The sequence below is a fragment of the Euleptes europaea genome, chromosome 1, assembly GCF_029931775.1.
Source record: "Euleptes europaea isolate rEulEur1 chromosome 1, rEulEur1.hap1, whole genome shotgun sequence".
NCBI classification, from domain to species: Eukaryota; Metazoa; Chordata; class Lepidosauria; order Squamata; family Sphaerodactylidae; genus Euleptes; species Euleptes europaea.
In genome coordinates, this window is record NC_079312.1 from 72,602,491 (window position 1) to 72,674,579 (window position 72,089).

Genomic DNA, 72,089 nt, shown 5'->3' on the forward strand with positions numbered 1-72,089 from the left:
GGCCTCGGGTATCATTCCCACCCAGGCAGAAAACATCTTTCTATATCTGGGATCTAAAGCCCTGGGATTGACTGCACTTCAAGGGAAGGGAGAGGGAGGGAGCTCAGATGGGTCCGTGTTCCGTTTGTCAGCGCTGAAACTCTGCGGACACCAACACACATCAAGGTAACTGGAACTCTCGGTGGCCTCAAGAGTGAAATACTCTCTGCCCGAAGGAATCCAACATTTACAGGACCACACGATCGGCCGTGAGATTAACTGTAATATGGTACTTCTGCTTTTAAGGGCTCGCAAACATTTGCTTCATTTATACCCTGACTTTCTCTCCAGTGGTAGAAAAGAGCAAGAGTCCAGTAGCACCTTAAAGACTAATAAAATTTCTGGCACAGCTCTGACCCATGAAAGCTCATCCCCTGCCAGAAGTTTTGTTCGTCTTTAAGGTGCCACTGGACTCTTGCTCTTTTCTACGGTTACAGACAGACTAACACGGCCACCCATCTGTTCTTTCCCTCCAGCGGGGACCCAAAACAGCTTCCATTGTTCTCTCCTCCATCTCATGGCCAGACTACGTGTTTAGGCTTTTGAAGAGGTGGGTCCAAGTTCCCCAGACCCAATTCAGGTTCCCTGAAGCCACACAGCAGCTGTGGGGAATGGCTTTTAAAATACAAAGAAGAGCCCAAACAAGTTCAGAATGCTGCTGCGAGGGAAAGAAGGGCTCCTCCCCACCCCAAGCCCTTTCCCCATGTCAAAACAGTGCTGGGAGGGGAGTTGTCGCCTGTTTTTGCTGTCCCAAGTGGAGGATTCTGTGCAGGTGGAGGAGCAAAACACAGGGAAATGGCTCAGGAGTAGGGTTGCAAAGTCCCTCTTTGCCACCAGCGGGAGATTTTGGGGGCGGAGCCTTAAGAGGGCGGGGTTTGGGGAGGGGAAGGACTTCAGTTGAATTAGCAGATCTCCTGCTACTACCTGGCAGTTGGTAACCATACTCAGGAGGAAGGTAGGAGCACTTCTCTCCCCCCAGTCACTAGAGTTGCCAACCTCCAGGTACTAGCTGGAGATCTGCTATTATAACTGATCTCCAGCTGATAGACATCAGTTCACCTGGAGAAAATGACCGCTTTAGCAATTGGCCTCTATGGCATTGAAGTCCCTCCCCTCCCCAAACCCTGACCTCCTCAGGCTCCACCCCCAAAACCTCCCACCGGTGGCGAAGAGGGACCTGGCCACCCTACCGGTCACGATGTTCCAAAGCCATTTAAGCTCTACTTTATTTTTCAAAAGCCATTCCTTGCAGCTGCTGTGTGGCTATGGGGAACTCTTTAAAAACCCAAATGTGTACTTCGGCCCAACATTCCTGTGACGTAGCCTAGGTTGAAAGCATGAGACTGGCGCAAGATCACTCAGCAAGCTTCCATAGCTGAGTGGGGATTCAGACCTGGGTCTCCCACATCCTAGTCTGAACACACTAACCACTAGGCCACACTGAAAGACAATGGTAATCTTATTTCCACAAAATTCTTGGCTCCATTCAACTACTCATGCTAGATTTCAACAAGACAATGCCAGAAGGTAATTTCGTCCTGGGTGGATTGTTCATTAATCTGCTACTTTTCCGGGCAGCCGGAAAAGGGCCTTTACAGTGCAATCCTAAGGGCGGCTGGTGTAACTGTGACATCACTAGTCTGCTCCCTGATGGGTTTGGTTAGTGGGTGCCCAGCAGGAAAAAGAGTTTGAAGCTGGGTTTTCAAGGCCACAACCGCATCAGCATCCCCAGCGTAGCCCAGTACTTATCACAGCCCAGATGCAGGAAGGGGGGTGGCCAGTAGGGTTGCCAGGTCCCTCTTCGCCACCGGCAGGAGATTTTTGGGGCGGAGCCTGAAGAGGGCGGGGTTTGGGGAGGGACTTCAATGCCATAGAGTTCAATTGCCAAAGTGGCCATTTTTCTCCAGGTGATTTGATCTCTATCGGCTGGAGATCAGGTGTATTAGCAGGAGATCTCCTGCTACTACCTGGCAGTTGGCAACCCTAGTGGCCAGGGATGTTGGCTCTGTGTCTGCAGCATACCACCCCCCTTAAAGGGACTGAGTCCTGTCACAAGTTCCCGGGCAGCTGACAGAGTTGGCATAGGCACAGGGGCCTATGCCTCAGTTGGGCCAGCACAGTTACGCCAGCACAGTTATGAGTAGCGCAGATCCCCAGTGCTACTCTGCCACTCTCAGGTGCCGGCACAGCCCTGCAGCGGCACCTGAGAGCGGCAGAGTAGCACTGGGGGTCTTTGCTGGCATAACTGCCCCTTATGCCAGGATTATCTCAGGGATACGCCGGTATAAAGGTCAGTCAGCTCTCAGTGCATTTCGGTCCCCTCCCTTAGGATTGTATTGATAAAAACCTATTGCTGTTACATTCTGGAACTCAATATCTTCGCACAAATCATACAGTATTCACAGGGCACTCCTATACAGGTTCACATCCTTCTAAGCCCATTGACTTACACTAATTCACCAGACTTCAACTAATTCATCGGTTTAGGACTGGACTGTCAATCTTAGGTTACCTGTACATGTAGACAATTCCCTGTTTTGTTCTCATTGCCTCTGTGAATGCAAAGGTACAGAGCCTCTGCCCAAGATGGTTCCCCATTCTTTTCCTCCACTATTCTCCCCCTCCTTGCATCCAGCAGGCTTTTGCTGCTGCTGCTTAAAAAAAAAAAATCAATAGTTTGTATAGTGTTTTAACATTATAGCAAAATGTTTACTTCTGGCAAAAAGCCTGCTGGTAGTGGGGGAAGGAATGGTGGTGGTGGTGGGAGATGGCCCTGGATGCACTTTTCTTTCCACTTTCCCCAAACACTCTTTCACTAGGATATCTTAGGAAAGATCATACCAAAGCCAGTTAGAGAAAAGCTGATGCTGGGGTGGGAAAAAAATGGAAATGGATTTAGTTGAAACAGCATTTCCAGGTTTGCAAATACCGGTAGCTCTTTTGCAAACAAATTTAAAAACAGCTATTTGCCTTTTGCAAAAATAATAATAATAATAATTACCTCCAGTCAACCAAGCAACGAAGTTCTTGTAATTTGGAAGAGTTGGTGTTTTATTCACCCTTTTCCTGCCATTTGTATACGATACAACAATGAACTGCCATAAATATGTAGTGGAAGGCAAGCTGCTTAAAACGTATTGTAGGTTCTGTGGACTTAATTGATAAGACTACTAGAACATGAGTTTATTGCTTGCCTGGGTGAAAATTCAGCTGTTTCTGGTATTGCTTTAGGAAGGGAGAGAATCAGAGGGAGAATCAGCAGACTCCCGATCAAGCAACTTTCAATGATGTCTGCTTTGATTATATGGAAACTGCTTTATGCCAAGTCTGCTCATTAGTCCAGGGTTTCTCAAGAAGAGAAATGTTGGTCTTACCATCTGCTACCTCTAACTGGAGCTTCCAAGGCTGCTGCCTACAGAGTACTACCATTGAGCTTAGGGTTGCCAACTTCCAGATACTAGCTGGAGATCTCCTGCTATTACAACAGATCTCCAGCCTATAGAGAACAGTTCACCTGGAGAAAATGGTCGCTTTGTCAATTGGACTCTATGGCATTGAAGTCCCTCCCCAACCCCCGCCCTCCTCAGGCTCCACCCCAAAAACCTCCTGCAGGTGGCAAAAAAAGACCTGGCCACCCTAATTGAGCCACAGCTCCTTCTCACTTTAAAAAGGCTGATGAACATGGGAACAAAGAAATCTAAACAGTAAGAATTGCCCAAGGCCAAAAATTATCCTCTTGGCCTAAAAAGGGCACTTGTTCATTCTTTCACCTCTGTTTTTTCACAACAGCTGATTACTTGCCCCACTGTGATGATGGGCCTGTCATGCCATTCCCATGTGCCTCAGTTTCTGCATTTTCACAGGCTCACCTTCTGTACTAGCAGGGGAAGAAGGCTAGCAACTGGGCTGAGTTTCTGTATTCTGTTGCAAGTATTTAATTTGGGAGTGACCCAAGGACAAGAGTCGAAGGGCCCTTCACTATCGGCATCATTGGTGGCCAGCTGTTGTTGGCAGGGTAGAGGGAATCTCCACACACAAAAACCTGTTCCTGCTAGCTGTGATCCTGTGCTCATCCATTCCTCCTTCTAGTTCTCCAATGCTGAGAATAGGGTTGCCAACCTCCCGGTAGTGGCTGAAAAACTCCGGGGATTACAACTAATTTCCAGGCCATGGAGATCAGTTCACCTGGAGAAAATGGTCACTTTGGAAAGTGGACTCTATGGTGTTGAAGTCCCTCTGGGGAGCCAGTGTGGTGTAGTGGCTAAGAGCGGTGGTTTGGAGCGGTGGAGTCTGATCTGGAGAACCTGGTTTGATTCCCCACTCCTCCATATGAGCGGCAGCTGCTAATCTGGTGAACTGGATTTGTTTCCCCGCTCCTACACATGAAGCCAGCTGGGTGACCTTGGGCCAGTCACAGCTTTGTTAGAGCTCTCTCAGCTCCACCCACCTCACAGGGTGTCAGTTGTGGGGAGGGGAAGGTGATTGAATTGAATAAATTTGAATTGAATAAATTTATCTACGGTAAGGGACAGAATAAAACAACCAGATACAACCTGTGAGGGGAAGGTGATTGTAAGCCCGTTTGATTCTTCCTTAAGTGGTAGAGAAAGTCTGCATACAAAAACTAACTCTTCTTCAACTTCTCTCTTCCCCCAACCTCCCCCACCTCAGGCTCCACCCCCAAAATCTCCAGATATTTCCCAGCCTAGAGTTGGCAAACCTGACCCAACCTCAGATGTCCCATTCACTAAGAACGGGCATCCTCTCCGCTCCATCAACACATGGCTTCCCCTGATAGTTCAGATCCCACCTTTCAGTAGATTCACTGCTGGTGCTCTTCTGTTCCAACAGGTGCTTGGCACCAAGCCCTACCTCAATGGGCCCATGAGGTAGGGAGCTCACAATGGCTGCCTCCCCCAGCCCTACAACCTCAAAGCAGTTGTTGTGTTTGCTCAGTGCACGCACAATCTGTTATGAGCTCAGCTGCACCCAGCGCCTCTGTTTAGGTAGCCATTAGGCAGCTCACATTACCGGGCAGCGTTTCTCTCATCTCACAAGAGTGTCACATTCCTTTGTCAAGGCTGTGCCGTCATTGGCTCTAAAGGAATCACAGTGCATGGCTCTTGACTGGGAAAACTGCATTCTTCATTCCATGTTACAGATTTCTGTTCTGATTTCTCAGTTGTGGAGGGGCTGAGAGGATCATGTGATCTTGGAGGGTCACCCCCCGCCCCAACGTCTTGGAGTCATGAAGCACTGCCACAACTAGAGAGAGAATGTGGCAGGCATCCTGGAGGCGCTGCCTAAAAGAATTTCCTTGGGGATGACAGAAGGTGAGTTTGGCTGATGTGCCAAGTCTATGGTCATTTATGCATGGGAGGTTTTGCCTTGGATTTGCCACTCTCTAGAGGCACATTTTCCCCATACGAATTCTCAAAACTCAAAAATAAACCCCCATGCAGAGTTTTGAGAATCTGGATGGGGTAAATGCACATCTAGTGAGTGGCACATCCAAGGCAAAACCTCCTATGCATAAATGGCCTTTGTCTGATTGTAGTAATTTAGGGTGAGAAGGAATTTTCTGTCAGGTCAGATTGGCTACTCATCTATTTGGATTTTGGCTTTTTTTCTGTAGGAAACGAGTGGTAGTGTAATCCTGTGCTGCGTTACTTCAATTTAAGTGTATTCACTGAGTGATCTAAATTGCTCTGCAAGCCTTTTTCTGACATCCACCTGTTTTGTTTTGGTAGCTGTTATATGGATTATATAGGTTTAGTACATGCATGTGTGTGCGTAGATAGTACTACCTACCTTATATCTTGAGGGTTAGACTAGGTGGTGTTTGTCTATTCATTTCACATATTCTTATGTCCCTCCTGCACTTGTCACCTTCCTCACCCTCCAGTCCTTCCTGCCCACTCTTGTCTCTTTTCCCCTTACCGCTCAGATCCCTTACAGGCACCCTATATCCAATGGCTTCTCAGGCATGAAACCAACTATTATTTTATGACATTTATGTTCCACCCATCCTTCAAAGAGCTCAAGCCAGTGTTCCGTGGATTTTTCTTATATTTTTACAGCAACCTTGTGAGGTAGTTTAGGCTGGGAGACAGTGACTGTCCCAACGTCACATAGTGAATGGCTGATCTGAGAAATTTGTCTCTAGCCTCGCCAGTCCAAATCTGTCCACAATAACACACTGACATTACCTTGCCCATTTATGTTCTCAGTCTTTGTAGTGAACACAACAATATTTTCCTATACCAAACTTTTTTTTCCTTGCCAGCAATCAGTGCCATGTTTGGACAGTCTGTGCTATTCCCTTTAGCAACACCATCACAATGGCACTATTATTAAATCTGTTAGTAGCACTCTAGGGTTGTAGATAGAAAGCATGCTGCTTTCATGCATTTGGCGTAGAGACATACCAAGTGATATACCATGAGCACCAGTCCCGCTTCTTAAATCCTTCAGCAGAGAGCTGTCCTCAGTGCTCACATCTACCGTGCCTCTTCTGCCCCAAAAGTGCGCTGCAAACCTTGCAGAGTCTTACTCACAAAATATATCTTACCATCTAAGGTAAGGTTCACACCTATAACAGTTCATTGTTCAGCACTTGCTGATTCATAGGTCAGTATTGCATTTGAGATTACATTTGTTAGCAGCATTCTTCAATGCCTACAAAATGGCCCTTTTGCCTTAGGGCTTTTTCTAATGTGGTGTCATTGATTTGTTCACTGTTTTCATCTGGGATTTTGTGGGTTTTTTGGAGTACTTGTGATGCTTATTTTTCTGTTTTTAATTGTTTCATTACCGAGCTATGATGAAGTGGGTTATAATTTTCAATAAACAAATATTGGGAGATATAAAAATGGTGTTTGTAGTGTTTGATCTTTGATTTACTCAAGCATAAAAAGTCACTACAGCGTAGCAGTCACCAAACAATGAATTCACATGTGTGAATCACACTGTGTGCCTTTCTTTCTCTGATGCCAACATTGCATTAAACTAAAACAGATGATCGGGTTTAAATATCTCTTGTGATATTACAGGAGGCTCCTCTCATTATTTCCATTGCAAAGTTTTGGTCCTCTCTTATTCTTTCTGGAAATCTTGCAATCAGGTAGTTGTACTGAAGGACTCACTCTGTTGACTGAATTCAGTTGTAACAGGAAGTGCTGGACTGGGCTGCTAAAACAGTCCTGGGGAAAATACAGAGTGGACCCTTGCATGCTTCTGATCACACCAATGCAACCTAGGGCAGCCACCTGAATAAAGAAATCTTAGTTAATTACTTGTATTAATCAATTGAAACGGTGTAAATCCGAATATGTGTAAGTCTCACTGAGTTCAGTGCGACTTACTATTGAGGAAAATTGCACAGCCTTGCTCGTTTCTATGTGTGTGTGGCTGCAATACTATGCACATCAGGGCAAGTTCTATTAATGCTTGCATGAGCACAATTGGAAGAGTTCCTGCAGAGCTGGAAGAGGAAGGTTCTATAGTCATCCTTGTGCTCAACCCCTCCTTTTTAAAGGACGTGGGCAATGGGTGCAAAGGACACCACATTTCAATGTGTGGAAATTATCAAGCCTCTTACACAATCATAAATCTACAGATGGGGCTGGCGTGATGTGATTTTTCCTGTTCCCTCTACCTCCCGCAAAACTTGCCAAAACTTACCTGCACACTGAGCAACCCAAAACTACCCAGTTTCCTTGTGCTGCATCTTTAGATCTCATCTTCTCCAAACTCTGTGTTGCTTTAATCACTCCCCACACATACATCTGTCGCAATTTACTTATCTAAATGCTTTAGGAAAATAGAGGGAGGATCGCTTCAGCAAAGCTCCAAGTAAAAGATCAGATTAATTTTAAAAGATATTCATGCAGCCTAGCTACTGAATACAGTGGAGATTACTCTCCAGTAAATGTGTGCACAAAATTATAGGTGCCCAGCACACTTAGCAGTGAACCATCCTGGCTTACTCCCAAGTAAAACGTGCACAGGATGGCTCCCATAACGCCACTGCCCCAGGCTCTTTGCCAGCTGCCCTGATGCCTCCTTTGTGCCCACCAGAACCCAGCCCAAGGGCAGCAGGGACCACAGCTTCCCATGGCCAATTCCTGCTGAAGGTCCCAGTCAAGAGAAGGGGAGGGGCTGTGGCTCAGTGGCAGAACATCTGCTTGGCATGCAGAAGGTCCCAGGTTCAATCCCCAGCATCTCCAGTTAAAGGGACTAGGCAAGTAGGTGATGTGAAACAATTCTGCCTGAGACCCTGGAGAGCCGCTGCCGATCTGAGTAGGCAATACTGACTTTGATGGACCAAGGGTCTGATTCAGTATATGGCAGCTTCATGTGTTCAACCCCAGCACATTGAGAGCCATGGCCAGCAGTGCCTGCCCTTGCGGCCCCCACGATACCACTGCCCTTGAGTCCTTGGCAGCCGCTCCAACACCTCCTTCATACTTGCCAGTGCCTAGCTCGATGGTAGTGGGGGCTGCTGCAGACTACCATGGCCAGGTGCCTCCAGCAGGGGAAGCCTGGGATGGATGAGGCTGAGCCAGGAGGCTCCCACAGCCAGGGCTGCTCAGACTCAGGCAATGACAGTGGGTGCCATGGCCCAGGCCCGAGTTGAGCTGCTCTGTGGTGCGACTGGCACCACAGGGGCCCCTTGGCTCAGCTTGCTTGTGACCTTCCAGGGTAACAGCACACCAGGAATTTCCCCCAGTAACTTCAACAGCCAATCTGCTCCTGGTAACAGGGGCTCCGTTGCTGTAAAACATGAGTGCCTCAAATAATCCTGTAAGACGAGGAAAGAGCTGTTATTGTCACTTAGTGGATACAACAAAGGAGAGCATGCATATGATCATTTGTCTGTGGTTAACAGCACGTTACTTGGCGTATCTTCACTGATGCAACAGGTAAGATAAAAGAGGAAACGCTCTGCACCTTAAGGAGGAAAATACATTCATTTTTACACCACAGTAAATGTCTGTGTGCCCTGACCTGAATGGCTCAGGCTAGCCAGATCTCATCAGATCTTGGAAGATATGTAGCATCATCCCTGGTTAGTACTTGGATGGGAGACCACCAAGCAAGTTATGGTTGGTACTTGGTTGTTATGCAGAGGCAGGCAATGGCAAACCACCTCAGTTTGTCTCTTGCCTTGAAAACTCTACAAGGTTGCCATAAGTTGGATGCAACTTGACGTCACTTTCACACCCAATTTCTGCGTAATAAAAGATTTATTCAAATGATACAGAGAACATGTGGCACAGCAGACAGCTAAATGATAAATAACTCCTCTCATTCTGGAGCTAAAGGCAGTGTTTGTCCAAACTATTTAACTGGCCTTGGCTTATCACTGAGGCTGCTCTCCTCCTTGCAACCCGCCATCTACTTGCCTTGGAAGCTCCTGCTAGATCACAGCTATTCCTGGGCCTTAGTAATTTGTTTCCATGGCCCTTGCCCAGCCTCTCCGTGTGTCTGTGTATTGTGAAGACACCTGCTGAAGTTCCAAAACACCAGGCATCCTAGGAACCCATGGCCACTTTCTGATTCCACCTTTTTATGTATGATTTAATCATTTTTCAATTGTACATGGGCAATTTTACAGCTCCAGAAAAAAGAAGCAATGAAGGATCATTTGTATAATATTCCTCACATATGCATCCTCACAACACTTTTAACTGAACGCTGTAGCACTAAACCAGTCTCACAGCTAAGACACACAGGGTTTTTCTAAGTAGCTTTTCACTCTCTTTGACAGCAGGAATATATTCATAGAATCAGAGTGGGAAGGTACCACCAGGTTCATCTAGTCCAACCCCCTACACAATGCAGGAAATTCACAACTACTTCCCCCCCACACACCCAGTGACCCCTACTTCATGCCCAGAGGTTGGCCAAGATGCCCTCCCTCTCATGAACTGCCTAAGGTCATAGAAGCAGCATTGCTGACAAAATGTAGAGGGCATAGTCAGTACTGACAACAGACAGATCCCCTTCTGTGATAGAGAAGACTACAGGGGCATGAGGTGAATGAGCACAATACCAGAGCCTCCGCGCATGGGTACTGCACAGTGTATTAAAAGTACTATGCAGTTTAAACAAGATCACTGGCATCACCCAGATCTCTGAGAGCAATATAGGATACCCTGTAGCATACTTTGCTCCTTACTTCGTCTCGACCTCAAAACTGTGTACATGATCACAGGGTAAGGCCAAGCCCCGTTAAAAGGATGGGGGAATAGTCCTTGGATAATCACAGGCTCTTCCCCTTGAAACAGATGTGTTCATTCTCCTTGGAGGGCCTGGGTGGAATTCCTAATCCACGTCCAGCACATGGTGACCTGAGAGTGACCCCACCCACCCCAGGCTGTCCCAGGCGATACAAACAAACAAGGCAGGTTTCTTTCCTTTTTTTAATTTTTATTAATTTTTATAACAGAACATAAAAAACCCCCCAAAATTAACATAAAAAACACATAAAGAAAAAACACAACACAGAAGAGTATCTCTATATCTTAAGCAGGTTTCTTGTTAGGCCACAAGCAACCCCAAGCTACCTGGATTCAGGGCCCAACCAACCCAAAGAGGCGGCCACTGGAGGGGGAAAGGCGGAAGGGCGAGCCCCACAGCCCGGGGCCCGAGCCCAGCCTCCCTTTCTCCCTTGCCCTGGGCGGTGGACTGCAGGCCGGCCCTCTGCCTGCCGATGGGCTTCCAGGAAAAGAATGCAAAAGACAAAAGTGGGGAGAGGGCTCTGCATGGCGAGGGGAGGGGAGGGGAGGGGAGGGGGGGATGTCCCTGTCCTTGGCAGATGGTCTGGCCCAGTGTGCATTGTTCCTTTAGTGTCTCCTTTATCCGCTGTAATTGGATCCTGGAGGGAGCCGGCGCGCAAAGGAGGGACCGAGGGAGGCTGGGCGGCATTGCTGGCTGGCGGGGGGGGGGGGCTTGGGGGGGAGGGAGGCGAAGCAGCCCCGCGGCTTTGGCCTGCGCCTCCCTCTCCTGCCGGGCATTTGATTTCATTGTTCCGGGCTGATGTCCCTCCCAGTTGTCCCAGGCGCCTCTCCGGGTGACAATGCGGGACTAGGAGGCACCAAGGAGCCCTCCGGACGCGGCCCGCAGGTAGGGGCGGGAAGGGCGCGGGGCGGGCGGGCCCGGGCCGGACTTTGCGGGGGGGGGGGGGGCGAGGAAAGGTTGGGACCCCCCCTACCCACCCCGCCACCCCGCCACCCCGCCGCTCCGAGCAAAGTCCGACGGAGCGCGCAGTGCCGCCGGCGGGGGCCCGAGGGAAGGGCGCGAGAGGAAGTTTTGCCTCCCGTCGGAAGTTGGGAGGCTCCTCTCCGGTGGAGCGGCGGGGGAAGGCGGGGGATGCTGCGGCCGAGCCTGGGCGGCGGGGGGGGTGGGGACCTCGGAAGAGGCGGCAGGTGCTCTCCTCCTCCTCCTCCTCCTCCTCCTCCTCCGTTTGGTCCAGGCCGGCGTCTTCCAAGCCCCGCCGCCGCCGCCGCTGCTGCTCAAATCCCTCGGCGTCGCCCAAGCGAAAGACCGGGACTCCCCACGGGCAGCCGGATGGGTCTCTTGCAACCTTGGGACCCTTTCGAGACTCGCGTGCTTTGATGCCCGCTGATTCCGGCTTCGGCCCGCGCAAGTTTAGGCGGAGTTCAGAAGCTGTCAGTCTTCAGGGTGCCACAAGAGTCCGGTTTGTTCTTGTGGCGGGCAACCAGCGGCTATTGACGCATGGGAGATTTTGCCTTGGATTTGCCACTCGCTAGAATCTAGAGGCACTTTTCCCCCCATCCAGATTCTCAAAAGTCGAAAATTAACCCCCATGCAGAGTGTTGAGAATTTGGATGGGGGGGGGGGGAAGTGCATCTCGAGAGAGTGGCAAATCCAAGACAAAACCTCCCATGCAGAAATGGCCTAGGGTCTCCTTTTCAGCTGCGGCTCTGCTAAACTTATCAGCCTTAGGTGGGAAGCCCCCTCCCCCTTTCTCATGTCACTCTATTCCCTGCGCTCTTCTGACGCCCACCACCTGCCCCCTTCCTTTTGTTTCACTTCTGGATCCCCATGCAAATCCCGGGGTGGCCCTTCCAAGCCTTCAGCGCCCTTTACTCTTCTAATGCTTGGTAGTCTCTCTCTCTCTCTCTCTCTCTCTCTCTCTCTCTCTCTCTCTCTCTCTCTCTCTCTCTCTCTCTCTCTCTCTCTCTCTCCCTCCCTCTCTCCCTCCCTCTCTCTCCCTCCCTCTCTCTCTCTCCCTCTCTCTCTCTCTCTCCCTCTCTCTCTCCCTCTCTCTCTCTCCCTCTCTCTCTCCCTCTCTCTCTCTCTCCCTCTCTCTCTCCCTCTCTCTCTCTCCCTCTCTCTCTCTCTCTCTCCCTCTCTCTCTCTCTCTCTCTCTCTCTCTCTCTCTCCACCCTAAGTTTGGCTCCCTGCTTTTCTGACTCTTGTCCTCCCATCAGTGGGTCAGTGCTTGCTCCCTGTTCCTATTGTGCTCCATTCATCTTCCTACCCTGACTCCAAACTGGCACAGCCTGCGTCTGAGCTCAGATTGCTATTGTGGTAAGGTCCTTGGGGACAGGTTGGGTGATGAATCTGCCCAGTTCATTCCATTTGTGACATAGCCTCAGTTTCCAGCACCTGCTTCTCTTTGGCAGCAGATTGCATTGGTTCTTTTCAACACACATGCATCCTTTTGTTCCCAACCGCTACCGAATGCCATTCCCCTCCCAGTGATTTCTGGCCACTTCACTGACAGGATCCAAGCATCACGTACGACATACAAAAATAACGATGTGGGTGGCATGGGGTGCTCAAGGGCCTCAGCCAGCCTTACAATAAAGTACAAATGCCGCCATTTAAGAGCCTCAAAAGTTATTCGAGAGTCAGTGTGGTGCAAATGGACAAAGAGTACTGGGGAAGATCAGGGTTTAAATCACCACTAGGCCATGAAGCTTTCCTGATCACCTTGGACTAGTCACTGTCAGCCTAACTGACCTCACAGGGTTGTTGTAATGACAAAATGGAAGAGGTGAAAACTATGCCACCCTGAGCTTCTTGGAACATTTTCTAAAACAGAATCCAAAATCTTCATTCTCTAGCAACACAGAAGTCTTCCTTTTGTCTTGTGGAATGGTTCATAGTGTCATGCAACCACAATTGGCAACTCCATGCTATTCTGTGGGGTGTGAGTTTTAATATCCATATGGCTGCCCAAAGATGATGCATGTGTATGTGGGGGGATGTGTGGGGGTACTACAGAAGCTCTCAAAAGCCCCCAGATCTTACACTATAATTCTAAGCATTTTATTTAGAAATAAGTAAAGTGAACCTGTTTAAGATCAGGGTGTGAGACTTCCAGGCAAAAAGTAAGAGAAACCAACATCGTGAATCAGAATTTTTGGTCAGATGGGCTTTTGTTATTGTCCCCATTGAGCTAAAGGTTCCTAAAGAGGGGTGGAGGCCAGATATTATTCTCAAGAAGGGTAGATTCATTATAGTCTTATCACTTTTCCTTCAGGTAGAAGTAGAGGCTACAGTGAAAGCATACAATAGTGTTTCCAACTCCAGTGCTGTGCTGAAAGGTTCCAAAGTGAGACCTTATTCTCTTCCTAAGAGAGGCATCTTAGTTTAAAGGCAGAATTTTCCAGCAGATGTGTGCAAATGCTAAGAATTTTGAAGGAAACTGATGAACAACTCAAAGAAAAAGTTTAATGAGGATTCCTTTCTCTTAGGAACAGAGTGAGTATCATTCTTCATCAACCCTCCTAATTAAGAACATTTTAAGACAGTGTCTGTCTTGTGACCACCAGGCTCTTCCGTAATGGCGTCTCTTGGGGAAGTCCGTAGGGCATTCTGTACAGTAACAGCACTGTTCCAACAGATTCATCATCCTCTGCAATGGTGCTTTTCCAGCCTAGGCGGAATTGTCCAAATTCCTTTTTGTTCTTTGTCCTTTTAAAGCCACACACCCTCTACCCTGTCCTGTCCAGGCATTTTGGGAACTAAATATCAATATTCAGAGCAGCCATGAGGTCAGCTTTCTAAGGGCTTCTGCTCTCCTCCTCAGCATTCAGGGAACACACCAGGAATTGTTCTTGTTCCCCAATTAGGGAGGCTTCTCATGCGAAAGCTGGGGGTGAGCTGGGGAGGATTAATAAGAATACTACCCACACAAGCTTCCATTGGCAGCTTATTAAAACTATGTTATTCTTTGTACGCTCCGGCTTAGTTTGTAAGAAACGAAAGAAGGGGCCTTAGAATATATTTGTATGAAGCTATGGTGCAAGAATTGAAATAGACATTTCAAAGAAAGCATTTGCATCCATATATTATTTGAAGACAAGGTAAAGTCACCAAGTGCTTTGGAGTAGCCATGAACAGACTTTGGATCTTTGAGTGCAGATTTATTCATTTAAAACATTTACATGCCGTTGTTCCATCTAAATAGGTTCCCAAAGTGGCAAACATCAAGGCATTAAAATATTTAAAATGTTAAATCAGCGTTTTTAATGTATATATAAATATTTAACAACTATACATAAACATATAGACATACAAACAGCTAAACACAAACAACCAGGGAGGAGGGCCATTAAGAGTTTACCGGGGATTCACTGCTGATGGCTGTTTCCTGTGGTGTAAACTGCCACTTTCCCTCAAACTCCCATTTACTGGTTTAAATTATCTTAATAGGCTATTGGATTCATGTTGGATTCACTCTTCAGGACTACTGTCATTGGAATGATTTGTAAACCATCTATTGTTTAATAGTAACAAATGATTACCTGAAGGTAGTCACTGCAATAATATACTTCCAACAGTTCCTCACTTTCTCCATTTGTACTATGGAGGAGAAGATTCTCAGAATTAATTAAAAGTTTGTAAGGCACTTACAGGATGGAAGGATGTTATTCATAGAAGACGAGCCAAATGGTGATGACACTGATGATGTAATGAAACCGGGTGGAGTTTTCTTGGGAACAGAGTGAAATACTTGAGTTGCAGAATGCTGAGGTGAAGATGGAGGGATCCTCCTGGACCCTCTATCATAAAGAATGTGAAATACTTGCTTCAGGTTCCAGATTCCAGAGGTAACATATTTTCATTTTCCTTCTACTAACATCTATCTCTTTGTGTCACTAAAAATGAGTTGCAGTCCAGAGGGGGACTGGATGTCAGTTTTACTTTTGGCTTTAGGCACAAGAAATCATTACCTACCCTTACCACACAAGCAAAACACTTGCCTTGCTCTTGAAGAGAAAGCTATTGGCTTTTCCTGTTGGAAAGAATCTGGATTGCATTGGATTCAGCTATTTGAGGACAGGACTTAATAGACCTCAGAGGTAGTTACCCTGCTTGGAGGTAACTCTCCAAAGTTATTTTAAAATGTTCTTCTTCATAGTGCTGCTGCTTTAATATGTTTAGATAAAGGTGAATATGTTGAGATTGATATTTTTAGAGTGCATTGCTGCTGTTGACAGCTCCAAATAATGTAATTTTCTGACTTTGATTTTGTTTTATGGAACTTTTCTATGGGTATCAGGAGTTCAAACCTCTCACGAAGAGAAGGAAAGAGTTGAGATTTTTTTTAAATTACAGCTGAAATCTTTTAAAAAATTAAAGGACAATTAAATTCTGGGAATGCACTGAGGGGAAAATCAAGCACTTGTTCATAAAATAAATCTTTTAAAAATCCATGGAAAAAAATTCATGCATGCACACAGGAAAATACGTAATATATCATCCTGTTTTTTCCCCTAGCAATAAATTACTTAAATGAAGACCAGATTTTCTTTGCAAATTCCTGATTTCTTCACAATGTAGATTCTCCTTTGCTCTTAAAAAGGCAAAACCCCAGAAACATTTTAAAGAAACTATATCAGGACCCTTTCCTATTCTGTTTCCTTAACTCTTTCTCTTAAATGTTACCATTGCATTAATTTTCGATTTATCATAATCCATCCTAGAGCTTAGGTCTAAAGTATGCAGGACAAACCAGAGAAAGAAATCTTTCAGGGATATCAGTTTTATCACTGTACAGCTTTTAAACATGTCAAACTTTTTCTCTACTTTGGAAATGTATTGAGAAATGGCATACAAAATACAATTAAGTAAGTGAACATATAAATAGAGCTTTTTCTGGGAATTAGGTTAGAAAAGAACATCAGCAAAGTATAGTTTGAACTGTTGCTTATTTATTTATTTATTTATTTATGCTAGGGAACTTTCTTATAGGAGGGATTCTCCAGTGGTCACAAGGAATTGAAGGGAGGGGTGGGGACAGAGAGGGGTAGATGAAGCCTGGCAATTGGGTTTAAAAAATTATAGTGACAAGTATCTCCCTTTCCCGTGATGCCATACATTGAACTGCCTTTTTGTTTCCTTCCCAGCGTATTAGACCACAGTATTGTGACAGAAGGAAGGGAACAACGGCAGTGAAGTGTTGGTTTGAAGTTCATAGGCAAAGCACATAGCAGTCTCGTTATCAGAAACTGAGCTGGGCAATAGGCAAACTGTCCACATAACAGCATAAATCAAAATCTAAATACAAATATATTTACAATAATCTACTTATTATAGAATTTAGCATTTTTCATTTTAGTAACATTAAAATGTAACTATCCAGAGCCTGCCACTTTGTTCTTAAACCAGGAACCTAAGTGCAAATTGCCCTTCCAAGTCAGAAAAGCAAGAATCATGGGTTGGATACTGGGGATCTGTTCTTCTCCTGATGATGGTGCTTTTCTCCAGCACAAGAAGCCATCCCATTATGACAGAGACTGTTCTGCCAAAGAGACTCTTGAGTCAGGATGAGGCTCCTTGTGCCAGAGGGAGGCATCACCATAGTGGAAAGGATCTGTGAGCTCCAACTCCACATATCAACCATATTTGTTCATAAATTGGAAACATCACTGACCACCATGTCAGCCAGGAAAATTATGAAATCGCTTTAGAGAAAACTGCTGTAGTTGCCAATGAAGATCAGAAACCCTTCCCTCTTCTCCCATGGTCAGTACATGCAATAGAAAGGAATTAATTACTGCCTCGTTTGCTTGTCAGTGTGCTGAATTCCTTTGCACTCGTTGGCTAGAATACTACAAGAAGAGAGTAGGCTTACCGTGTATTGAGCAGAATACTGCCTGCATTTTTTAAACACTTTTGAAAATAAAAAGGGCTAGAAGTCTTTTTTTTTTTTTTTTTTTAAGTACATGACAGTAAAGGGAAGAGTCCTGGAATTTCCTTGCAGGTGTTCCAACCCTCCACACATCCCAGTGGCTGTGGCCCTGAAGGTTGAGGTTGCCAGGGTCTGCCCTTCAAGGGCTTATTTGTTGCCGAACATATGCACTCAACATTCCCTCCATGCTTCAGAGTTGTAGAGGTTTACAGATGCTTCCGGTGAAACATTTAATACCAGTGGCCTCAGGTGTTATAGCTGCCATACCATTATGTTGCCACTGTGTTAACAGCCGTTATCCACGTAGGATATAGTGATACTGCAAGAACTGTTGGGATCCCACTCTACCTCTCCTTTGGGGACATTCTGCAGATGTTTATGTTCGGGCAGCTAAACTTCTTGCCCTTTGGTGTTTGGGATTTGTTTAAATTTATGCTTGCAGTCAAGTGCCCCTTCAGCAAAGATACACGCTCTTTCTGGGAGGTTACTGAGGACATTTCAGAATGAAGCTAAAAATAAAAGCCACTTCAAAACCTTGATGTTGACTCCTTTCCTTCTTAGTATACAGAGCAACCATTTCATTGAGCCCTTAATTTTGGGGCAATGAACTAAGGGAGTGCATCTGTGCATTTATTATAAAAGAAGTTCTTTATTAGAGTGTGAGAATTCTCACCCCACCCCTTTCCCTTTAACCTGCTCAGAAAGTTGTCTAAATGAACAATGCATATAACATTGCATGAATGTAGGACTGAGAGTGAACATGTAGTGGAAGCCAGCATGGAGTAAAGTGTGGAGATGGATCCGGGAGACCCAGGTTTGAGTCCCCACTCTGCCATGGAAGCTCTCTGGGTGACCTTGGAATGACTTTCTCTCAGCCTGACCCACCTCACAGGGTTGTTATAAGGATAAAACTGAGGAAGGCGAGAATGATGTTGTAAGCCATTTGGGTTTCAATTAGAGGAGGAAGTAGAATATATAAATCTAAATAAGTATGTACACTATCTCTTCTGGGTTTATACACCTACTTGGTATACATGCTGATATACTGGGAGCTGCAGATTGGCTTCCTCGTGCATGTACAACGTACACATAAATTTGGGTATGCACCAAATCTATAATGTGTGCTAGCAATAAATTGACTAGGAGAATTCAGTGATATTGTAATGGTAAATAAGACCCTGTGCTTGAGGCTTCAGGACTAGTACTTAAGCAGGCTCTATAGGGCTTTGAGGGAATGCCTAGTGTGGCCTGTTCATCTCTTCAGCTGTATAAAATATGGCTTTCTCCTCATGCTTGCCTAGCCTCTGACAGTAAGCTGAGTGCTTTGATGGAGAGCTGCATTGAGCCCTGGGAGCCAAAGGGCTGCCAATGGATCAGGCTCTAATAAGAGGCGTGGGCTGATGATCCCGGCCATTGGCAGATCTCGTCACTCATGCCATCTGTTCTCTTTTCAAGCTGCCAGTTGCTCATACTATGTGCAGTGTCTTTGCTCTCCCTGTGTTCTGCTCCCTGAGAACTCAACAACAGCCAGAGCAGAGATTTTTCATCTAGCCGAGCCTACTTTGCCCCAATTTCAGGAAGAAGGAAACTTCTCACTGCAAGCATATATAGATCAGTATCGAAATAGAAGTGAAATCTAATCACTTTTCATGTGTGTAGCACATCTCTAAGCAGGTTGTCTCAAAGTTAAATCCTGTTGAAGTCAATGAGATTTAAATTCCTAGTAAATATGTTTAGGATTGCGGTATTGGTAGTTTGGATAGTGTCATGTGGCTTAGTTCAAAGTTTGGTATTTCTGATATTCACTAATTCTTGAATTTCTTAAGATATAGGGCTTCAGACTGCTACATGTCACTTCTTTTGAGGGATATTTCTTATTTTAAAAAAGCCTACGTATTTAGGACCTTCTCCTCTCTCAACTCAGTGGCCTTCCCGCCACAGATTTCTCATGTTCCTTATTTCTAACGTTTTAATCTAACCAACAGCTTTAGAGGGATACCGGGTGAAGCCCAATTCCTCAGTTTCCTCATTCAGTAACCACAGGGCCACATTTCTCTTCAAACATTTGGCTCTTCTGAGTTGTGACAGAAATAAAAAAGTCACCCTTCTGTGACACACTGAGAGCCTTATGTTGTTTCTGCCCTGCCAGAGAGCAATGATGGAAAACAACTTCCTGTGCTAGAATTCGAGACACAACAGGCCATGTTCCAAATTGACTCTCACTGCCTACTTCACTACAGAAACTACCAAACTAAGCCAGATCTCAGCCCAGTCGCCGGGGTCACCAGCAAAGGATCAGGGTATAAAGGGGATTAAATGCTTAAAAGTTTTTATTGTTGGTCTTGGACCGTATTAAACTATCTGTATGTATGATTAAATGCTTAATGAGGTTGTGTCTCAGTCACATGCACAGAGTTATATCGATCACCCGCTCTACAGAAATGAAGGGAGGAATTTTCTCCTCAAAGCATGTTAGCGTGGACCATGTGAGAGGCCATGGCTGAGGCATGTCTATGTGTGGTAAAATGATATATAGACATTAGCTGTTTTGCTGTTCCCGGGGATTAAGAAATATGAAATAAGCAAAGCATTATCTTTTATTATTTATTTTGTAATACATTTTTGTATTAATGTTAAGTGCAGATAGAGGACTCATCTTAAAAACATTTTAGCTAGAGTTAACTCCTTTCTTTCTCTCTCTCTCTCTCTCTCCTTTGCCTTTCCTCATTGTTCAAGGTGGTTTACAATAATGGTTAAAAACATTTTTAGTTAAAACTAAAAATAAAACAGCAAACCCCAAATCTCCCCGTTCTTTAAAGATGCCTGCCATTCAAACCCTTCAACAGTCTTGGCAAACAGGCAGGCTTTGCAGTGCCTTCTGAAGATCTCCAAGGAGGGCCCCCCTCACCTCTTCAGTGAGCCCATTCCTCGGAGCCATGATGGAAAAAGCCTGGACTTTGATTGAGGCCAGATGGGCCACCATAAGTGGGGGGACAGCCAACAGATGGCTATCTGACGACCGTAGTTGGCACACACGGACATATGGAAGGAGGCTGTCCTACAAACATAGTCCTTTACATCTACGATATGCTCCCTTTCCTCCATAATTTCTGGTGTTCCTGCTCTTGTTTCCTCTTAATATGTCAGTCTTGATTTGCAAACCTCTTGTTGGACAGTAATAATTGCAAATATTTGCTGGTGTGAAAACCTCTGCTTTAAGTGATAGGTGCAATAAGAATGCCACTGTTATTTATTTAAGATCATCTTTGGCTAAGACACAAAGGGTATAATGAAATTACTTTGACAGCTCAATTACTAATTGCAGTTTTAGAAACTGATATCACGGCTGCCAATTAGCTTGTAGGTCAATAGAGCATGGAAAACAACTTATTAGTTTTTAAAAATATCATTATAAATATAGAAAACTAATCCCTATGGAAGAATTCACAATATGGAACATGTTTATGGACTTCTGGGAAACTGTAAAGGTAAAAATGAATTTCACATTGAAATTTGGAGAAACAACTAAGAACGTTTGATTTGAATGGAATGTCTTTTTTTGTTAGATGTTTGACAAATTTTATTATTAGAAAAGAGCAAGAGTCCAGTCGCATCTTAAAGACTAACAAAATTTCTGGTAGGGTATGAGCTTTCATGAGTCACAGCTCTCTTCTTCAGATACAGCTAGAATGTGAGTCCATCTGTCCTTAAGTAGAGAAGTGTGAATTCAGACACCCAATGGCAGTAGCATGTATTTAACTTTAACACCTAGTCTAATGTTCTTGAGAAGCTTTTAATAAAAAATATGCCGTGGCACAGGCAATCCCTACATATAAACACCATGATTTCCAGCATCTTCATGCTCTGGTCTTCCACTGGTATGCAGATAGGCAGCAAGTCGGTGTACAGAACACATGGCTCATTGGGTACATCCAAAAACCAACTTCCCTGCCTTAGGTATGCTATAAGGAAAAGCATTGTTCATAGTGTTTTAAGCTAAGCAACCAGGTTGCTTGCTTGTTTGTTATGGTCTTCCTTTCTCACTGGGAGTCAAGGTTGATTACTGATGTGCTATTAACAATAACTGCTACCATCTTGCCCATGGAGCTCTAATGTCGTAAACTTTAGCCACTACGCTTTACTATCTGTCAAAAAAAACTAGAAGCTGATTTAGTTGAGCCAGCAGTTGGGAATATGTGGAATATCGTGAAAAAATGGATAGGACTGAACTGCAAACTAATCAGCTTTCACACTGATGCTTAACTATAATAGCTGCCATCACAATATCACAGATTTACATCCAGGAAGATAAACCTGGTTAGCACAAACAGAGCTAGATTACATCAAGCATATGTACTCTTTTAATACAGAGGCTTTCTAACCTTTCTGTTCACTCTCCTTTGAAATACATACTTTCCAAGCTAGATGCAGTTTAACAGCTGCATAACCAAAGGCAAAATTAACATTCTTAAAAAACAAAAATGGGAGAGAACATAAATTCAGGCATATAAAAATAAAAGCCAAGTATCAGTAAAAACTATGCGCAAGCTGGAGCTAGTACCCATTGGAAGTAAAAATCAAAACTCTTAGAAATTATAAGAGTTCCTTAAAAGTTATACATTTGCAGATAAACTTTATGTCTCTCAGAAACAGCGTACAAGTACCTATTTCCCAGCATATCTAATTTCCCAGTGTGTGTCGTGTTAACATTCTATTTTTCAAGGAAAATCAACACTCAAAGTAGAGTTCTGTTTAAGATATAGATAGTGGCTGCATAAATCAGGTGGTTTTGAACCAATCAAAAACATTTCAATTGTCACTTCAAATGTGATGAAGTAATAAAGGGTATGAATTGTTCTACACATGTCAGAGTAAAACTTGCCTCAGTCTGAAAGCTTAATCCTTGCCCTAGCAGACTAGATAATTTGCAAAATGGCTATACTTTGGTCAAAAGACTGAAACCATTCTGTGAAATATCAGGCCAGCTAGAGCCGAAGGTTAAGCTTCAGACTGTCAAATTTTATTCTGGAACAATAATTTCTGTCATAATCTTTATAACATTTAACACGACAGAAATTATTTAATAACTATTTAATTGTGTAAGTAATGTCAGTGCTATCCTAAGCAGCGTTACACCCTTCTAAGCCTATTGATTTCAAAGGTCTTAGAAGGGTGTAACTTCTGTCCTGCCTTTCTTCCAAGAAACTCAGGGCAATGGACATATGCTCCAGTTTTATTATATGTGTCCCTAATAAATCAGTGTCCATTTGTCCTGCTTTTGCTTTGGGATCAGATTTTGAGGATGCCTTTGAAAAACCTTGGTGTGTTTACTCCAGTATGTCACAGAGTTGTCTCCTTCATGCTTCAGCCCACTCCTCTGAGTATCCTCCTACAGGAGATGAAATTTCTGAATGGGAATAACCATATGTACTTTCAGGGATCATTTCTATAGTGTCTAACTAGAGAAGAGTGGATAACCATATGTATACAAATTCACACACATGAACACTTAAGCACAGTTGGATGAGCATCCTTCTGTTTTATATGCGGTGGCTGGTGTGGCTTGTTTTTAAGTGTTAAATATGATAATATTTTTAGGATTGGCTGTTGCAGAGTAAACTAATTCAGGGTAGAACTGGCAGACAAGAACCTTCAGCAGTTTGTAACAGTGTGTGTGTGTGTGTGTGTGTGTGTGTGGTGTAAAATGGATATTATAAGAACACACAAAATATCGCTTTTTCAGTCTGTGAACTGTTGGTGGGTAAGCAACTTTGCAGCTCTGTGAGAAAAGTTGGACTGATTTAAAAATGTAAAACTAGGAGACAGAAATTACCTTTCCTGATATTTTATAACACTTGTTTTACTACTAGTAAGGCAACCATATGTGCATGTGTGCGTGTGTGTGTATGTCCTTACCTGGAGAGCCCAGGCTAGCCTGATCTCATCAGATCTCAGAAGCTAAGCAGGGTCGACCATGGCAAGTATTTGGATGGGAGACCATCAAGGAAGACCAGGGTCATGACGCGGAGACAGGAAATGGAAAACTACCTCTGAACATCTTTTGCCTTGAAAACCCTACGGGGTCTCCTTAAGTCAGCTGCAACTTGATGGTATTGCTGTCCTTGGTGCTCTCCCATCCAAGTACAAATCAGGACCAGCCCTCCTTAGCTTCTGAGATCTGATGAGATTGGACTAGCCTGGGCCATCCAAGGCAAGGAATATGGATATTAAATATTGCCATATTTATTCTGTGGCGATTTTAAATTCTGTGTGATGTCTATTGTGATAGATCCTATCCCTATTCTACCATTCCACTGAGCAAAGTTTGAAGCTGTCCACCAACCTTCCTCTACCTTAAGTGGCTCTTAGACTCACTTAAGTTGGAGAAGGTTCCTTAGGCTGAAAGAAAGCTCTTTGGAGAGTGACTGTAGTTTAAAAATAAAAAAACAACTTTTTGGTAAGTTATTTCCTGAGAAAGCACCGAGACTCCAAATGCATCAAGACCATTTTAGACTCTTCTTATTTGTTAAAGAAGCAAAGCAAGGCCCATGCTTCCAGGGTCAAACTTGCACTGGGGCCATAACAACTGCTATGGTAATAGCGAGGACTAAGGATCTTCAGATTCACGGGGTTTCTTTCAGGGTGTAGAAAATGGGACTCAGATGACGTTTGATGGCTCCTCTTCTGTTGTACTGCCTGCCAAAACATGCTGTTCTCCCAAACAAAGCCCCAGGTTTTCCTGACACTCAATCTCCCAGGCAAGAATAAAGGAGAGGGAGTCTAAATAAGCCCCCTGAGACTCTTTGATAGGACAGTTGCCGCCTGGGACAGCTGAGAGAGATCAGAAAGGAGGGGGTGTCTGGGTCTGCATTTACACAGCTGTTGACTTCTCGCCTCATCACTGGGTTAACTAGAATTTTCAGCCTGCTTTTCTTTTGGATTTTCAGAAGGGACTCAATACCAGTCTAGCTCAGGTTATTAACGAAATAACAAAACACAGCCCTCACGGTTGTTCTGCATCCCTCCTAAAAGCAAGTGACTAGGATCCCTGGTGGAGGAAGGGGAGCAAACTGGCTGGCATCCCTGTGTGGGTTTATGTTCCACAGATGCTTCTGATGTGCCTGAAGAGAAAGTCACAGATTATTAACAGTGAGGTTGGAAGTGTGGTAGCACTGTGGAGGTTGCTCAGAAGGCAGTGCTAGACCAAACATGGATTCGGTACATGGGAACACAGGAAGCTGCCTTATACCGAATCAGACCTTGGGTCCATCAAAGGTAGTATTGTCTATTCACACTGACAGCAGCTCTCCCGGGTCTCAGGCAGAGGTCTTTCACATCATGAACTGCCAGATCCTTTAACAGGCGATGCCGGGATTGAGCCTGAGAACTTTTGCATGCCAAGCAGATGCTCTACCACTGAGTCATGGCTCCGCTCCAGGGCAAGTAACATATGTGGAACATGAATATGGACATCTTTTGAGAGGAGGTTTTACTTCCAGAAAGGAAGAGGGGAAAACAAAGCAGAAAGCTCAGATTGATTAAAGAATAGATCGCTCATAAGCCAAGATGGGTGTTATTGGATGGAGATGTCTTTTTGAATGGTACAGGTCCTGTGATTTATGGTATTGATAATTTAGTGTAAGGATAGCCAACTTGTTCAACCTGGAGATGGATTCTTGCCAGACAAGTTATTCAGGAACCTGAGACTCCGCCATTGGTGATGACGTCATTCCCCAAACCTAACTGGGGAGACTGGCCCTTCAGTTTGGAGAACCTCAAAGGCCTTTTCTCCCCCAGCTGGCAGACATTGTTCCCTAAACCTCTGGAATGATGCTGAAGTCTTTGGGGGTGATGTTTTCTTTCCTGCTGGGAGGGATAACTGAGAAGTGGAACTCTATTCTTTTGTGTCATTTTAGATTGGCCAGTGCCACACATCTCTCACCGAAGAAGCAGTGCTAGACAGGCAAAAGCAGCAATCCAGGCATCATCTACTTGAGAGCAAACACATCTTAATTTTTTGTCTCAGCAATCTAATGCCTTTTGTTTTCAGTTTCTGCATTTATATGAGTTCAGACATTTTTGCAGAGTCTGGTAGTTGCTTAATTTCTATAATAAGATGTCTGGCTGTAAAATATCAAACTCTAGGTCTCATCATTCATCACTGATAATCAGGCAGCTATTGTGGTTCAGAGATGTGTGGAGAGCAGCTGCTTTAGATTAATTTCCTTTCCATTTTCACACTGCAAGGACTTTTCTTAAATGCCCTCAAATTCCAGAGCTCTCTATCTTTTTCTCCAAAGCACACCCACCATCCCAGGGGTTTCTCTACAGCAACATCTATCTGCCACCACTCAGCAAATAATTCCAAATTGCAAGCTAATGACGCATCTTGACCAGCTACCAGTTATTCTGTCCCACTTTTTGTACCAGCAGTACTGTAGAACTACAGAGCAATCCACTGCTAGGGTCAGGTGTATGCAATTTAAGCATATTTAATTTATGTAATATATTGTTCCCTAGGATAAAAGTCTTTATTCCATAGTGGAGATGTTTTAAAAGCATTGTAGCAAGGAGAAAATCCTATCACTCCTCAAGTAGTCACTGACTTAACTGCCAACAACACAAATCAACCACTGGGTCTGGCAAGTTATGCATGGTTAGCTGCATGGGGTGCTTTACACAAAGAGGATTCTCTGCGTAGGTATTATTGCTGCTGCAAATTTACAGTGGCAGTGGAGCATAACATCTTTTCATGCACTTCCATCAGATGTGGTCAGATTATTTTGGAGCCTACTGAATTTGGGATTCCGTGTCGAAAAGTTTTGGATTGTTAGCAATATTATGACATCAAACTAAAGCTAAAACATTGCTATTCCTTGTACAATTAGCACCAGCCCATATACTGAATATAATTTGCATTGTCAGTGACCAAATGTAAAGAACAGCAATGCCTGATAATATAACTGGTTGTTTCATAAGTGGGTATAAACACACGTGGTGAGGTGTCATGCATTTCTGCTTCCTGGGGATTACAGAGGCTATGATGACACTTGGCTATCCCATGGGCATTGAGTTTATTATTAGGATTGCTAGTGTGGTAAGAGTGTACGTCTTGTCTCTTGGTTTCCTTGCTGTTTAATAATTGCTTCAGCAGGAACTGTTTGTAAACATTTTTAATATTAAAATAAGACGTACCCATAAAATAATCCGTAGCAGGATTTCTAAGCATTTGCACAATATAAGCCATACCCCGAAAATAAGACAGTGATAGGCGTGGCTAGAGGGAGACTAAACTCCCCTGAGCCCCACCCTCCGTGGGCCGTTGGGCTCAGTCTTCCCCTGTTCCCGCACTCGCGCCCCAACCTCCCAGGGGGCAATCACTCCCGTTCCCCATCTTCTCCCCACTCCCCTCTCCCACCGACGGCTCCCCCCGCGATCCACCGCCACTTTTCTAGTCCTGGGTAAGTCATGCAAGTCATGTGGTATCAAGTCACCTGGTGATTGCATGGCTCCCTCAAAGATCACAGTAGCCTGGAAAGGCCCCTGCAGGGCTGCAGAGAGCCCACTATGGGCCCCTGGACAAAGATTCCACCTGGGGCCCCCATATGACCCTGATCCAAACCAAATGTAACAAAACAAATCACATCGCTTGCTGTTACTGTGAATCTATAGCAATGAAAGAATCAGCCTGTTTCTCCAACAGTCCATTTATGGCAGGCATAAGTAACGCTATGAGACTCAAAATTGGCCACCAGCTTCAGGATTATCATGGGAGTTCCAGGGTCATTGAAAAGCATGGGAATATCCTGCCGCAGAGGAGACACCCCCAGCCCCTGATGCTGTTGGCAATGGAAGCTAAGGATCTCTGTTTGTGGCAGGGATAACTCATCAGAAAATAATGCTGCATGTTTGAAAGCGGGGCACCAACCCCAGTATAATGATGGAAGTTGCAGTGCCAAAAATCAAGGGAATGGGAACATCCTGGACCAAGTTATCTTCATGATTGGCAATGTGTAATAAGAGGGCTTTTAAGCAAAGTGTCATGTGTCTGTAATAGTCACATCCCCAATCCGCCATGGAAGGTTTCTGGGTAACACACTCTCAGCCAGACCTACCTCCAGGATTGTTGTGAGGATAAAATAAGAGGACAGAAGAACAATGCAGCTTTGGTTCCCTATTGGGGAGATAAACTGTCCATAACATTTGTTATAAATCTAATTTTAATGACATTAAAAATTGTGTCATTTGTCCTATAGCAAAGTAGTCTTTCCAAAGGGCTATTAGATCTTCCACCAACACAGTAATAATGATAATAACCCAGGGCCTGAACTGGGAGTTCTGACTTCTGTTCCACGTGTATAACCACTAAAACAAATTAATGTTCCATCACCATGCATGTAAAGGGTGGAAGAGGGGGAAGCATCCTTTTACTACTTTGGTAGATCATGGGGAAATATTAACTTCCCTCGTGTTCATAATATTAACAAAGGTTTGCTGCTATACTACTATGAAGTACATTCTGTTGCCAAGCAGGATAGGGATGAGAAGGAACTGAGACCAAGACTTGAAAATAAATGGGGGAGAGGAACACAGAAAAAAATTAGGTGGAGGGAGACAGAAATGAATGATGACAGTGTGGAAAAGAGGGTGAGGAATTAAGGCAAGGAGAGTGCAAGGTTGTTTCATCTGGCTGCAACACATAACTACCGCTTTGCAAGATCTGGCTGAGCTGGGTGCAAGGAAAGGAAGAGGGAAAGGCTAGGCCACTGGAGACAACAACCTTGTTAGCAGGCTGCAGGTTGGCAGTTACTGTAGCAGTCATCAGCGTTCTGCCTTGTCTTGCTCCAGTGTTGGATTGGCTGATGGGTTTAGCATGATTAGGCAAGTTTGCTTCTGTCTTGCAGAAAGGCAAGCCTAGTGGTTAGTCAGAGTGCTTTTTCCTGTGGTCAGACACTTCCCTGTGCCCCTAGTGGCCGCAGCCAGAAAATAAATGGAAACATCCAGCTGGATGCAGCATGACACTGGCTTTAAGGGCCCTCCAGCTGACTTGGGGCCCCCAATTTCCCCCCCAAGTCCCCCACCCTTGGGGAATCAAACCCGGTTCTCCAGATTAGAGTCCAAACCACCGCTCTTAACCACTGCACCATGATGGCTCTCCTCTACATTTCTACCCTACATTACTATCCTCTACATTTCATTTCCCTTATTAAAACTTCCATCCAAGTAAATTTTGCCAAACTTTAAGTGGTTTCTGTGGCTGCTTCTACATGGAGGTTTTTCTCCATCTTGGCTTCCAAACTGGAGCACTTTTTTAGAGCATCCACATGATGTCATGATCCTCTTTCCAGGTTTTCCCTATTCTCAGTATGCTCTTTCCCAAACTTGCTTTACTTTGACCTTTTGGGAAATAACACATTTCTCATGTGTTGCCATGCCATGTAGAAGGAATGGTAAGCATTTTCCTGCTGCAAAAGGCCCACCCACATTGGAGCCCTTTTCCTGCTGTCATTCTCTTATGGGTGTCATTTTCCCATCATTTTTCTTGCCTTGCAACTGAAAGGCTTTTAGCAAGCTTTTAAAAAATCAGAAACTGCTATTTTATGTATTTAATTAATTAATTAAAACACTTTAGTGCCACCTTTCTACCTGGTCAGGGTCCCAAGGCAGCACACAAACCCATAAAAGCCATGAAAAAACATTAAAAATTAATTAAAACACAAAAAAAGGGGCTGGCGAATCTCCATTTTGACTGATGACCACACCTCAGAGAACAAATGCAGAGTAGCTCCCGAGTTTGTGGAAGGGAAAAGTCAAAAGAAAAGACAGAAAACTATGTAGAAAACTCCCTGTGTGAAAGTTCCATCGCCACCGGCGGGAGGTTTTTGGGGCGAAGCTTGAGGAGGGCGGGGTTTGGGGAGGGGAGAGACTTCAATGCCATTGAGTCCAATTGCCAAAGTGGCCATTTTCTCCAGGCGAACCGATCTCTGTCGGCTGGAGATCAGTTGTAACAGCAGGAGATCCCCAGCTAATACCTGGAGGTTGGCAACCCTGCCAACAGGCATGCCTTTGCATTTGCAGTGCTGATCAAAGCAACACAGAGTATGTTCATACATACTCTGGAAGCAGCTTGTGAGCGAATGAGAAAGCTACCATTTTAAAATTGCCAGGAGATGAAATTAGCACAAAGTGGAGTTCCCATATCTGTGCCAGAATTATTCCAGAATTACAGGCTGTATCTTACTAAAGTTAATTACTAAACTCCCATTGACTTAATTATAAATGAACAATTGTGTTACTTCATGGTCACAAAATGACAGTGCTTGGACACTTTAGAGAAAAAAAACTTACTCCCTGTAATAACAGGACATATTGAGGAAACTCTTTGCCTATGAAAACTAATTCATTCCACAATAAATTTACCTCTCTCTATGATACAGTCACCATCCAAAGCTCCCATGCTTCCCAATTCAGGTGCACATCAACACATACATGAACACACATGAAGCTGCTGTATACTGAGCCCTTGGTTGTCCATTCACGTCAGTACTCTCTACTCAGAATGGCAGCAGCTCTCCAGGATCTCAGGTCCAAGTCTTTCACGTTATCTAGCATGTGATGCCTTTAAGTGGAGATGCTGGGGATTGAACCTAGGACCTTCTGCATGTATAGCAAATGCTGTACTGCTGAGCCATAGACCCTCCCCTACTTGGCACTTGCCAGGATTAAGATTTTACTTATAGGTGAAGTATAGAATCACTCAGCTTGAAGTATTTGCATTTGATTGATGGATCTATCAATTTTATTTTATTCTCATTAGTTTAAATCACAGAACTCTGGGTTAACTGTAATCTGGAGAACTAGGTTGGTTTTCCCACTCCTATACATGAAGCCTGCTGGGTGACCTTGGGCTAGTCACTGTTCTCTCAGAACTCTCTCAGCCCTATCTACCTCACACAGTGTCTGTTGTAAGGAGAGGAAGGAAAGGTGATTGTAAGCCAGTTTGAGACTCCTGAAAGGTAGAGAAAATTGGGGTATAAAAACCAACTCTTCTTCTTGCCATTCCCTTGAAAGAGATGGCAGCTTATCCTATTTAACCCACTAGCACTTATTGTACAGATTGGGGACCTGCTGAATGAGGACTGGTTCCGCAGGGGATTAGTTCTTTGACTCTCCTGAAAATAGTTTCTTTGAAAGGGTATAAATGTGGTCTTTTAGGCTACCCTGTAACATCAAACCAGATTATCTGGAAGGCCTGGAGTTTCAAAATAGTCTTTTATCTTATACCCAGTCCTATTTTTAACACCTGGATTGCTTTCGTTGAGCTGGTAGAGTACACATGCTGGCAGAAGAAGGATTTCCTAGTTCTAAATCCATTGCCCTTCAGTGGGGTTCCGCTTTGTCCTCATGTTATGGAGTAGGAAGGGGTCTTAAATAATATTGTTACACACCACCTCCTTTCCTGAGGGGTGAGAATTTCCAGGTGCAGGATTTCATTTTCTTTGAATGAGAGAACACAGAGACCCATGACCTTATGATAATCTGTTTATTTACACATTGAGAATGGAGGATCAGACAGGTAGTGCTGCCACAGAAACCAGCATCAGCTCCTTTGAAACAAGTGCCATCCACTTGAATCCCCATAAAAGCTATAGACATGCCGAGGACCTAAGCTGTCAAGTTTAAGAGACCCACAGCATTACCCTCAAAAATGATAATGTAGTCAAAAAAAATGTATTTAGAAGCCCCTCATAATCTAAGGCCCTAAACTATAGTTAGCTCGTGCATAAACCCAGTCCTGGCTGGGCTGTCCCACAGGAAACACTTTCCTTTGGCAGCCAATAGTTGCTCCAGCTGCCATTACGGTGCAGCGACAGCAAGACTTCCACATGGTGGGTTTCACCACATTTTCCCTTCCCCAGTCCCCGTGGTAGCCATTCCCCACCTTGGAACTCCGGGAGGCTTTTTTAGGGATTTTATTTTAAAAACCTGGTAATGCACATACCAATATACTGTTATATCACCATATCGATATGTCAATTTCCAATCTAAATGGGGGGGGGGGACAAAAAAAGTCCTGTATTGGGAAGGGGCAGGGGAATGGCTGCTACAAAAACTGGGGAAAGGAAAACAGGAACATGGCTGCTGTATGGGCAGGGCGAGGAAAATCCAGATTTCCCTGCCCACGCAGCCCCTATCAAGGTTTTGTTTTGATCTTTCCCAGACCTTCACAGCAAAGCACATTAGGAAAACAGCAGAGAAAATCTAGGGGATACTTGGGAAGTGGGTTAGTGTGCCATGCTGCTGTGGGAAGCAAGGGGAAAACCCACTTCCCAACAGCATTGAATCGAGGGCAAATAACTAGGGTTGCCATAGCCCCACTAGGGATGGGGGAATCCCTCTTTTGAGCCCATTCCCCCTGGTGCCATTCATCTGGCCGGCAGGGGTCTTACCAGCAGGGAACTGAGGCCCAGTTCAACGCTAGTAAGTTCCCCCCACCCCACCGGCTGCCAGGGGGTACCTGGCAACCCTACAAATAATCCATGTGGTAAAGGTCGTCATCTGCAAAACTCAGACCTGTTTATTCTTGTTGGCTGCACTGCAACATTCACATTTTTTTCTCTCTGATACACTCACAAAGAAACACACACAAACTACAGTAGATTAATCTCAGCCCCACATTGGCTAGTAGGAGTGTTTCTCTGATAGTAACCTCGTGAACAGCAGGGCCTTCCAGCTATCAGGGCACAATGAAGACTTCCTCAGTAACAATTAGCCAACAATAAAATATGCAATCAAGTATACAAAAAAATGTCACTTAATATGGATCTCCACAAAACTGAAGCGAGGCCCTGCTCAAGCTACCAACATTGTGACTAGACTGTCCTCTGTGAGGAGCAGGGCTTTCTGCAGAGCCTCCTCTCAACTCTGGAATGCCCTGTGTGGCTCTCACAAACACCATTTGTGTGCATGTGGGAGAGAACAATGTGTGGAGTCCTCTTGGGTCTTCTGTCCAGCCCATCTCCTTCTCTTCCTCTGTTCCCTTTTCCCATTCTCTCTTGGTCATTGCCACCTTCTAGCCTTAGAAGAGCATCTCCTGCTAAAGGGGAGAGACTAAGCACTTTTTACTACTTTGCCATGTCAAGGTTCCCCTCTGCGATCGTCTCTCTCTAGCTGCTGCGGGGACTCTCGTATGCACTCCAGTAATGGAGGGATCACACTCTGCCCCTCCCCTGTGCTTCTCCCTGGTAAGCCTGTCCGAATTGGGAGTGGAATGATCACAGAGATCAGACTGGCAGCCTCCAATTTGTAATAGGGTTTAATAAAGTAATAGAAGCACATGCAAGTCTATTTACACAGCACAAACAAGCAAGGTTACAAATGAAAAGCCATTTAACCACAGATCTTCTGACCCTGTTCTCATGCATCCTTAAGATGTTAAAGTAAGGAGAGATTGTTTGTTTTGGAGCGACGAGAATTCAGAATTAGTTCATATTTCTGTTTCAAGGATGGGGCTTCATTCCCTTTTCTTAGCAATACATACTCATGGAGACCATTTCGATGGAGCTGTTCTGTAATAACTCCCAGTCAAAGACAGGATGGTGAAGAAAAAGGAAAGAAAACCCAGTTCCCTGTGTGGTCTTTACATAATCTTTCCTTCTTTCCTCTTTATAATGGTAAATCTGCTGCCTTTCCAGTTCTCAAGAGAAAGTGACACTTGGCCATTTGGTCTTTCAAACCCCTGTAGCTGAGGTATGACTTTCACCAGAGGTTCCCATACTGTGCTCCAAGGAACACTTGGTGCTCCGCAAAACATCCCCTAGTGCTCCATGAAGAGATTGGAAAGAAAAATACTACCGTCATTCTGTTTAGTATATAGGTGCTAGGTGAAAATTAGTGCTCTGTGACGAATTTCTCTCCTGAAAAGTGCTCCATGACTCAAAAAGTTTGGGAAACTGACTTTCACTATCCTTTTGTTTTTCTGGTTAGGTTCTCTGCATATCTAAAGAGCGGGACAGCTCTTCTGCTGAGAGATGAGTCATGTCCCCCCTTCATTTTCCTTTGAGTCTTGTTAGCCAGTAAAGGGCAATACATATTGCATTATACAAATAATGACCAATTCCGTTGTGTGCACAAAGCACTACACAGATAGTTTAATGTAATAACAGTTCAAAAACAGAATACAAACATCCACAGGCAATGAGACAAAACAAAGTGCTGTACACGTTTTGGAAAACAGCCTTCATCAGTGGCTTACGCTATAAACATAGTCACATCCTATCCACAAAGTGAAACAATCATAATAAATCACAATGACCAGTTGGATGACCAAATTAAAAACTTGGAATATATTATGAACTCCTTATAACAAAGCTCCAGGCTTCAATAGTATCATTCACATCTGGATATGACTAGTCAAAATAGTAATACCAATACACATGTGAGGGTATACCATCAAACTTATATACCAAATAGCTTCTGGTGCTGAGTCCACCTATCTACCATGGGTTTGGACACACGGGGAGCTGGGGAGTCTAAGGCAACTTCCTGAATTGGGTATTAAGGGGAAGTGGATTTTTCCTACTTCTACCTAGCGTGGTGGAAGATGACTGGGGAAGGCCCTGGCAAACCACCCCGCAAACAAAGTCTGCCTAGAAAACGTCGGGATGTGACGTCACCCCATGGGTCAGGAATGACCTGGCGCTTGCACAGGGGACCTTTACCTTCACTACCTAGCGTGGTAGTTCTTTCAGGCAACTTCCAGCTTTCCCTAGGCCTAGCTGTGATCTTTCCTAAACCTGCTTACTTTTTTTGTGACAGATTGCAGCCAAGTCAGGGTTGCTACTGTGTGGATGGGAAAGTCCTGATCTTTCCCAGTCCTCCTCCTCCTCCTCTTCTTCTTTTTCTGGCCATCAAGTCACAGCTGACTTATGATGACCCCTGTTGGGGTTTTCAAGGCAAGAGACGCTTAGAGGTAGTTTGCCATTGCTTCCCTCCGCATCACACCCCTGGTATTCCTTGGAAGTCTCCCATCCAAATACTTGCCAGGGTCGAGGCTGAGAGTGTGTGACTGGCCCAAGATCCCCCAGCAAGTTTCCATGGCAGAGTGGGGATTCAAACCTGGGTTTCCCAGATCTTAGTCCAACACTTGAACCACTACACCACACTGGCTCTCTAGTCCTGTTCATATTGGTACCATTATCCATGCTCAGCACTCCACAGCCACCATTCCTCCCCTTCCCCCTGGTGCCACCAGAGGTCTTTTTATTTTTTTAAAAATGAGTAATTGGCAGATTACTATAGAGTGATACTACATCGATATGACAATTACTGATTAAAAACAAAACAAAAAAGACCTCCAGTGGTGTTGGGGAAGGGGTGCAGAATGGCTGCTGCAGTGGACTGGGGGAAGGAAAATGTGGGGAAGCCTGGCGTGGGGATATTCTTTTTCCACCACAAATACGTCTGCATTCACAACTGCGATGAGAGACCCACTGACCTGTGAAAGTGACCTAAGAGCCAAGAAGGAATGGTCTTTGGGCACTGATGCCATCACTCTGCCTTCCCATCTACTTTTCTCACAATATGGCTGGAAAGGAGATATTATAATCAGTCCTACAGTTGCAAGATGTACCTCAGGCCCCATAATGGGAGCGATTATACATCGGTTGCCGTGAATCTATTAAAACAAAATGGATGGCAGAACATTTGTCCAGCTGTAAAGGATTCTGAGGTTCTGGTCCTCATAATATCAACCCCCTGAAAGCATGACCTACAACCAAGCCTGCTTGAGATGGAGAATAAGTTTAAGCCTTACCTATGTTACCATGTTTCACAGAGTTTCTAAGAAGGGTGTTTTTGTTTTTTGAGAATTACATCTGGAAAAGCTGTTGTGTGTTTTTTTTCCACATGATACTTTCTTTCATCACCACAGTCATTACTCTCGAGTGCTCTGGAACAGGAAGTATCAAAGGATGTCGAGTGAAACTCAACCACTAATCTGCAATCCTGCCAGCTAGTTGGGCTGATTTACAAGTGATGTTTTCTATGAGCTCTTTTATTTCTTTCTCTCTCCCTCCCTCTCTCTCTGTTTACAGATTTGGCTGCTTCAACACTTCCTAAACGCTACTGGGTGTTGGTTTCCTTAGAAGCAGATCCATGCATTCCTACACCATGGCATCACCAGATAGGATGAGTGGCTCAGATAATGGACTAGATGAAACAGAACTCAGTATCACTCTCACTCTCCGGATGCTTATGCATGGAAAGGTAAATACACTGGGATTGCCATATTAGGCTGTAATCCTGATCCCACTGCAGTCAATAGCAAACCTCCACTGCACTAGGACTATAATGTCTAGGTAAAAAGCATTATTTACTACCCAGCTCCAAGTTCAAAAACCTAATGAGCCACTATCCTGCTGGCTAATCAGAAGAGGGAGCCTCAAACATTCCTCCTACACATAAACATCCCCCACACAAATAATATGTTGCAGTACATGGGGAGCCTTGCAATGAGATTGTGAAGCAGACATTTCTTAACTCTTGTAAAAATAAACATGCGGGGGAAAATTATCAAGATGTCTCAGTTAAAAGGTGCAAGTGCACCATAGTGATTTGTCTTTTTAAAAAAATAGGAAAAGGCTCTAATAATGAAGGTGAAAGGTCCAATGGCCAGGAAAAATTTCAACCTCATTCAAGTTTCCAAATTCAGAATGATCCACGCTTTCATTTTGGGGAAGAACAGTTTGAGTTACTCAATTTTAGGCATTGCAGAACAGTTGCTAGTGTGTAAATCTTCCCTAATTCAGCTTTTGTTTTCTCTATGGTTTGCAGGAAGTTGGCAGTATCATAGGCAAGGTAAGGCTGATGTTGTTGCTGTGGGTCATGGCTGTGTCTTTGTTATATCTGTTAAGCTATGTGAGTCTAACCGACTTTCTTGTCCTGCAGAAGGGAGAGACAGTGAAGAAGATACGAGAACAAGTAAGTGCCATGGAGAAAAAGTAGGCCCACTCTCAGTCAGGGTGGGGTTGGGTGGGATGCCAATCATACAGCTGCCAGCTGGATGGTTTTCAGATGTGGTATGGTATGGAATGCATATGGAATTCTGGGCATTTTGTATGCAGAAAGCTATTGTGGGGGAAATGAGGATCCAGAGAAAGAATCATGAAGAATACGTAAGGGAATTTAGAGAGACTGAAAGCTGGGGCAGCATTTCTTTAAAGTTAGCTCATTGTTCTCTGTGATTTTTTATGTCGCTTTTAAATGATGAATACATATACTTCTATCTTCTCCACTGTTGTATAGTAAACTTAAAGATCATGATCATGTTTAGTGGCTGAGAGCCATATTTCTCACTGAAGAATGTGCTCACATTTTACTGAGAACACTGACTACTTTTCAGAGCTTGGTCTGCACAAAACACAACTTTCTACACAGATATTTTCAGTACAGAAGAGGCAGGTTAGCTGCTGCTGGATTTGTCAGCTTCAGCTGTGCACTGATTTGTGGTAGACTCATCTCATGAAAAAAAGAAAATAGCATTGGAAAGTACAAATTATTATCAGGGACATTAACTATGATTAATATTGGTGAAAGCTTAATTTCCTCTCTTATGACAAATTCAACATGAGCATCATTAACTCTTCTGTTTCTCATGACATATAATGAAAGTGTTGCACTACCTCCCAGATACTATTATTATTTTTCCTGGGTTGGGTTCCTAGAGTACTGCCCGGATCACCATTTCAGAAGGCTCCTGTCCAGAGCGGATCACAACTATTACAGGATCCACTGATGCTGTTTTTAGAGCTGTTTCCATGATTGCCTTCAAGCTGGAAGAGGTAAGGTAACCACCAGCCTCTGCTTCTATGCAGCACAACTTGCTAAGGTTAATTACGGGAAATTTCTCTTTTCTCTACCATTGGAGAAAAAAAATGGGTGGAATTTAGGGTTGCCAAGTTCCCGGTTGTGGCAGGCAATTGCCCATCAATCAACCGGACTGCCCGCTGACCAGCTGATGGTCGGTGGGAGGAAGCAGAAAGGGGGACCGATCCCCCTGCGTGCTCCCGGGAATGCTCCAGCCTCCCATTCCACTCTGCAAGCCCAATCGGTCCTGATCGGGCTTGCAGCGTGGAAAAGGAGGCTGGAGCCTTCCTGCTAGCCCTGCTGTACGCACGCTCTGATCTCTCAGAGTGTGCACACAGCAGGCTTCTGAAGGCTTCAGCCTCCCTTTCCACATTGCAAGCCCCATCGGCCATGATCGAGCTTGCAACGTGGAAAGGGAAGCTGCAGCCTTCCTTCTATCCCTGCTGTGCTCGTGCTCTGAATCTACAGAACGTACACACACCGGGGCTTTGAAAGCTCCAGGCTCCTTTTCCAAGCTGCAAGCAAGATCAGTCCCAATCTGGCTTGCAGCTTGGAAAAGGAGGCAAGAGCTTCCCTCCTAGCCCTGCTGTGTGCACACTCAGAGCGCACACACAGCAGGGCTAGGAAGCCAAAAGTGACATCGGGAGGGCGCGCCACCCAGCCCCGCCCATAAAAAGCTCCCGCCCAAGGTAAGTGGGGACCTGGCAACCCTAGTGGAATTGTTTCATATATTCCATTAATACTCATATTTGGATTTCTGGTAGTGTGATATGTACCCTGAGCCTGAATATTCTTAATTGCTTGTCTTAGCCTAGTGATTAATCAAACAGTAGTATCTGGGAGATCTGCAAGAGAAGAGCCTGACCATCTCAAGGGAACTCAGCATGGCACTAACAACTAACTTTCTTCAAGTACCTGGAATGAAGGGTGCAACACAGAAGTTTATACACTTGTCAGTTAAGGGTGATTTTGATGGATTCTGTTTTTAGTTGTTGTTTTTTAAGTTCATCCCACAAATTTTGCTTCATTTCAGGACTTGGGGACAGGACCTACCAATGGAAGCACTGTATCCAAACCACCTGTAACACTTAGGCTAGTCATCCCAGCCAGCCAGTGCGGCTCACTTATTGGCAAAGCAGGAGCCAAAATAAAGGAAATTCGAGAGGTGAGGACTTGGGACACCATTTATGAATTATTCCTGTTACTGCATTCCTCTGTAATTTACTTATATGGTCAACAACACCAGTGTCTCTTATATTGTTTTTGGTATAGTGGCAATTTTTTATAGTTGCTGCCAGTTCAACTCTACCAGAATTTCTCTTTTTAAAATACTAAAAAGCTATTTCTCTTATCTGCTGTAAACGATTCCACTATAGTCTCCTTTCTTCTTAAGCTGGAATTTGGGCTAAACTACAAGCTTTCTTTTCAGCATTTTTTTTAGAGAAAATAATGTATTTGTGTTTAGATTTAATTTCTGTATAGGGACTTATGACATAAGAAGGAGCCCTTCAATTCTTTGACTAAATGGATGGGCTTTTTAAATGCCCTTGTTACAGAGATCAATCTGTCTTCAGTGGTGTTTTTGACCAGGCAGATCTCCATGTAGACAGAGTTTGCCAATAAAGACCGAGGATTTGTTTCTGGGCCCTGTTCTCATTGCAGACCACAGGAGCACAAGTCCAGGTGGCAGGAGACCTCCTCCCCAACTCCACTGAGAGAGCTGTGACAGTTTCGGGAGTACCGGATGCCATCATCCAGTGCGTGCGACAGATCTGTGCTGTTATCCTAGAGGTATGGTTCTTACCCTTTTCCTTCCGCTTAACTGCTCTCCTATCGTCATCAGGCGGAAACAGCACTTAATGGTGTGCCATTCTTTCGCATCACCATGAAGAAGTGGTACCCAGTGACTGAGTATTTATTTGTGTTTGGATTAGACTGCCTACATTTTCTTTCAAACTTTCATTGACATAATTTAGGGTTTGGATTTTATATAAATGTTAGTGAAATACCCATCCCCAATAATGGAATTATGTAAGAGCTGGTGATGTTATTTCTCAATTGACTCTGCTATGCTTTCTTTCCATTTTTTCCACACTCCCTTTATCCTTCCCATCCTGTGGCCCATCCTGGTTGCCATGCTAAAGCACAGGAAAAGCAGAGTCTTTGTGACCACAGCAGCCATTCCTCCAGTCTCTGTCTCTAAACTCCCATCTGTGGTCCTTTCCTTTGGAACACCTGTATTTTATCCATTTCTTCCCATAACGGTTCATGACTGAAATTTATCAGACTCTGGATTTGGCAATTCATAAACATAGTATACATCTCCAGGCATTATTCATTGGTTGCTGTAAATTATGAGTGCTAAAAATATTTAGGATAAAGTGAGTACAAATGACTCCAGTGTTGTATAGCAATTAGAGTGCTGGACTAGAACTGTGGAAGCCTGGGTTCAGATCCCCGGTCACCATGAAACTCAATGGGGTGACCTTGGTCCAGTTACTTTCTGTCAGCCTACCTGATCTCACAGGGTTGTAGGAGGATAAAATGGAGGAGGGAGAATTATGTATACCACGCTGATCTCATTGGAGGAAGGGCAGGATAAAATACATTATGAATGAATGAATGAATGAATGAATGAATGAATGAATGAATGAATGAATGAAAAATGGGTATTGAGATGGATGGCCTTTCTTTAAAAGCACAATGATTCTTCCTTTGATTTCCTCCAGTCACCACCAAAAGGAGCCACAATTCCCTATCATCCCGGCCTCTCCTTGGGACCGGTTCTCCTCTCAGCCAATCAGGTAAGGGACACATAAACCTCAGGAGAGAATTTTCTGTTCCAGTTAAAAGGAGAGTGAACCCACAGCCTTTGGTTGTGGCCTGATCCCCAAAACCTTGCCCGTAAAATACCAATCCAAGCTAGAACGTACCTGAAACATGGGCATCATTCTTGTCTCCTCATTTATGCTTCTCCTTTTTATCCTTCCTCAAATAAAATAATTGATTCAACTAATCTTTATAAAGCAAAAACCGAATCCATGTTTATTACAGAGAGTCTGTGCTCAAGAATATGCATCTTCTGTATGGCTACTTCACTAGATGCTTGGGGGGGATCTGCTTGGGGGGAAATCTTGCTTTCTTAAAGTTGCTCTCCTTGCAAAACTCTATCCCATCATCCATGATGCATGCAGAGTCAGGCTGAATGAATATTCCTACTCAAGCACAACTAAAGTTTACTGTTGTTAAAATTAAAACTTATGTACCATAAGGCCAAAGAGGTTATGAGTTGATACAGACTCACAAAAACCATGCAGCACTAAGTGGCTGAATAAAATTAAATTACAGCTATGTAATTGTGTATACTATGTATTTTATAGCAAACATCATAAATAAAGAAATGGAAGAAAATCTGGTACAGCTGTAAAAGTGTTGGACTGGGATCTGGGAGATCTTGCTTCAGATCCCCACTCTGCCACGGAAGCTTGCTGGGTGGCCTTGGCCCAGTTACGTTCTCTCAGCCTAACCTACCTCATAGGGTTGTTGGTGTGAGGATAAAATAGAGAACGGGAGACTGATATATGGAGTAAGGGTGTGATAAAAATGTAGTATATAGGTAAAATCATAGTGTCTGCTTACAAGTTATGGGCTTGATGAAGGAGATGGTCCTTACTCTTTTTCCTGGGAGATTCTCTGGTATGCACATTTGAAATCCTTTTTGTCTCTTGCAGGGATTCTCCATGCAGGGGCAGTACAGTGGCTTGTCTCAAGCTGAAGTAAGTCCAACATTTCTGTCCAAATGAATATTTACATGTTGAATTCACATTACTAAGTAGGTCCATACTAAGTTAGGTCTCTGCTAGTAGCTCTTCCTGCCCTTCACCACCCCTCATTTCTCATGCCTGTTTTCTGTTCTGATTTGCCATCCTGTCTTTTCATTCTGTTCCCCTATTATCAAGGTCGCAGAGCATGGCAAAGTTCATGATAAAAGGCAGTAATACAAGAACATTTCTTTTATTCTGTTTATCATGGCCAGTTTTTGTGTTTTGGGGGCCAGTCTGTTCTGTAGGCAGGAACCCTTCAGTGTGGTCAGGATCTAATATACAGTTGACATTCTTTGGCAGTAAGGGTTCTACAGCTATGGATCACACATGCACTTGGATGTTATGAAATCATCAGTATGGCATAAGAGGGGCACAGGGGGAGCTCGAGCATATTTCCTGGAAGATTCCCCATAAGAGGCAGATTGCTGTGGTCCTTCCCCCCACCCCCCGAATGTATATGATATAGCATTGTGATACAGACCTCATAAAATACATGCACACTCACTGCTTCTTTTCCTCAAAAGTGAAATTTACCATTTTTTCTCAATCACAAGAGGGGACAGGTAAAGGTGTTTTGGGGTCCAAATCTGGCCTCCCAGATAAATTGCCAGTTGGTGACTATAGGGGATGGTTGCTATTGAGTTTCTGTCATAAATTCCAGTGCCAGCTATACTGAAGACTACTTTTTCTACAGTGCTCCCTTGCATGCAGAATTTGGTATCCTCTGTGTCCTAAACATGGCTGGCTTTGAAGGATCCTGCCTCATTGCCAGAGGTTGCCTACAGCAATCTTTTGCTCTTTTCTAATTTAGGCAAAGCTAAACATTTCCTTTGCTCTCGCTCGCTTGCCAGCTAGGGTTAGGTGACTCATCTCCTTCCTAACATTAAGCTTCAGCAGGGAGATGGTGAAGCAGAGCTTCCTCTCACTTGGCTAACTTCTTCCTCTTGTGCAGGTGACGAAGTTACAGCAGCTTTCTGGACACCCTGTTTCATTTTCTTCTTTGGGGCAAACTCCGTCTATAGTAGCAGGTGAGGAACCTACTGCAGTCCTTCAATCTGGATCAATAAGACTATTTAAGCTACCAGAATCCCATCCGGAAAGAAAATCAACTCAGGGCTTATCTAGAAGATCAGTGAATATGTGCGGATAGTCCCAAAAGTCCCCATTCAAAGATATTTCAAAGTTACAAAGAGGGAGGGTGGAGGATGGAATTGCTGCTTGAGATAACCATACTGTTTTTGACACACTGTTCTTAAAAAAAAAATCAGAATAGACGTGCACCCCAGTGTTGTAAAAGGGAGGGCAGGGCCACTGAAGAAGTAAATAAAATGCCAAATCATTGGTGTGTGGGGGGTAGGTTTAGCTTTGCTTGTTTGCCCTTAGAAAGTATTAAGTCAGTTAAGAAATATCCAGAAAATACTAAATTGGGAGTGGGCAATCTGACTTCTGCACCACCAAGGCAGAGAGTATGGCTGTTTTTTAAAAACTATATATCACACACATATATGTGTGTGTCTGTGTGCATATATTTAGTAAGCACTGGCCTTCGCAGCATGGATGTAAATCCCACAGCTCGGCTCGCAGCACAGATCTAAAGGGGAATAGACGAATCCGAAAGGGGAATTGCCAGGATTCCCCTTTTCTCTTATTTGGCCGCAATGAAACCCAGAAAAGCTGAAATGGCTTATTTCAGGTTTATTTGCGGCTTGGTAAACCCCGATTTACACAGCTTTACTTACAAGATTTGAGGTGGAGGAAAAAAATTAATTAATTGATTAATTGGTCAAAGAATAGGCCACAGATTAAATTTAACATGTTGCAGAAGGCTGTACACATTTTTAATACATAATCAAGCAGCAATTCTTTAAGCAGTGATCCTTTGTATAAAATATTGGAACACACTCTTGCACAAGAAAGAGACTTTTAAAAATGTGGATCTTTCTTGTAAAGCTGGATCTTTCTGATTAAAAAAAATAGGCAATGGCTTCATGTTTATTGATCATCTCGAAAGGCCCTAGGATTATTCCCTATAGTTTCAGAAGAGCACCATTAGCCAATGGGAGTCCTCACCCAGCTAGAGGAGGGTATGGTGGGCTCCCTCTGTCTGGTATTCTACAGGGACCGTCTAAAATTAGTCCAGTGTAACGTGACCTAAGCTAAATGACATAAAAACAAAAGCCTCTTCTTGGAGCTGCTGATAGCTTTGCAGTAGCTTGGAATTCATCCAATCCCTACAGAGTCCTCCCTGCTCTTTCCATGCTTTTGTGCTTGGAAAGAAGTCTCTGGAGGCTGGGCATCTTGTTTCTGCTGTGCCCTGTGGATTCATTAGCCCAGTCCTCCTCCTTTTGGAAAGGCAGGATTTTCAAAAGGTCAGCACAGGAAGCAGCCAGGCAGGAGACAACAGAAGAGCCCGTCATGCTGTATTTTCTTCTCTGCCTTTTCAGGTTTGGACTCAAATTCTCAGAACAGCTCCCAGGAGTTTCTGATTCCAAATGATGTAAGTCAGACTTTGGTGCAAATGACCAAGTTGTTGGGCTTTTTAAATGGTACATCACAGCTGCATACACTTCAGTGTGCTACCTTCTGATTCAAACTAGTGTGGAAGCTTTCTATGGTGAAAGTCAGATCCGTATATGTTCCAACACAGGCCCACACTGTTCCACTGCCCATGTTCACAAATATCACTAAGGAGTGGCTTCATTCATAAAAAAATCCAAATCTCTAAACTTCTTGATGTAGGCACCTATTCAATGGCCGATATCTGTCTTGTGAAAGGAGTTGAGACCACCAAGTCCTGGCATATAGCTATTCATATGTGACGTAAACTCTTGATTTCAGAGGGACAAAGTTTAGCAAAACCTCAAGTTGCCTTCACTCATCCTCAAAGAATCCTGGATTATAGGCCCACTGTCTCCAATCCAGATAGGAGAGATGTCTGTTTTTTTTCATAATTATCATTGGGCAATAGGGTTTCCATGAAATCACATGAAGCTTCTTTATATGGAGTCAGACCATTGGTCTCCAGGAGACTTAGGAAGAGGTCTTTCATAAAACTTATTGTGAGTGCATGTGTGTAAAGTGATGTCAAGTTGCAGCCAATTAGTGATGACCCCTGCAAGGGGCTTTCAAGGCAAGTGAGAAGCAGAGGTGGTTTGCCATTGCCTTCCTCGGCAGAGTCTTCCTTGGTGGTCTCCCTTCCAAGTAATGACCCTGCTTAGCTTCCAAGATCTGATGAGACTGGGCTATACAATGCTGCCTTCCCTCCCCCGTGACACTTATAACCCCACTTATAACATAAGGCTGGAGATCGAATCCTGGGACTTTCTGCATGCAAAGTAGATGCTCAACAACTGAGCCACACACAGTCCCTTGTTAAACTAAAAGTTGCTAAATTTTATACATACCCTTTTCCTGGGCCTTTAACATGCAGATATTAAAAAGACAAACCCTTTTGTATCATATAAATTATGGGGGAAACAAGGCTACTAAAGAGGAGGGTGCTGTAGTGGGTATTCCTCTGAGCAGAGGATCAGTAGGGAGTGGAAAAGGCTTCAGACTTTCTCCCCGTCCCTCCCATATACCCATCCCATCCCACCCATGTGAGCCACCCTTTGCTTTCTCTACATCTATGAGCTACAGCCCAGTAAGGGTGGAATGCCACCGCTCGAGAGGAATGTGCCAGAGTTTCTCGTGCCCCCACACAGTCGGCCTAGCTGCCAACATGCAGCCAGGCACACAGCAGACTCTGTTATGTAATCTCAGAAGGCAGGAAACAAGTGGGTAGACAGCAGCACTGACCTTTATTCTGCTCCCCAGCTCCAGATGAAAGCTCAAATCGTTCCCAAGGTCTTTGAAGAAAAATGCTTACAAAACTAACTCAGCTCGCTCATTAACAGAGGCCAGTTCCTGCCCGCCACCGTGTGGTGGGAACATGGAACTGCATGACCCAATTAATGCTTTTTCAGCCACTAAGATAATTCACAGTGGGTAGCCGTGTTAGTCTGTCTGCAGTAGTAGAAAAGGGCAAGAGTCCAGCAGCACCTTAAAGACTAACAAGAATATTTTCCATCACCACATCCTGGGGCAGGGAGTTCCACAATTTAACTATGCGTTGTGTGAAAAAATATTTCCTTTTATCTGTTTTGAATCTCTCGCTCTCCAGCTTTAGCAGATTATCCCGTGTTCTAGTATTATGGGAGAGGGAGAAAAATGTCTCCCTGTCCACTCTCTCCAAACCATGCATAATTTTATAGACCTCTATCATGTCTCCCCTTAGCCGCCTTTTTTCCAAGCTAAACAGCCCTAAGCGTCCTAACCGCTCCCCATAGGACAGTTGCTCTAGTCCCTTAATCATTTTGGTTGCTCTTTTCTGCACCTTCTCAAGCTCTGTAATATCCTTTTTTAGGTGTGGTGATCAGAACTGTACACAGTATTCCAAGTGTGGTCTCACCATAGATTTGTACAAGGGCAGTATGATATCAGCAGTTTTATTCTTTGTTCCTCGTCTAATTATGGCCAGCATGGAATTTGCCTTTTTACAGCAGCCCCACTGGGTTGACATCTTCATTGAGCTATCCACTACCACCCCAAGATCTCTTTCTTGGTCTGTCGCTGCCAGCACAGATCCCATCAGTGTATATGTGAAGTTGGGATTTTTTGCCCCAATATGCATCACTTTACACTTGCTCACATTGAATCTCATTTGCCATTTTAATGCCCATTCTTCCAGTACGCAGAGATCCTTCTGGAGCTCTTCACAGTCCGATTTTGTTTTAACCACCCTAAATAATTTGGTGTCATTTGAAAACTTGGCTACTTCACTGTTTAACCCTAACTCCAGGTCATTGATGAACAGGTTGAAAAGCACCGGTCCCAACGCAGATCCCTGAGGCACCCCACTGGCTCCGCCATTGTGAGAACTGACCATTGATTCCTACTCTCTGCTTCCTATTTTTCAGCCAGCTCTCAATCCATAAGAGGACTTGTCCTCTTATCCCATGACTATGAAGTTTGCTTAGCAGTCTTTGGTGGGGGACTTTGTCAAAAGCTTTTTGGAAATCCAAATACACAATATCCACAGGCTCATTCCTGTCCACATGCTTATTGACGCTATCAAAAAACTCTAATAGGTTAGTGAGACAGGACCTACCCTTACAGAAGCCATTTTGGGTTTTGCCCAGCAGACCTTGCCCTTCTATATGCTTGACAATTCTATCTTTAATAATGCTTTCCACTAATTTACCCGGAACAGACGTTAAGCTAACTGGCATGTAATTTCCTGGGTCCCCCCTGGAACCTTTTTTATAAATGGGTGTTACATTGGCCATTCTCCAGTCCTCTGGTACAGAGGCTGATCGAAGGGACATATTACATATATTTGTTAGAAGTTCAGCAATTTCCCATTTGAGTTCTTGAAGAACTCTAGGATGAATACCGTCTGGTCCCTGTGACTTGTTAGTTTGCAGTTTGTCTAGATGTTCTAGGACTTCCTGTCTTGTTACCACTATTTGCCTCAGTTCCTCATTTTCCCCTCTCCAAAATCTCTGTTCAGGAGAAGGAATCTGCCCTGTATCTTCAACAGTGAAGACAGATGAGAAGAATTCATTTAGTTTTTCAGCAATCACTTTATCCTCCCTTAGAGTTCCTTTACTCCCATTGTCATCCAATGGTCCAACCGCTTCCCTAGCTGGTTTCCTACTCCTAATATACTTAAATAATTTCTTATTGTTTGTTTTGATGTGTTTAGCAATAAGCCCTTCAAAATCTTTTTTTGCATGTCTAATTATCTGCTTGCATTTCCTTTGTGCAAGTTTGTGTTTGCTTCTGTTCGCCTCGTTTGGGCAAACCTTCCAGTCTCTGAAGGAAAACTTGTTTTCTCTAATTGCTTCCTTCACCTTACCCTTTAGCCATGGTGGTGACCTCTTGGACTTATGACTACCTTTCCTGACCTGCGGTATATAAGCTAGTTAAGCCTCTAGTAATGTGGACTTGAGTAACCTCCAAGCCTTTTCAAGAGATTTAACCCTCTTAACTGTTCCTTTCAACTTCCTCTTAACCAGTTTTCTCATTTTAGAGATGTTCCCTCTTTTAAAGTCAAAGGTAATTGTATGAGATTTCCCAGTCACTTTCCCACTTACATCTAAATTAAATTTGATGCCACTGTGATCACTATTGCCAACTGGCTCAACTACATCCACATCCCGAACTAAGTCACCGGCAGCACCACAGAGTATTAAATCCAGGATCGCTTCCCCTCTGGTTGGGTCTATGATCAACTGTTCGAGGGCACAGTCATTTAGGATGTCTAAAAATTTTATCTCTTTGGCTTGTCTGGAGCATACATTTATCCAATCAATATGAGGGAAGTTGAAGTCTCCCATTATTACTACTTAGTTACCTTTACATGCTTTCCTAATTTCATTCTCCATCTCAAGATCACCCTGGGCCATTTGGTCAGAGGGCTGGTAGAACGTCCCCAGTACTAAATCTCCTTTTGGGCCCGGAATCGTCACCCATAAGGATTCTGTGGACGAATCTGCCCTTTTTTATGGTCTCTAGCTTATTAGACACTATGCCTTCCTTGATATACATAGCAACACCCCCTCCAATATGCCCTTCCCTGTCATTTCTATACAGTTTGTAACCAGGGATGACTGTATCCCACTGGTTCTCTCCCCTCCACCAAGTTTCTGTAATGCTCACTATATCTATGTTTTCTCTTAAAACCATGCACTCTAATTCCCCCATTTTTGCTTGGAGGCTTCTAGCATTAGCATAGAAACACCTCCACACTGTTTCTCTCCTTTGACTTGCCTGTCATGTGCCTTTGGGCATCTTTAAGTGGCTATCCATCTTTTTCCCCCCATTCCTTTTCATGTCTAAGTAATTCCTATGTGGGCAATCTGAAGCAATTTTCCTTTTGTCCGTGTGCACTGAGTTTGCCCGAACCGGATGCTTCTCAGCTCCTGTCGGCTTTTCCCCCAGGTTCAGTTTAAAAGCTGCTCTGCCACCTTTTTTATATTACGCACCAGCAGTCTGGTTCCATCCTGGTTCAAGTGGAGCCCAACCCTTTTGTATAGGCCCGGCTTGTCCCAAAATGTTGCCCAGTTCCTTACAAATCTAAAGCCCTCTTCCCTGCACCACCGTCTCATCCACGCATTGAGACTCACCAACTGTGCCTGCCTAGCTGGTCCTGCACGTGGAACAGATAGCATTTCTGAGAAAGCTACCTTGAAGGTCCTGGCTTTTAGTCTCCTGCCTAGCAACCTAAATTTGGATTCCAAGACCTCTGGACTACATTTTCCCACGTCGTTGGTGCCAACATGCACCACAACCACTGGCTCCTCCCCAGCACTATCTACCAGACTACCTATATGATGGTTAATGTCCGCAACCTTCGCACCAGCCAGGCAAGTCACCATGCAGTCCATGCACCCGCCAGAAACCCAGCTATCTACATTCCTAAGGATTGAATCCCCCACTACAAGAACCCCCCCCCTCCCCTCTGAGGCTTATCCTCGGTACGAGAGGATATCTGTTCATCCACCAAGGAAGAGGTCCCTTCTAAGGAACCACATTCCCCTACCTCCGTGAGATGGCTTCCTACCCCAAGGGCTCCATCATCCGTGACTGGCAGGTTGCCGTCACCTTGGGACTGGGATGTGACTATTTCATCCCCGTAGTCCTTAGTCACCTCTCTCTCTGCCTGCCTCAGCTCCTCCAGTTGAGTTACCTTAGCCTCAAGGAAATGAATTTGCTTCCTGAGAGCCAGGAGCTCCCCGCACCGAGCACACATCCACGACTTCTGTCCAGCAGGCAGATAATCATACATGTGACACTCGATGCAGCACACTGGATAGCCCCCCGACTCCTGCTGGCTTTCTACCTTCATAACTGGTATTTTATTATTTATTATTTATTATATTATTCTTTGGTGTTGTAACCCTGCCTTTTACTCTCTTGCACTCTTCCTGTACCAAATAAGAACTGAGTGCCAAAGTTCCTTGCCCTGCAGCTATCTGCTACTAATTCACAGGGATATTCAAGTTGCTTGGTACTCCAACTGGATGGAGCGAATTACTCTGCCAAGATAACAAGATTTTATACTCACCCTACAGATCCCCAGTCACGATCCACAGGCTAAGAGCCACAGGGCAAGAGCCTCTGGTGAGCAGGAGCCTTGGAATTTAAATGCGCACAGCCCCCACCTCTCCCACACAAGCTCCAATCACAACAGCCCCACTTAACAAGGTAACAATCAAGCTCTCAGGCAGCAATCAACCTTAATCACCCACTGGCACAACAACCACAATCCTCTCCCAGCAAACCTCAATTAAATTCTAAGTTTAGTTAGGCTTCCCAGTGTTTAAAAAAGGAAAGTTTAAACTCACCCCTGCCTGTAGTCCCCAGCTCAGCTCAGCTGTATTCTAAAATGTCCTCAGATTCCAAAAAACAACAATGGGTTTCCGGTAAGAATCTCAAAAAATCCCGGGATTTTTACCAGAAACCCATCGTTGTTTTTTGGAATCTGAGGACATTTTAGAATACACAGTCTGATGATATTCAAAGTATTTGCTGCTTCAACTGCGAGTTGAAATTGTTATTGTGTTAACTGCGAGTCATTCCTTCTAGATATTGTGTATTGAATGAACAGATTGTGGTATAAATATTTACCAGTGGATTTGTGGCTGTAGTGCTATTTTGCTTTGTTAACAACCCCATTTTGGCACTTCTTGTTGAAAATTTTGATTACCATTACCTGGAGGTTGGCAACCCTAGAAATAGGCCTTGTATAACAATTAATTTAATAGAGAATTTTGTACTATATTGTGTTGAGTTACCTGTTTCTTAACAGTACTTTGACGCATTTAGGATGCTTTTCTTTCAGTATTTCAATTAACACCATACTAAGAACAAACTTTTCCAAAGAAAGAACACGTGGCTAGCCTGTGCTCAGTTCCTAGGCCACAAAGTGCCTAGTGGCATCCTTTCCCAAAGGTTTATGTTTCCTTTCTCCTTCCCCAGCTTATAGGCTGCATAATCGGCCGCCAGGGCAGCAAGATCAGCGAGATACGGCAGATGTCTGGAGCACACATCAAGATTGGGAATCAGACCGAAGGCTCCGCTGAACGTCACGTGACCATCACGGGCACCCCAGTCAGCATTACTTTGGCTCAGTACCTCATCACGGCCTGGTAAGAGCCATTATGACTGCTGGGGGGGGCAGGGGAGTAACTCGGCACTTATCCGGACATGTGGGAGGTAGCTCCTTTGTGCTAATGCTCAAGCCTCAGGGCTCTTAGGTGGACCATTCTCTGGGAATCAAAAGGGGATACCTTGCCGTGTTGGATGGATTGTTTGTTTGCAAACACTCTGCCTGTTGCTTCATAGCAGAAGGGTCATCATGCAGCATTTCTGTTTCCCTTACTAGCCTTTCACACTGTCTGTCTTTCGACTCAGCTGAAAACCTCAAAGCCTTGTTGCTCTTATAAGCACACATCATGCTAATACCATTAGCTGCAATATTCTGGCCAGAATCCATCCTGAGTTTCCTTGGCAGCCGAAAGCCACAGAAATACCACTCCATTATACATAGGATTTTATGTGTATCATTTGAGCATTGGGGTCATTTTATGTAACCCAAGAGATCATCATACTTACCTGGACAGAAATGTATGATTACTATAAGCTGGCATTTGCATGATGCTTATTTAGATCGGACAAATTGGAGTCATCCGCTTTTTGCAATTACTACCATTAGAGGGAGAAAGCTCCAAGCACAAAGCCAGATTATTATTCAAAGATGCACTGAGACTAAAAGACCTTTTTAGGGCAGAATTGCACATTATGTCTTGGTATAGACTTTAAAGAGGGTTGTAGGAGGAGAGGGGCATCTTTTTCATGTTCCTGCTAAAATCAAGGGGAAGCTTACAAGTAATAACCCCAGAACTCTCTTCAATGGCTGATGTGTTTGCATGTTCAAGGAGCTGAACTAAGTGTTAATAAAGCTGAAAAAGAAGTAAAGGTAAAGGTCCTCTGTGCAAGCACCGGGTCATTCCTGACCCATGGGGTGATGTCACATCCTGACGTTTTTTGGCAGACTTTGTTTGCAGGTTGGTTTGCCAGTGCCTTCCCCAGTCATCTTCCCTTTACCCCAGCAAGCTGGGTACTCATTTTACCGACCTCAGAACGATGGAAGGCTGAGTCAACCTTAAGCCGGCTACCTGAAACAGACTTCTGTTGGGATCAAACTCAGGTCGTGAGCAGAGCTTGGACTGCAGTACTGCAGCTTACCGCTTACCACACTTTATTTCTTCCTGGGATTAGTAAACAGATAAACGATAGTGTCGATGTTCTTTTTGGAAGGTACAGCTCAAATTTCTGCACAGAGAAGTACAGCAAATGACCCAAGAAACCTAGGAGGCGTGTGTGGCCTTGGAAAACTGTGACTGCGTAAACAGAGGTGATTTTGAGGGCCAATCCACACATGATGTTGGGGATCTGTTTTCAGATTCCCATGTATAAAATTGAGTAGCAAAAAGCAGGTACAATCAGAGGAGGAGGGCTAAGTCTTCCCCCCATACCATTTCCCTGATTGGAACCTCCCTGCCCATGCTACTTGAAGCCCAGTAGAGAAAAAGGGCCAGCCCTGATGCATGTCACCTCATAAGAACGTAAAAGCCATGCTGGATCAGACCAAGGCCCATCAAGTCCAGCAGTCTGTTCACACAGCGGCCAACCAGGTGCCTCTAGGAAGCCCCCAAACAAGACGACTGCAGCAGCACCATCCTGTGTTCCACAGCACCTAAGATAACAGGCATACTCCTCTGATTCTGGAGAGAACAGGTATGCATCATGACTAGACTATCAATTTCTACTGCTGCTCAGTTACATGTTGTGGGATCCAAATCCAGGTCTTCAGCATCATGTGTGGTTTAACCCTACAGAACCCTCCCACAACTGAATCTTCATTATCGAAATATGTCCTGAGTACAGCACACTCAGAACAACATGGCAGATGTTCTCCAAAACTCTTTAGAGCAGATGGTCCAAAAGGAGTGGATTCTGGGGGAGAAAACTTGCTGGATGCAGAAATTATTTATACTACCAGCTCCAGTCTTTCTGTGTTCCTGTACTTTTGCACATGTTTTTATGCATAACAGTGTAAATACATATCCACAGGTTTGCATATGTATAGTCATTATGCAAATTGTGCCTATCCACCCAGCCCTATTTTTCTGTGCGCAAGCTTGTACGTGCATACTTCAGTGCATATACACCCAAGTATATGTCCATACATGTCTGCATTTGCATAAATGTGTGTGCATGCACAGATCTCATTCTCTCTCCCTTCTTGTTCTTCAGTTTAGAGACGGCCAAATCTACCTCCCAGACGCCCCCCGTTGACCTCGGCATGACCTTCTCCCAGCCCCTCACTCCTTCACCAGCCCCAACGCTGACAGCCATGGCTGCACCTCCCCCAGCCTTGCTTGGTGCCCCCTATGCTATCTCCCTCTCCAACTTCATCGGCCTGAAACCTGTTCCCTTCTTGACTCTGCCCCCTTCCTCAGCCACGGGGCACAATGGCAGCCTTGCCACCTACACGACCAAGATCTCCACAGTCAATGCCACAAAGAAGGCTGAGAGACAGAAATTCTCCCCATACTGAAACAGGAGCGTGGGCTTTGGGGCAGAGAGAGGAAACCTCTAGGGACCCTCACATTCTTTGCACGATGCCATCAGCGTTGGTTCACCCAAAGAGAGACTACATGGGGAAAGTAATGTGTGAGGAGAAAAGCCATGTGTAGGAAAGCAGGGGGATCGGAGAAAGAGCAACCTGGACAACTGTTTAGAGCAGTGATAGTCAAGGGTCGAACACAAACCTGGTTCTTCTCCATAGATTGCACCTGATGCTGGCTAAAAAGATGTTTATGGTAGGTCAGGCCATCTCAGCCTCATGCTTTTACCTCTGTTGAGCAGTTGCTGCCCCACACTAGAAAGTATTGTTTTCCTTTACCCTAAACTTATCTCATGTTTTCTGGGAAGAACTTTACGCCATCTTCTTTCCAGTTACTTAAAGAAGAGTTACCCCCCCCCCCGCCCCAATTCTTTGTACTATACTGAAGGAGCTGGTGATCTTGTGAATTGTCCCATCTTGATTGTGGCAGGAGATGGAGCTTGGTAGACCTTTGGAGACAGCGCTAGAGGATATGCCATGCTGCTGTTTCTCATGCATTGCATTTTAAAGGTCAGAACTGGGAAAGTGATTTGATTGTATAGAACTGGAAGCTATGTAGGACCTAGAAATGATGGGACATTCTAGTATGAAAAGAAATACTACGGTGGAAGAAAGGCAGGAGATAAATAAATAACTAATACAAAGGCAGCCAGGTCTTACAGCTGGGTAAGAACATGGATTGAAAGTTTTTACAACTGTGCATTAGCCCTCAACATTATGAAGGATTTAGAGTTATGCTTTCTCCTGAGAGACTGCTAGCATTGAAGGGATTCACTTTCATCTTCTGTTCCTCTCTAGCAGACAGGGACTAGCACTGCAAACACAGATATTTTTGGGTCATTCTTGTGACTTTCTGAGTTGCAGAATTGAGCACTGACTATTCATAAATATTCCTGGCCTATGCCTGGAGTAAAGCTTCCAGCACTAGCGACCAGTCAACTGACGATCTTATAGGAGGGTGACATGTTCTGCCAGGTTTTGACAACCCACACGGTTTGCTTTCTGCTGTATCTCAGGAACTTTATTCTTCTCATATATTTTTGGCAGGACCTGTAATATCTGTCATGCCAATAAAGCATCTTTTAATTTATTGCTTGCGCTCATGGTCTGGTGTCTATAACAATTTTAGTTCCTAACCCTTTAGTGACTCCACTCAGTAAATTCTGCCACATTTCGTTCTCTGAAAGTTTCCTACTGCCATAAAGACACATCTAGATGGAACAAGCACATACGAGCGGAAAGAGGATACCCTGAAACTTCCGGCTGAGGCAGACGCCCCATCCGAATGACATCTAATTGAAATCACTGCATGTCTGACACTTCCCCTTCTAGCATTTGTTGTCAGGATTTTGGTGATCCAACCGTTCCTAAGGGGAGATTGTACCATACATGGTCGTCTTATACTACACACAGTGACCATTTTGTGTGATTTCCCCCCCACCAAAAAAAAAAAAAAAAGAATTGGTATGTACAACTGGACATGCAGATTTTTGAGGGTATACATTTTTGTGTACCAAATCTGGAAAATATGCAGAAAATTCTAAATTACACAAAATGAGTAAATGTTCCTAATTTATCTCATTTTGCATACTTTGTCCTCCCTTTTTCTGTTTTGCATAATATATTCAGGTTTGCTAGTCAAGAGGAAGTGAGGGCACTGAAGTCCTGCCTCAAACCACTGAAAATCTTATTCAGCTATCTGTCTAGTTTCTGAGATTTCAGCAGATATAGGCAACACACTTTCAAGCATGTCTTTATATCCCTAAGGGCTAGACACTTAATTTGTCTTTTAAAATGACAGCTAAGTTTTGCATCCCCTATCCCATGTGGCACTTTTCTGTGCTCCTGTGGAATCACAGCATACACACAGCTCTTGGTTACCCTACCAAAGTTGGGAAAGAAGTTTAATCCAGGCTGAAGAAAGGGGCAAATGTTGGTGAAACGTTGACCTTAGTAACAGCTTTGTAACTGTTTAGAGGCTCAAAGGCAATGGCATCTTAATGTCTAATTTGCCCTCAACTACAGATCAACCATGCTGCTTTAGGCATTGATCACTTGCAATTATAGAGTTGCACCCAGTAACTGAGGCAGTGCTGTAGACTCGTAGAATACATGGATCATCTATTCATATGGAATAAATCATCACTTGATGTGCCTCAACATTTTGATTCCACAAGGAAAGGGTGGAGACAAGAATTCCTCCTTCGGCATGCAAGTCCAACCACCGGGCTTTCAACCGGGGCTGGTGCAAATGAATCTGTTTCCCTCCATCGCTCACTGACACTGGCAAAATGTTTCTCTTTTTTTTCTCCCCCCCCCCTTTTTTTTTTTTGCTACTCTGAAGAACTTCCCTCCCCATACCTCATGATCCCCTTTTGGCTTGTCTTTGAAAATGCTGTACATATAATTCTATATTTTTCCTCCTTTGTAACTTATCACTGATTTAATAAAAATGTAAAATTGTCAACTCAGCAGTAATGTGATTAAAATTCTGTATATTTGAATCTGGCAAACAGCCAGTCATTTATAAGACTATTACAAGGGAAGGGGGAAGACTTTTGTAATATTTTAGAAGAAGAAGAAGAGTTGGTTTTTATATGCCGATTTTCTCTACCTTTTTAAAGGAGAATCAACCTGGTTTACAATCTCCTTCCCTTCCTCTCCCCACAACAGACACCTTGTGGGGTAGGTGGGGCTGAAAGACTTCAGAAAGAACTGTGACTAGCCCAAGGTCACCCAGCTGGCTTCATCTATAGGAACAGGCAAACCAACCCAGTTCACCAGATTAGAGTCCATCACTCGTGGAAGAGCGGGGAATCAAACCCAGTTCTCCAGATTAGAGTCCACTGTTCTTAACCACTACCCCATGCTGGCTGTTTGCCAAAAGAATCAAGGGCAGCTGGAGTTGCCAACTTTTGTTTACTAGTAGGGCTACTGGGTTTTAGATGGCTGCACATCAGAAAGAAAATCACCAGATTCATGCCCTGTAAATATGGTACTTGCCTTTCCCTACTGGATCTGAAAGCACCCCAGAGGAAGGGCCATTTTTGATGATGAAAACAGTGTCAAGGAGGGAGCAGTTAACTCCTGTGACTCAATGCTGCCGCCTCAGCTCAGACTGGGCTGCTTATGGCAATGAGACTATTCTACTGGAAGGCAATCATAGATCCCCGGCACTGTGAATGTAGTTTGGCTCAAAAATGCAGGTGATTAAAGCCAGAAAGCAAGGGGTTAATCCTGGAGTTGCTGGCCAAACCATTGAATTTCAGCAGAGTACCATTGGTATGAATCATGATAACACACCTATTGGTGTGTAAAAGATGAGGAGATGAGGCAGGCAGCAAGGAAGAGGCAAAGAAATACATCAGGAGCAAGGTTGGTCTAGCAGGGCAGTGAGCGGATGAGCCCTAAGCCAGCCCAGCCCATGTTTAACAAGCACAGCCTGTTGCTAAGTGAATGGGAAACATGGAAGCCCTGGCTGCTTTATGTTCCTGGTTTCCACGGCAACTGCAACAGGGGTATATACTTGCCAGCATGGTGTGCTCAGGGGTCCAGCAGCAGATATCTAGCAGAAGAAATGATCATGGCCAGAGTCGCCACAGAGGAATGCTGAATTGACCTGTATGAATCCATTCTTGCAATACCTGTCTAAAAGGTAAAGGTCCCCTGTGCAAGCACCGGGTCATTCTTGACCCATGGGGTGATGTCACATCCTGAAGTTTACTAGGCAGACTTTGTTTGCGGGGTGGTTTGCCAGTGCCTTCCCCAGTCATCTTCCCTTTACCCCCAGCAAGCTGGGTACTCATTTTACCGACTTCGGAAGGATGGAAGGCTGAGTCAACCTTGAGCCGGCTACCTGAAACCAACTTCCGTCAGGATACGTCCCGATTAAAGTCTTTTGTGGGACAAATTGTCCCTGTTTCCATTCAAATCTAGGCCAATAATGATGTGGACACACTGGCCCCTGCTGAAGCTGTTTGGTGCTCACTCTGGGATAAATGGCTTCTGACATTTCTTCAGCTAAACATGGCCCCTTTAGGCTTCCACTGACTACAGTGAAATTCTAAGGGAAACGAGACAGAGACCATTGCTTATTTCCATCCATCAACAAAATGCAAATTGTAGACTCCTGCTGCCTCAATTTGCCTGCTTGCTCCTTTAAAATGTTAATAGCAGAGCATGAAGACTGGTTTGAACAGTGAAAGGGTGGAAGTTGAAGAGTTAATTCCCTTTCTCCCTTCTGTGCATGGCCCCAAGGCAAATGAAAGATGTACAAGCCTGCAATTTGCTTTTTACAAATGTACTGAGTGAGTGTTATATCCGGCTCTTCTGTTTAAACATACTTGAAGGACTGCCTCTCCCTGCATGTTTCCATACAGTAGCTTTGTTCTTCTCTGCAAAGCCCACTGCCAGTACTTAAGGCATGTTTGCCAACAATCCAGGCCTGGGTTTTTTTCAGTGGCAGCCCCATGCCTCTGGAAAAGCCCCTCAGAGGAGGTCAGTGGGCTCCTGCCCTCCTGGCTTTGCATAGAGGCTGCAAATCACAGTTATTCCAGAGAGCTTTGGGGGCAGGCTAGGTCTGGGCAAAGAGAGAGTATCCTACTTCGTGGGGACCAGAAAGTGAAATTGTAACAGGAGATGAAGAATGGGCAAACTGCTCAATTCCTACTTTTCCTCAGTCTTCTCTTGCAAGGGAAACAGTGCTCAACACGGCAAAAACAGAAGACATGATGAGGGAAGGGAGTTGCAGCCTAGGATTGGCACAGGGGTAATATATAAACACCTGCTTTCTTTAAATGAAGCAAAGTCCTCGGCCAGATGAATTGCATCCAAGGGTACTAAAAGAACTTGCAGATGTAATTTCTGAGCATCTGTCCATTATTTTTGAGAATTCTTGGAGAACAGGTGAGGTGCCAGAAGATTGGAGGGCAAATGTTGTTCCCATCTTCAAGAATGGGAAAAAGGAGGATCCGGGTAACTACCAACTCATCAGCTTATGTTTATACCTGGAAAAGTCTTAGAACAAATCATCAAACAGTCATTCCTTGAGCATTTAGAAAGGATGGATCTGATTACTAAGAGCCAGCATGGGTTTCACAAGAACAAGTCATATCAGACTAATCTTATCTCCTTTTTTTTTTTTTTTGAGAAAGTTACTACCTTGCTGGATCAGGGGAATGCTGTAGATATAGTTTATCTTGATTTCAGTAAGGCTTTTGATAAGGTTCCACCTCATAGAGTTGGAAGGTACCACCAGGGTCATCTAGTCCAACTCCCTGCACAATGCAGGAAATTTACAACTACCTCCCCCACACACACACCCTACACGCCCAGAGGATGGAAAAAAAACATTCCAGGATACTGTTCTTGTTGACAAATTGGGAAAATGTGGTTTAGATCCTATTACTGTTAGGAGTTAGGTGGATGTGTAATTGATTGACAGATCACATCCAAAGGGTGCTTGTTAATGGTTCCTCATCCATTTGGAGAGGAGTGACTAGTGGAATGCCTCAGGGATCTGTCCTGGGCCCTGTGTTGTTCAACATCTTTATAAATGATTTGGATGAAGGAATAAAGGGGATGCTTATTAAATTTGCAGATGATACTAAATTGGGAGGGGTAGCAAATATGGTAGAAGACAGAACCAGGATACAGGATGATATTGACAAGCTGCATAATTGGGCTAAAACTAATAAAATGCATTTCAACAGAGATAAGTATAAAGTTCTGCATTTACGTAGGAAAAACCAAATGCATAATTATAGGATGAGGGAGACTTGTCTTAGCAGTAGTGTGTGCAAAAAGGATCTAGGGGTCTTAGTAGACCAAACACTGAACATGAGTCAGCAGTGTGATGCGGTAGCTAAAAAGGCAAATGCGATCTTGGGCTGTATCAGCAGAAGTATAATGTCCAGATCACGCGAAGTGATGGTATCGCTTTACTCCACTCTGGTTAGACCTCACCTAGAGTACTGTGTTTAGTTTTGGGCACCACAATTTTAAAAAGATGTAGACAAGCTGGAACGTGTCCAGAGAAGGGCAACAAAGATGGTGAGGGGTCTGGAGACCATGTCCTATGAGGAAAAGTTGTTTTTTGGGGGGGAGGATTGGTTTTTAATGGTTTTAGAATGTGGGTTTTTTTTTGGGGGGGGTATTGATTTTAATGGTTTTAAAATGTGGGTTTAATCAGGTATATTTTAAATGGTTAGCCACCTTGGTGGCCCTTGGGAAGACAGGCGAGATATAAATGATAAATAAATAAATTAAATAGTGGGAAAATTGCATGGATAGGGATGGAAGTAAATGCATGCCAAATCACACAGAACCTTCTATGGACAGTGAGTAGAAAGGGACAGATGGTTATTTTTTAAAATTATGTTATTTTTAAAAATTGTCCCTGACAAGCCTGGTTGATAGGGGCCTTCCCAAACTAAAGATGGAGGAAGACCTATTATTCCTTTCCCTCCCATAACCTCAAGATTCACTCTAGTGGTTGGAAGAAAACAAAATGGAACCATCACATGGGAACATTAGCTCCAATTCAGCTCCACTTACGGGCTACTAGTTACACACAATATCATTCTTAATAGAAATGAATACCCAATGATGCAACGAAGCAGACTGATAAGAGATGGGTTAACACTGTCATGTCAATGAGAGTGCATGCATAAGCCTGCTTCTATACATAGGTCTTCCAGCTGGATTGATACAACTATGCTCCTTAAATAGAGAAACCCCAAACAGAATCTGCTTAGAGTACTTCCACTTTTCCCTTCTATTACTAGAATGTTGTTATAATCATCAGAATTTGAAAAATCGCCAGGATCTTTTGTTCTTTCTTGAATTACAAATGGAGAAACCCTTGCTGAAACACAGTTCAATATTCAGTGTGGGTTCTCCTCATGGAGAACCTTCTCTACTTTATGCCACTGTAGCTGCCTAGAGATGGGTCCTATTAATGTTTACTCAGAAGCCAGTCCTACTACTTCCAGGTAAGCTGGACAACAAGTACAATCTTAGCCACTGACTGAGACAGGATACCAAAATTCATTGCTGGTGTGAAACTCAGAAGAACTCAACCAAGCCATACTATTCTGTTATTTATATACAGCTTATATTTTGCTGGACTCTTAAGCATGCCCCTGAAATAAATGGAACTGCCCCTTGCAGCTGAGTAAGTCCCAAGTAATGCCCTGGCATAACAATTCTCCATCTTACTCTGACAGCCTGCATTTGTCACATCAAGCCAATCGAAAGGTCACTTTCACTTTAGATTAAGGTTGACTCCCTGGAAGAGCCTTTAGGCAGAAAGGTACTGTGCACCGCTGCCTACCGCTGTGCGCTCTCTCCGCAATCACAGCTTTGCGTGTCTATTTCATCTGCGCCTAGTCCGAGGTCACGATGCACCAAGTGATACAGCCATAGAGGACCAATAGCTCTGCTCGGTCGGAATTAATTGGTTCACTTTCTGCCTCGGTGGGAAAACAAGACTTGCACGATGACTTCCTCATTACTCCCCCCCCCCATTTTAATGGCCTTATCTCTGATCATCCCAGGATTACACACAACAGCCATGGAAACACTCTTCTCCACAGAAACCATCGGTGACCCCCCGCCACTCACCCACTATGAAGAATACTGACAGAAGAACTCTATCTGTGAAGTTGCCTGACTCTAAGCCACAGGAGAGCCAGTGGTGGGCATATTAATGCCACCGGCTCAACCTGGTTTTAAAAGCATTCTCTCTTCCCAGAGGATCCTGGCAACTGTAGTTCTGAAGGCAGCAAGAGAATACGTAAGCTCTCACAGGTCTGGCTCTATAATGAGGCAGAGTGAGGCGTTGGCCTCAGGTGGCAGGTTCATGGAAGGTGGCTTCACAGCTACCCTTGCTTCATCCTCGCAGTGCCTGCCCCCGTGCCAGAGCAGCTAATGCTTCTTTCCTTCTCTCTCCCTCAGGTGCCTTTAAACACAGTGGAGGCCAGTAAAAAGGTAAAGGTCCCCTGTGCAAGCACCGGGTCATTCCTGACCCATGGGGTGACGTCACATCCCGACATTTCCAAGGCAAACTTTGTTTGCGGGGTGGTTTGCCAGTGCCTTCCCCAGTCATCTTCCCTTTACCCCCAGCAAGCTGGGTACTCATTTTACCGACCTCGGAAGGATGGAAGGCTGAGTCGACCTTGAGCCGGCTACCTGAAACCGACTTCTGTCGGGATCGAACTCAGGTCGTGAGCAGAGCTTTTGACTGCAGTACTGCAGCTTTAACACTCTGCGCCACGGGGCTCTTTTGGAGGCCAGTAGGGTCCCCCAAATTCTCATGAGATTAATCGGGGAAGAGTTTGAGAAGAGTCTGGGCATACATGGCTTGTTGTTCAGTATTTAAAGTTGCCTGGGGAATGGGGAAGGAAGGATTGTAACCTATTCCACTTAGAGAAGGTAGCAACCTCAGGCAGCACTCCTTGTCAAGCTGCCCTATTCTTAAACAGTAGAAAAGGGCAAGAGTCCAGTAGCACCTTAAAGACTCACAAAAATATTTTCTGGTAGGGTATGAGCTTTCGTGAGCCACAGCTCACGAAAGCTCATACCCTACCAGAAAATATTTTTGTGAGTCTTTAAGGTGCTACTGGACTCTTGCCCTTTTCTACTACACCAGACACGCTAACACGGCTACCCACTGTGAACTATTCTTAAACAAACTTCAGTTCCCATGATTCTTTGGGGAAATCTGTGACAATATGAAACCATATCCAACCATGTTATAGTGACAGTGGCACTGGCGGAATTGGCCAATATGCATATGAGCAGGTGACAAAAAGGGAATTATTCTCTACCCTTCATCCAGATGAAGTGTAGTCTAATCTGTTGTCCAATTTATGGCCCCATTCTCCCTCAGTTAGCTAGCAGGCCAGAGTGAAGGGCAGAGTCCCTTGAAGGCTTGCATTATGTTACTTATATTTGTAGTTTGTAAACAAAATATGGTGTGCATGGGGTGGAGAAAGTGGATGGAAAGAACTTTTTTCTCCCTGTCCCGCAATATTAGAACTCAGGGGCACCCCATGCAGTTGAGGAGCAAAAGATTCCAAAAGGAAGTACTTGTTCACTTAAAAGGGTAATTGTGGCATTCACTACCAGTGGACATAGTGATGGGCACAAGCACTGAAGTCTTTAAAAGGGGGTTAGATAGGTTCATCAATCACTACTAGCCATGGTGAATGAAGGGAACCTCTGTATGCAGAGGCAGAGCCTCTCAATATCAGTGTTAGGAGGCAAGAGCAGGGGAAGGCTTTGTCCTGTCCGCTCTGTTGGTTGGCTCTCCAGGGCAACTCGTTGGCCACTGTGTGGAAAAGGATGCTTCGACCAGACAGACCACTAGGATGGTCCAGCAGTGCTCTTCTTATATTCTTAACAAAAACTGTAGGAAACCCCTATGAGAAAAGTAGCAATGACTCTAAAATGTCTTTATAGTCTTTACTGTGGGCCTTCAATTCTCCTCACCGCTGCCCTCATTCATGATTAGTAGGATTGCCAACTCCGGTTGGGAAATACCTGGAGATTTTGGGGGTGGAGCCTGAGGGCAGGGTTTGGAGAGGGGAAAGACTTCAATGCCATAGAGTCCAATTGCCAAAGCAGCCATTTTCTCCAGGTGAACTCATCTCTGTTGGCTGGCGATCAGTTGTAATAGCAGGAGATCTCCAGCCATCACCTGAAGGTTGGCAACCCTAAAAATTAGTCTTAGATGAAAAGTGAATGTGAATTCGACTGCCCCGTCCCCCCTTCATGAAGTGATGGGAGGGGTGGGTTTTGGCTGCCAGTGGCAGGAACAGAGATCCTGGCTCCATTCATCCTTGGGCCTGACATAGGAAGAGAGACAGGCCCAATGGAAAGGGGGCTTACAGGGTCTGGGTCAGGCAATTCCTCCATCTTGAAAAGTGTGAATGCACACACAAAGATGCTATACATGCTGATCTTTAATCTTCCTTGCTAATATAGAAAATTGCTATATTAACACTAGCCAATGGAGTTACCATTATTTGTTCACTTAGTTTTAACAGTTAGTCCAGATAATGAAATTGGCTACCTGTTACATTCTAGTACTTTCTGTGTTTTTTAAACATTTTTGACAGGTAAAAAGGACCACCTCCCACCTCATCCATTCCTCAAAGCAGTGTCTCCTGTCAGTCTCCCCTTCTTGAGTGGCTTGTCCTGCATCTCAGCATCCTAGGCTCTTACCATCATTGTTCCTGTATTGTGGAGTGGACTTCCAGAGGCACTCCAACAAGGAACCGTCTCTGAAGGTCTTTTATACTGTATCTGATGAAGGGAGCTTTGACTCTCAAAAGGTTATGCTCCCAAAATGTTGGTATCTAAGGTGCTACAGGACTCCAATCTAGTTCTTCTACTGAAGACCAACATGGCTACCCTCTGAAACAGTTTTTTCTGAAGTTCTCAAGATTATTCTTTTTAAATAGATGAAATACCCATCAAGAGAAGGTCCAAATAGGCATAAACTAATTTTTCTGATGGGCAATCAGTGCATTCTTTGTTCCTGTGTTTGGAGCTTGTGGCTTTATATTATATTTTTATATCATGTATTCAACTTGTGCAACTTGGCCTTACAGTAATGTATGTAAGCTGCCTTGGGTTAAATAGGACAAGAGAGATATAAATATTTCAACCAAATACATACTATGTAATGATTTAAAAAACAAAACAAAACCTTGAAAGCAGTTGCCCATGTCAACAGCAAAACCATCAGTGAAGTTTCTTAGGACTATTGTCCATTTAAATTTTCCTCACCTACTCCTTCCATCTTAATTAATTAATTCCTGTTTCTCTCATAAGTTGACTGTTTACTCTTTGCAGTTATAGATCATTTGTAAAGGTCAAGTCTTAGAAAGGAGGCTCAAACAATTCTTTTCAGTTTGTAGACAGTAAAAGCCACTGCTTTGTTCCTTTTTAAATAAACAATTGTTTTCATGCCCCGAGACCAGGAAGTTATTGATTTGGCTGAACATAAAAGGAAGAGAAACAGAACCTTTGCTTAAAGGAACTTTCTTCCAAGTGACACACACTAGGATGTGGAACCCAAACTGCACGTGCAGCTACATGTGGAAAAAATCTCTCTGTAGTACAGAAAGGTCATAGTATGGAACCAACTTATGTTAGGCTCCTTCCAGACAAAACTACTCTTGCATATGGCATATGTGGTGGACACCCAATGTCCAAAGAACATTACCTCACCTAACCCCTAAGTTGTTAGAGGAATCAAATTTTCCATGCACTCAAATGGCAGTGTTGACTTGCTGGGAAAATCCAATTTCTTCTGGCAACCACAACTATTGTAATATTGAATTGTGTGGGTTATGGATGTTCGCCATTAGTACCTGGATGAATGCCACAAATCTCTCTTCCCCTATCTGTACTGCTCTGATGGGTTTATAGTGTTCAGTCATGTCAAGAATTTGTGCACTCCTTTCTGGCACTGGAGCATATTTTTTCCCTAAACAGGGGGAAATCTGGCTATTGCTCCCTTCCATTACACAGTGGCGGAAGGTACAACACCAATGGTGCTGGCTTGGGGCTAACAGTACTTTAGTGCTTACAACAATGAGCACTCTGGAGGTTGTCTAGAAAGGTCCTTACTCACATTGCTCTTTCTTACAAAGTACAGTCTGCAAATCTTGTTAAAAGTGCCACTGTATACAGCACTGCTCCAGGTGGTTGGCTACGGCTGCCTAATACTAGCTCTGATCTTAGCACAGGGACAACCAGTCAATCACAGAAGGACAATAGATTTTCATTAATTTTCATTACGTTTACTTCCATACGCATAAGAAAAGAAACGACCAACTCTTCCAGTAAAAGAGGCTTGGTCAGTTCTTTCAGTGCATGGAGCCTCTTCTCCTTCCTCTTTACTTAGAGCCAGGTAGGAAAAGATGTGGAATGAGCTAAACCCCCTTTCCTTTCCTCAGTTGGCTTCTTCTGGGATTTGGCCTGGAATTCTGAACCCCATTGCAGTCTGGTCCAAAGTGTTCCTGGGGCTGGAATTAATAAAACTGGAACGGGTTTCCACTGTGCAACTGGTCCTCTGCAGGAACTGGAGGAAGTTCTCCTGGATGGATCCCTCTGGGCTGGAGATACACAACTCTTGACTCAGAGGCTTATTGAGGCAGTGACGTCCCAGCTTGGCTAACTCTTCCCTGATTTGGCGGTTCAATAGCCCATAGAAAAAAGGGTTGATAGCAAAAGAAGAATAGGCAAGCCAAGTCACAATGATCTCGCCATAGCCAGGGTTCATCGAGGGAGAGCTGATGGAGCAATGTAGGTGGAAGGAGAAAAATGGCAGCCAGCAACAGAGGAACTGGCCTACAATCAACACCAGCGTCAGGGCAGCTTTATTCCCACCAAACAAACGTTCAGGAGACAGCCTGGGAGGCACATTCCTGGTTGTGATGATAGTTACTTGGCTGTGAATGGAGTCCGATCTTTGTCTGGGTGTGGCTGTCCAGGATGGGGCAGGAACATGCTGCAGGGAAGCAATCCGGGCCACTTTATAGATGCTGCCATAGACTGCGAAGATGATTACGGTGGGCAATATGAAGCACAGAGTACTGAAGATAATCACAAATATCTTCTTGTGGGCTCCAGGGCTCCAGTAGACAGTACATTTGCTGGCACTGCTGGCACCGTTGTCTTGAGGCCAGCCCACCAATGCCAAAGCAGCAACCAAGATGGACTTAATCCAAATGAACGCCACGACCGTGAGCCCCAGTCCAGTCGTCATCTTGACTTCATACCGCATGGGATGAACAATGTAGTAATACCGTTCCACACTGATGACGGAGATAGTGAAGATGGAGGCACTGATGAAGCAGACGTTCAGGAAGATTAACGTCTGGCATTCAGCAATGCTATATAATACTCTGTTGAAGCAGGCGGAGCTGGAGATGATCCCCAGTGGCATGACAAAAATGGCCGACAGCAGATCTACTAGGCAGAGATGGCAGACAAAGATGAACTTCCTCAGCAAAGGTGTCTTGAGGATGACAACCATGACTGCTGTGTTGGCAACCAAAGCAATGACACTTAGCATGACCATGAAGAAAATGCCAATGGCTTCCTGGAACTGGGACACCTCCATTGAAAAGAATATATCATGCCCCTGGCTAGAATTAATCTGGGTCCTGTTGGGCATTGTCCCTGAGGTCTATTTCAAAGTGATCAGTGCCTTCTTGGCAGTATGAACTGCCAGTGTATGCTTGCACTATATGTCACAGACACCATCTTCTTCTTTGGTAGTGCTTTACCCCTGCAGAGGAAAAAAGATAAATAAAACTTAGTAAATGAGAATTGGGTGGATAGAATATACTAGGAGTAAACAGACAAGGTGACCACAGTGCATGTAATTCAAGGTTAACAGCAATCTGGAAACTGTAGCTCTGGGAATATAAAGGCTGTGTTGGGAAAAGCTTCAGCCTGAGGTATAAATGTGGCAAAATCCAGCTTTCCTCGGCATTGAATTTTGGCTATCTTCATTCAAAAAGTAAGTTTTTAAAAGTGCACACTGCATAGCTCTTTAAATAGTTTACAGTGGCATTCTCTCCTTCCCCATTTCACCCTCAAAACAACTCTGTGAGGTAGGTTAGACTGAAAGAGAATGCTGGCCCAAAGTCACTCGGCGACCTTCATGGCGGATCAGAGCCTAACTACACAATAGTGTAGTTACTCGGGGGGTGGTAAGCTCTCCTTCCCTGGAGGTGTTTAAGAAGAGGTTAGATGGCCATCTGTCAGCAATGCTGATTCTGTGACCTTAGGCAGATGATGAGAGGGAGGGCATCTTGGCCATCTTCTGGTCACTAGGTGTGGGGGGGGAGGTAGTTGTGAATTTCCTGCATTGTGCAGGGGGTTGGACTTGATGACCCTGGTGGTCCCTTCCAACTCTATGATTCTATGATTCTATGAATGGGTATGTCTCCAGGTCCATCCTGGGTCCTGTCAGGCAGATGTGTTCTGTGAGTTCCCGATTGGAACTTAGGCACTCTGTTGTCATTCTTGTTCGCAGCACAGACAAGTAAGGCATCTACCTCAGAATGCTGGGTGCAAAACACAGGGATGAAAGGCACTAGATTAAGCATATCTGTACTGGTACGAACAACATAAATAATTGCATCCTACTTCCCCTAGGCAACAAAGTCCCTTGAACAAAACCTTTGAGTTCTCAAGCTCCCCATGCCTGTTCTCCACAGTAGCCCTGGCTGCCACTACTATTTGTAGATATAAGTCCCATTAATTTTTGATGTAAGGCTTTTCAGCTTTTGTCAAGTTTCCTTTTGAGGATGCTAATCTGCGTTAACATTTTGTCAACTGAGTCAAAGAACGAACCAGTATTCCAGCCCTCTTGGGGTGGTTGCATGGGAGGATCCAGAAACCAACCCTGGCATGCGTGGAAGAAGCAGACTTGTCAAATTGGGTGGAATTTGAGACCCCAGTTCAACCGACAGCATTCAAAGGTGGCAGGATGAGCCAAACAGCATGGAAAATGGTCAAACATGAAGCACGGGAGTCTGTAGTTAACCCCTACTAAAGGCAATGAAAGGTAGCCGCTGCCTCCACATTTTGATTCCACCTTAAGCCTCTTATTCTGTTAAGGGACGGAGGGATTTGTCATTGATTTTCACAGTTGCAGGACCAGCCCCTTTAAATGCAAAAGAAAGAAAATGAAACCTAACAAGCCTGCATTATGAAATCACTGCTTATGCAAGGGCAGAAATTAATCCAGGAGATACTGAGTGAATCACCCTGGACTTACTTTGTCCTCCAAGGGAAGAGAGGAAGCTTCCTAAGACACCTTCTGAGGGTTCAGCATACTGGGAGCAGGAAGCGGTGCTGCTCATTCTGCACAGTGACATCAGGTAAGTAGAATGACTTTCTCATTGGTTGCTACAGGTTTTACTTCCCTGGACTGAATTCTAGGGACATGCACAGAATTTGGGTGGTGGTGGCTCATTGTGTTCATTACAGATCTCACTCGGATTCTTTAGTATCCTTATCTCCAGAGTGGTTAACAGTATTTGGATGAAGTTCCCATTGGTTTCCATTGGATTGAAGCCTAGTCTCACCTGAAACCTTTTTTTGGTTTCCTAACCAATTGAGATGAAGTTCTCCAAGACTGTACCCCTCATCTAAAGGATGCTCCCTTCCCAAACATTTAGACAGATAGGAGAAAACCTCCCTGTTCTAAAGGCAATTTAAATTCTCGTGGAGGCCAAGGTGGAACGGAAATGCTTCCTGCACTCTGCACAGCAAGGTAAGCGGTGTGCGTGGAAGGTTGGCCCACCCTCAGCCATTTGCTCTAACTTTGTAAAATAAAAACAACTCCTCTGCTTTACACATAAATGAGTGGATTCAAGCACAACAGAATTATTTCCCAGAGATGCTTTCACATGAGCTGAGAGATTATCTGACATGGAGAAATCTGGTCCATCTTTCCCCTTGTCCTGTGTGTGTTTCTTCCTTTCTTTACTATAGGAGGAAGTATTAGCTTCTAGCCCTTACATGGATAGCCCAGGCTAGCCCAAACTTGTCAGATATCAGAAGCTAAGCACAGTTGGCCTTGGCATTATTTGGATGGGAAACCACCGAGGAATACCAGGGTCATGACATGGAGGCAGGCCGTGGCAAACCACCACTGAAGGCAGGAAATGGTAGGGTTGCCAGCTCTGGGTTGAGAAATAAGCTGGAGAATTTGGGGGTGGAGACTGAAGAGGGCAGGGTTTGGGAGGGACTTCAATGGGGTAAGGCTGCCCATATTGCCTTGCAGACTATGTGAGCAAAGCCTTTGCCTCTGGGTGAGGGTGCCAGGAGTGTGCCAGGCTTGTGGGAGGGTATTAGAGAAGGAGGGAGGATCCTCTATCTCACTCCAGCCCACCCTCAAGAGAGGGCAAGCAAAAGATTTGTTGCTAGCCTCAGGCTAACACCCAGCTGCTGGAATGGCTCAGCCAAGCAGTGCTCCCCAGCTTGTACAGCATAAGCCAGCAAGCCAACAGTGTGACTGGGGGAAGTGCTGGGCATGGAGATGGCAGTCAGCAATGAATGATGCTGTATTATGTGAAGATGGGCCAAGATTCTGGTTGGTCAGTGTGCTTGTCAGGCACACGTCTGCTAAGTATACCTCTGTGCCCCTTGGGGAAATGTTCACTTAAGGATGGAACAGGGAAACAGAAATAGAAAGCTGAGTGCAACACACAGCACTGCCAGGAAAACAGCCAGATCTAGCCTAGACGGCACAGAAGTGTCCTTCAGATCAGTTACCCTTCTGAGATTTATGAACAAGGGAATGCTCAGTTTGTTTTTGATTAGTTGCAGTCTGAAAGCCCATTCCTACTATATTCCTACGGTAGACTCATTATTGCTTATTGCATGATGAACATACTACCAGCTTTATAATCGTGTGGGATTGCACCGAAATATACAGGCATGCACAAGTATGTGGACATAGATGCAGCAGGGTATGGTTGGAGGGAGCATGATTCCGCCTCCTTGCTGAAGCAAAAGGAAGGCTGCATCTGATCAGTGTCTGGAAGGCACATTACCCGAGAAGAAGCCGTGTGTGTGCTGCCTTGAAGTTTCATGATGGAAGAAAGAAAGGATATAAATAAATAAATAAATGCTCTCTTAAATTGGCTGGGATCCTGTATAGATTGCTATGGACACAAGGAAAGGGGAATGATTTTTTCTGATTCCTCCTCCCATTATAGCCCCCAACCCTCCTGAAATACTGCTCCTGGGGATAGGGGACTCCACAGTAATAGTTTGGGGGGAACGGAAGGGAGGTATCGGCAAAAAAATAACCCACAGAAATTCTGCGCAGGATCCAAACCACTGAGTCAGACCATCTACCTAGCATAGCTTACTGAGCAGCATTCAAGAGGTCTTTCACAACACTAGCTGGAGACAGCAGGGAGAGCCTAAACCTGAAACCCTCTGTATGCAAAGCATGTGCTCCACTACTGGGGGAGTTGCATTCTGTCTAACAGTCAAAGCACAGGTTTTCAGGCACACATGGAGGCATGCTCGCTTACTCACATTTCTACGCATGCTCCCTCTCCCCCTCTAAAATCATCAGCATGCTTCCATTTTAAACACAGACACACAGGAGAAAACTACAATTCCTCTCCCCCGTGCAGGAGAGGCATGAAATGATGGACGGTCTGATCCACAGGATAATCCTCATGAAAAGCAGGGGGGACACTGCCTGTCTCCCTCCTCCCTTCCCTAGTAACAGCAATAGATTCCTCCTTAGATTGAGTTGCCTGGGCAACCCCACAGTTGTGGCGAAGGGCTCTGGATATATAGGAGCTGCACCCCAGCAACAAAACAGCCCGGCAGCTCCTGCGTGTAGTTTAATAACAAGGCCCACTGCACGATCCAGCACCTTCCCTGGGAATCCCCCTGGAATGAGCACCTGCCCCTTAGAAAGCTGTCCCCAATCCCTGGTTGATACGCCGTGGAAATGGGACCTGGGCTCCAAGCAAAGCAGGGGAAAGGGAGACGAGGAAGAAGGGCAATGTTATGATGGGGCAGAGCTGCAGAAGCCAGACAGAGATGGAAGGGCCGAGGCTGACCACTCCTGCTTTAAGACCTAATGTTTTGATGGCCACAATCACAGGTAGTGGTGTTTTTCAAAGGGCCCATTTCATACTTGGGGGCTTCCAAGGCTTCTGGTGTAAAAAAGGAAAGAGAAATTTTTGTTTTTGTTTTTCCTGTGCATCCTTAGAGCAATAGGTGTTTCCCCATGTATTTGAAAGGTATTCCAGGATTAGGTATTTCTGGTTACTACACATGGGGAGTGACAGCTCTAAGACCAAGGGCTCCCAACCACTTGGGAAGGCAGGATAAACTGTGAAGTTGTCTGGGCAAGAACAAACAGGTCTGGTAAGCATCACGGCCACTGCCTTGTTCCTAGTGCGTGAACTCCACTGATCCCGTGACACCACAAGAGCAGCCAGTGCCGGGCACAGAGCACAAGGGGAATGGTCAACTGGGTGGAGGAACTGTCCTGAGATCATCTTTGTTGTTCTAGGAGCAGATTTTTCCTTACACACTAAAGTGCACTGCATGTCCCTGGGTCACTTGAAGAAGAAGAAGAGCTGGTTTTTATATGCTGACTTTCTCTATCTTTTAAGAAGAATCAAACTGGCTTACAATCTCCCCTTCCTCCCCCCACAACAGACATCCTGTGAGGTAGGTGGGGCTGAGAGAGAGAACTGTGACTAGCCCTAGGTCACCCAGCTGGCTTCATGTGTACAAGTGAGAAAACCAACCCAGATTAGAGTCTGCAGCTCATGTGGAGGAGTGGGGAATCAAACCCGGTTCTCCAGATTTGAGACCATCACTCTTAACCACTACACCACACTGGCTCTCTTAGGGCCAAGTGACGGGGCCAAAAGCACTTGGGGCTTACCTTGCTATACAAAAAGGTTAGGTACCTTGCTATATGGAAAAAGTTCCTACAGTTCAGAACAGAATTGTTTATCAATATTTTTAGATAACATTGAGCATCTCCTGAGCTCAGGGCTATCAGATGTCAACCCTATCATTTGTTTCTCTTTCTCTCCACCACATCTGTTTCTTATCCTCTCAAAGCTGTACTTTTATAAGTCCCTGTCCATATTGCTCCAACTGTCCCTCCCTCAGAGTTATATCCCAGTAGTAGAGCGTCTGCTTGGCATGCAGAAGGTCCTAGGTTCAATCCCTGGCATCTCCAGTTAAAGGAACTAGGCAAGTAGGTGATGTGAAAGACCTCTTTTTGAGACCCTGGAGAGCTGCCGCCGGTCTGAGTAGACAATATTGACTTTGATGGACCAAGGGTCTGATTCAGTATCAGGCAGTTTCGTGTGTTCCCTCTGAAGAACTGAGGTCAGTTAACATAGTACCTCCTATTGTATCACCCCTTCCCCTCAAATCCTGTGAAGTAGGTAAGGTAAAGAGTGACTGGGCCAAGCACATTTCCCCCATCCCTCTCCCTCAATAAAGGAACCGCTGAATTTATAGCCAAACACCTTGCATAGCTTCTGAGACTCTGAAGGTGACCAGGCCAGGGAATCCTGGATTTTGTCCCCCTATTCCCAGTGTCTCTGACTACAGGCTACCAGCACTGTCCTCCTTTGTAAATGTTGAATTGTAAGACACTGGGTCTACCGTGGCAAGCAGCTGTAAACCCCCCACCCCCAGCATACAGACTACTGGAGGAATAATTCCATTCTCTTTCCTACCATAGGAAGCAGGGTTGCCAGTCCAGCATTGGTAACCCCAGGACACATGGGGAGTCTGGACAATGGGCATTGAGCCACCGCAACATCACTTCTCGAGTGAACCTGGAAGCCCCAACACAGTGATGTTACTTCCACATATGCCCTGGAAGTAAAGCTGCAATGTCAATGAGACACCA

At 44.6% G+C, this 72,089-nt stretch overlaps 2 protein-coding genes across 2 annotated transcripts; one reads left to right on the plus strand and one right to left on the minus strand.

Annotated features, from left to right (window-relative positions):
• Positions 1-11,023: 11,023 nt before the first annotated feature.
• On the plus strand, positions 11,024-52,666 carry PCBP4 (poly(rC) binding protein 4). Its single transcript, XM_056865794.1, has 13 exons — positions 11,024-11,169; positions 35,311-35,482; positions 36,050-36,073; positions 36,164-36,196; positions 36,940-37,056; positions 38,115-38,246; positions 38,744-38,872; positions 39,811-39,885; positions 40,813-40,857; positions 41,858-41,933; positions 43,350-43,402; positions 49,930-50,099; positions 52,270-52,666. Exons 2-13 carry the CDS (start codon positions 35,372-35,374, stop codon positions 52,571-52,573), a joined length of 1,269 nt encoding a protein of 422 aa, XP_056721772.1. The 5' UTR covers positions 11,024-11,169; positions 35,311-35,371; the 3' UTR covers positions 52,574-52,666.
• Positions 52,667-64,603: 11,937 nt separating this feature from the next.
• Positions 64,604-65,921, minus strand: GPR62 (G protein-coupled receptor 62). Its single transcript, XM_056865807.1, has one exon. It carries the CDS (start codon positions 65,832-65,834, stop codon positions 64,608-64,610), a length of 1,227 nt encoding a protein of 408 aa, XP_056721785.1. The 5' UTR covers positions 65,835-65,921; the 3' UTR covers positions 64,604-64,607.
• Between the last annotated feature and the right edge of the window lie 6,168 nt (positions 65,922-72,089).

Excerpts from the sequence above, each read along its gene's own strand:
- PCBP4 (XM_056865794.1), top strand. The coding sequence starts at position 35,372 with ATGCATTCCTACACCATGGCATCACCAGATAGGATGAGTGGCTCAGAT. Across the intron at positions 36,197-36,939 it reads TGAAGAAGATACGAGAACAA|AGTACTGCCCGGATCACCAT; the intron begins GTAAGTGCCATG and ends TTGGGTTCCTAG. Across the intron at positions 38,873-39,810 it reads TCTGTGCTGTTATCCTAGAG|TCACCACCAAAAGGAGCCAC; the intron begins GTATGGTTCTTA and ends GATTTCCTCCAG.
- GPR62 (XM_056865807.1), bottom strand. The coding sequence starts at position 65,834 with ATGCCCAACAGGACCCAGATTAATTCTAGCCAGGGGCATGATATATTC.